The sequence below is a fragment of the Athene cunicularia genome, assembly GCF_003259725.1.
Source record: "Athene cunicularia isolate RWA chromosome 5 unlocalized genomic scaffold, athCun1 chr5_part1, whole genome shotgun sequence".
NCBI classification, from domain to species: Eukaryota; Metazoa; Chordata; class Aves; order Strigiformes; family Strigidae; genus Athene; species Athene cunicularia.
In genome coordinates this window covers 43934491-43996338 of record NW_020799101.1, presented here as the reverse complement: position 1 = coordinate 43996338, position 61848 = coordinate 43934491, and the positions used below count along the sequence as shown (strand labels likewise).

Here is a 61848-nt window from a genome sequence, read left to right as displayed (position 1 = left end):
CAACTGCCCTTACTCCTAATGGCAGAGCAAAACGTGCAGTGAGTGGTGGTTCTTCTCCAGGCAGCCATCTGGCATTGGGAAAGTGCTTGTTTCTTTTGCAAACTACTTTGCGTGCACCTGTGAGCTATGTCAGGAGGAAGCACGATTCCCTGCCACGGGATGTTGCAGATACCCGTGATGGGAAAGGTCAGAGACCCTTTCATTGGTGATGGGGGAAAAGAGTGCTTGGCGGAGCAGGTGGCCCAGCCCAGCCCAGCTCCCCTGACACAAACAATTCCCCCATCATCCCCACATCAGAAAATAAACCCAGCCTTTGTCCTAGGCTGATGCAGGTGCTTTGCAAGCTTTCCCTCTAGGTTTACCCGCCTATCTCAGATCTGTAGGTGTTACTCTCCCATGGATAGTCTGTGGATGGGAACGTGACTGCCGGCATGAGCAAGAGAGGGAGGAGGGAGGAATACCAATGCAAAGTGCCCCTGGCTTCCCAGTGCTCCGCCTGGCCAGCCTTTCTTTGGAGCAGATGCATTTCTGTGCCCTGTTTGCAAACCCTGGGGCTGGACAGGCAGCAACAAGGCTGGGGAGCAGTGACAGGCATGGGGAGGGCTCCCCCTTGGCTCTGAGATGGCCATGCGTTGGGTTTAATCCATGCCTTTCCTGCTGTGCTGAGCGAGCCAGTGAGAGTAACCTCCTCTCATGCTGTGAGATGTTGCTCAGCTCACAGCATCTTGAACTGCTTTGGCTGCAAAGAGAGAAGGGTTTCATTTGTCTCAAATGAGCTCTTTATTCTCTCCTTTCCCCCGCGTCTTAGGTATGGCATCTGACTGTGAATAATGCACACTTCTCCAGACCCTCGGGTTTGTGTTTCTAGCCCATGGGCTTTTAGGTTGCCAATTTCCCCTCTTCACTTTCTGCTCAGGCTCCTTGCCTCTTTTACCCTGCTGTGAAGCAGAAATCCATGAAGCACATGCAGACATCTCCTTCTGCAGGGCTCGCAAGCGGCCACAGGGGTCCGGGCCCTCCAGCCACAAGACTGAACTCAGCAGGGATAATCCTCACAAGAGACCAAAGCTCTTCCCATACCAGCAAAAGCACATGGGAGCCACAGGGTGTTGCAAGGGGATGCGGTGGGCAGGGTCCCGGTGTGTCATCTGCCTTGGGTCTTGAGCTGGCCGTGGCCACGTCCCCCGTGCTGGTTGTGCTTTTGCTGATACGGCTCCTCAGACATGATTCGGGCTCAGTCCATCTCTCACAGCACAAACTCAACCAAGGTGGCCTGCAGGGTCGTCAGGGTCCACGTTCTTTCTTATCTCATGAGGATTGCTGTTTGTTTGACCAGTGGGTAAGACAACCTAGACAGCCGGCTTGCAAATAAGCAGCAACAGCCTCTGCTTTTGCAGATTCCCCTCTCAGCCCTGTCAAAAGAGGTCTTAAAAGCAGAGAAACGGTACGTTGCTCCCCCAGCCATTGTATTCAATGCAGTAATGCCTATGCAATTCCTGTCTCCCTTGGAGACACGTATGATGTGTGTGCATGTAAGCTAGTGTATGTATACAGTACATATGCATATGGTCTATATATTGTATATACGCACATCCCAGTACATATACACACAATACAAAAGATTAAAATCACGTGCTTATATATCTATAAATAAAATCCTATATATTTATATATTTCTATGTTTTCGATAGATATAAAGATATAATATAGAGATAGACTCAACCACCCTTGTGTAAGGCTGGCCCTGTGTTCTGGCACAAGGCACGTAACACTGAAGACTTCGGACTTTGGGATCGTTTTAGCCATACACTGAGGCCTACATTTACATGTATAGCACTCTATGGAGAGGGGCTTTGCTGTGGTTAGGGCAAGGGGTTTCCTTGCTGGCATGTTAACCAAGTGCTAAATAAGGTTTGTGTAATAGGGGGATGTTTTGGTGGGGAGAATGCTCAAGTGTCCTTGTCTTCTCCCTAGTAAGCCTCTGGCTGAGGTCCTGTGTGTTCACACTTGGACAGATACATATCCCGCCCTCAGATGCACTTTTCTCTCTCTGCACGGATGTGGTTGGCAGCTGCAGGTACCGGTGCTGTGAAAACGTGGCTTTGCTCTTCCACCCGGTGTTCCTCGGCAGTCTCCGGCAGGCTGCCAGGGACACCCTGCTCGCGGGCACGGCTCAGCGACACAGCCGTGGCACTGGGGTAAAGGCAGCAGGAGAGCAAAGGCATTGCTGAGCGGAGGGAGGGTCGCTGCTGCGCAGTCAGAGGTGACAGGGACGGCGTATGGAGCTGGAGCAGCACGAATGAGAAGGGACCGCGATTTGGAGCGATAGGAATGGGAGCGTGCAAGCCCCGTTGGGGAGGCACGTGCAGCTCTGTTAGGCTGGCTGCTGCTCTGCTGCAGGGGCTGCTCTGCTCCCTCAAGTCTCGCAGCCGAGCAGTTTGCCTGGCCAGGGGCCCGGGTGGTTCTTCTGAAGGAAAGGGAATGATGTGATTGTTTGGAAGACGTGGTCCGTGGTGCGTGTGTGCCTTTGTGCCCCAACACACAGCGTGCTGACCTTGCCAGACTGAAGCACCGAAGGGTGCAACACTCTTGCCCAGCCTGTGCAAAGAGAAACCTGTTTTCACATGACAGGCAGTTCCTCACCAGGACTGGGGGTGGATCCAGGCAATGGATCTGCCTTCCCTGAGTTTCTGCCGATGCCTGTGGGATGAACAGCTGCCTTGTCCCTCCATCCCTCCCTTTGCATGGCCGCTTCTAGGACACTGACCCCACTGCAGAGTGAAGCCCTTGGCTGGTGCCTGGGGGGGGCCCCGAGAGGTGCCTCTGGCCAGGCTGGCAGTGGGTGGTGGGTCACCGTGCTGCTTCCCCACGAGGGTCAAAGGGAAGGTATGGAGGCTTGGCTTTGCAGCTTCACACCAGGCCTAGCAACCCCTTGCACTCCTCACCGTTTGTTGGTCAGGAGGAGGGTGAGCTGTAATTCCGACGGCTGAATGACTCGTTACACTGGTATTGCATGAGCAGATGCTGTGCAAGCTCCCCCCAAGCCCTGTCACACACCTCAGTGCCCTCTCCCAGGCCTCTCTCCTCCACACAACTGGTAATCCACCTCAGCTGCAACCCGCCCGCCGGAGCTCCCCGGCACATGTTCCTCACGAACCTCAAGAGACGGTTTCCTCACTCCCAGCTCCCCTCTTTCGATGCCACTGACACTCACGTAGGCTCAGCCCGCGGCCTCGCCGCCCGCCCGCCCGTGCCGGCGGTGCTGCCGCCCGGCGAGGGGCTCCCATGCACTGCACCTCATGTCAAATAAGCTTGCTGGGCTACGTGGGGGAATCCTGTCTCATATGCTGTAATGTTCCGAATACTATAGGAGGGCTATGGAGTTTTCCGCCAGTCATGGCATCCTCATAGACTCTCCCGACTGTTGGTAAAAATGCATTTCTACTTCCAGAAAACAAGAGGTTTTCTCTCAAACCTCTCCATATCCACATTGAAGCACAGCCCTGCTGAACTGTCGATCTCTCACCCACTCACCACACACACACACACACACACGCAATGAGAGAAAAATATCTAGATGTCTATTACTACATATGTATTAATATGTTAATATCACTCTTTTGGAGAACATTAAAATGTTATTACTTTACAGACTATGCTTTATAGTACCTGTGTGAAAGGACCTAGGACACTGGATACGAATAGAGCTATGTTGATATATCATAGTATGTACACGAGACCTTCCTTTTGTCATATTATCCTTGTAATGTAAAATGATTGTTAATAAAAAAACATTTAAATTTATCAAGTTGGGTTGCTAATTCTTTACATTTTTCTTGGAGGTTAACGTCATTTTCCCAGAGCGAGGGCATCTAAGCTGATGCACTCCCGCTTCCCCGGCCCACAACCGTAAGAAACAGGTCCAGTGCTAATTTATCCAGAAGGGTCAGTTGCAGCCCCCCAAGGTGCTGGTAGCTTTCCCCCTTGGATGACCCTCCTGGGCCCACAGTGGATTAACTAAAGGTTAACTGTTCTGAAACAGTTCAGTGGAATAAGAATAATTTTGTACGTGGAGGTTCTCACACCTGCTAAAGCAGAGAGCCAACCTCTGAAGCAAGTACGAGTGTCCATGGATTAGCACTGAGCTATGGGTTGTGTTTTCTGTCAGAGCTGAAAACAGTTTCATCTCCTTGGGTTCAGCCTAACTGCTGCTGAAGATAGGCCCTGCAGCAAGGGCACGGCAGGGACCCTAGGCCATCCTTCCCTCACCGCAGTTCAGGTTTGCACAGCAGTCCAAACAGGGAGGATGTTGCAAAGGTTTAGGCCAACCGTGCCACAGGGTGCCAACTGCAGCTAGAAGAAACCTAGGCAGAAAAGAAACCCATTCCAGCTCAAACAGTTGCGCTCTCAGCTGTAAATGTGTCTGTGTGTTAGTGGGGGGAACCAGAAAACACAGGTGGAAGCTGTGCAGCTGACTATGGATCCTGTACGTGGTGATTCACAGAAACAGACTCGGGGAGAGTTACACAGCAGGGATGTTTACTCCGGTGCCGGGGTGCAAGGGGATTTCTCCACAAAGCTTGCACCCCAACAGCACATTGTACCAAAAACTTACAGAGTGTGGATATACATATTCATTGGGTTACAGATTACAAACATCCATATGCATGAGTAAGGCTGGGTTAGTTCAAAAGGCTGATGTCAGCAGTTTATGGTCTCTTTGCGCCTGCGCATTGCCTCCTGGTGGGCATCTTCGGGGGTCTGCTGGAGGAAGGCTCACAGTCCTCCTCGCCTTGTACTTTTCCTCAGAGCATGCACAGATTCTCTTGGCCAATTTCTTGAATAACAAGAGTGATTCCCGCTAGTTTACCACCTCTATCTTACCTAAAGGCACCAGTATATTAGTTTCTACCACCCATATATATAACTATCTAGCCATTCCAAAGACTAAACTTGCTGGAACACATCTACTTTCCAAGGACATGTTTCTTATTTTTGCCCAACATAGTAATTCTTGGTAAGTTTCCACAGAAAACTGCTTTGTTTTGATGAACACAGTAGCCCTTGGTAAGCTTCCCCAGAACACTCAGGGCAAGCAGGATTATTATGCAATGTACAGAAATTATTATAAGTTGCTATAAGTAAATAAGTCGCAAAGTAGATGATCGTTTCCTTGTATCAGTGGCAGCACATACTACAAGTGTTGATACTGATAGTATTGCTGAGCTTCGGTATGTAGAGGTGAAAGTTCTCATAAACAGGCCTTGCTCTTTAATTTAACCAGGTCTGGAGACATCTCAGTTTTCCAACTGATCCTGTGTATGGATACACGGGAATCGATACCAGCGGATGAGCCAGTGTTACACAAAGTGAGCAAGCAAATGTTTAATGCAAAGGATGCATATAGTATAAAAAGTTTTTGCTCCCCTCTTGGGACTCTGCTGTCTTATGGATGCTCATAGTCTTGCAGTTTAATCCGGTGCCCAGCTGTGTCCACTGATGGCAGTTCTGTTGCAAGGTGCCAGCACTATACAGCTTTCCAGCCCTCTGTGAGGGACTGTGTCAGACATTTTGTCTCGGCATTGCTGTTACACCATTACCACCACCCCCTGCCCTGAGCCACGGAGTGGTGTGAGATGGCAGCTGTGTGTTTCAGCCCCGCAGCATTTCATAGGCCAGGCCTTGACGTCCCATTGCCGGGAGGACAAAATCAGCCTGGAGCTAGGAAGGCTGGGCGTGCATGCAGGGCTGGGGGACGAGGGGGACATGCGGAGGCTGAAGGCATCAGTGGCTGACACCCCCCCTCAGTACCACCACTGAGGGTATCTGGGCATGTGCCCAGGGGGAACACGTGCGGCCCATGTGCGACTGGCAACGGGCGAATTCCTGATGGGGGCTGGATAAACGGGGCTGCATGTGCCTCTCTAGTGAAGCTTCTCGCTTGCGGTAGTTTTTCCTTTGCCTTTCCTCTATTGCTCTCTGAAGCTTTCACTTGCCGATGTTCTTTCGCTTGCTGTGCCTTCAAGTTCTCTCTCCTGCCGTGCCTTCTCACTTTCACCTCCATAGCTTTCATCTTCCGAGCTCTCTCGCCTGCCTTTGCCTGCTGGCTCTCTCTCCATCTCCTGCCCCAGGACCAGACCAGCGGCATTCATCCCCATCGACTAGCAGGGGATTCTCCCCATCGCCTGTAGAGGATTCTCCATCACCTGCGGGTTCCCCTCGCCTTGCACTGGGACCAGACCCATGGCACGTTGCTAGACACGTGGTGGCAGCTTTCCCCATCAGCTGCAGGAACCGCCCCATTGCCTGCACCGGGGTGGTCCAATGCGACACCGGTAGACTCGTGGCAGTGGTAACTAGTGTTGCTGCATCTCTTTGACAGCTTGCTTAGGTATTCTGACTTTTCCTTTCTTCTTCCTTCTGTCCTGTCACTATTACCGGTTTGTTTCATGAAATAAAGCTTACAACGTTGTACAGCAGCTGAACTCATTTGTGTCTTAATCTCGCTCTTGGGATCGTTTAAGAACCCTCCCCGATCTTAGATTGGGACATCCTCCCAAAGGAAAGGAAATTTAGATGGAAATTCTGGCAGTGAGGCAGGTTTGGACTTAGAGGGCTCTAGGCTTGGGGGAAGCATGTGTGCGGACACGTCATTCCCCTGGGTGATGGGCTGTGCAGAGCCCTTGGTGTCAGAGTGAATGCCCCCCAGTTTTAACCAGGGGCAGTAAACACAGGGGTTGGAAGCAAGAGCCAGTTTCTAGGCTCAGAAGTTAAAATAGCCCGAAATCAGTGTTCCAATAGAAAAGGTTGCTTTTCTCCTCGAAGTCATCAAGCAGTCCAAATACTACAAACAATTTGCCATTTTCTGGCAGCTTTCACCACAGTGATTTAAAATCACTTATTTCTGAGCAGTAAGCAAGCCCAGCAAAATCCTGGTGGTTGTCAGGGCTTGGCTCCAACTTAATGGGCTCCAGGTTTGCTGGGCACCCAGCAGCCCGTGGTGGAAACCTCATCTCTGGGGTTTTGCCTTTGCTAGTCAATTAGCAGCACACAAAGCAGGATGATGCTGCCCTTTCAGCAGCTCAGCCGTGTGTAAAGAGTAAGAGGGGCGTGTGAAATGCATTACTGATTTGTAATTAATTTCCTAGAAGTGGTTTTGTGCTGTGGACGCTTGTCCACTGCCGTTGGCAGAGATCAGCTTCCTTGCGGATAACTTCAAACCAAGGACTTAAAAGCAAGATCCCTTCAAGCAAAGTGCACAATCTGAGCCAGCGTCGGGAAGGGAAGCTTGCACAAACTCACATGATCCAGAGCTAAAGGTGCCTGCCCTTCATTTTTAGGACCTCTGATTCTTATGTCAATATGAGTGAAAAGGAAATTGAAAAATTCCTCCGTGATGGTTGTCATAGCATTAAAGCCTGGCACGCTTTTCCCCAGCTCTGCTGGTGTCCTGGACATGCTCCACGGAGACGGCTGTTGTTAGCAGCTGGCACTTAAAACTTGATTTAGCAAAAAAACCCAATATGTTGTTTCATCCTGGAAACAGGAGGAGTGTGGTGCCTGCAATGCTGAGGGTTTACAGGCATAACCAGAGGGGGTTTGCAGTGCTTCCTGGGGGCTGTCTTCCCTACCTGCCTCTCCTGAGGCGGGAGGGGAGATGCAGGCAGCCGAGCACACCAGTGGGTTTCAGTGGGTGTCCCCCCGAGGTGTTTAAATCATAGGGCTGGAGCAGGCATCGGGGCAGTGCCGTGAGTCCGGCCCCACAGTGGCACAGAGCGGTGAGCACAGGGGACCAGAGACTGCTGCTCACAGAGCTGTTGCCACATGAACAGAGCCACAGCTCATTTACAAGAGACTCTAAAAATATCTGAAGGATAATCAAAGGCTCCCGCAGAACAGCATATGCGCTAACCAGACTTTTCGGCTCTCTGAAGTCCCCCCTTTGAAGTTTCAATCCAAGGGGAAAAAATAAGCATGCTGTCTGCGCTGCTGTCAGCTGCCCCATTTCTGGGGAGACTGGTGGTCCCCCTGGAGGTGTGCAGGGGTCTCCGGGAGAGCAGCCCTGAGGACAGGACAGGAATGGGACAGGGACCTGTGTGTGGTAGGGGATGGGGTTTGCAGACCCGTGCTCCGGGCCACCGCAGCACCTCGTGAGCTGCTCTGGAAAACTGGGGAGCAGGCAGGTTTTAGGTCTGAGCCGTCTTCTCAGCGGCATGTTGGAGCCCCTTCCTCCATGGGTTTATTCCATGTTCAGGGAAGTGGAGGAACTGGCTGCAAACCTCCAGGGCTAGCACTGGTAATGGCTTCGACACAGCTGCTGGATTAGGTGCCACTCGCTCCTGGCAGAGAGAGGATTACGGGCCAGTCCCATTTTAATTTTCAAATACTGGGGGGAAGGAAAAAGCTTCTAGTAAATCCAAAGTGATAATGAACAGCAAGGTCAAGAGAGGAACTGTTCTGCAGAGGCTATTGCTGCTTTTCAATGTACAGCGCTGGGAATTACTGAGTAACCCCGCACTAATCCTCTAAGCGGCCAGGATTGTCCCTGGCAAACTCGCCACCCGTGTTCAACTTCCTGTGAGGCAAAAACACAGCCCCTTCTCCTCCACCTCTGTGGCAGATGCTTCAGTAGAATCAGCCTAGCTGTGCAGCTGACAGGCTGGTGCAAAGCGAGCAGCAGCCTGGGGCCCCACGGACTCACTTTGTTGTTTCTACTTGTGTTTTAACACTGACTGTGATGGGTGAAGGAGTGCCCCCAAACTGTCAGAGAGGTAAATACTTCCCACTCCTGCCCCCCAAAAACTGTTCTTCTCTTACTTTTATGTGCTGTTTTTGATCTCTATGTCTTGTCAGGAACCAGCTTATTTCAGTGACTGTATTAGGTCAGCTAAGTAGGTATTCCTCCTTACAGATGCATGGTTTACAGAGTATCATCGGCACCACCTTGAAAGTACAGAGACTTGCGAAAAGACTGAACTCAAATTCACTTCTTAGTTTTGTTTCAAGATGGAGCCAGTATCTGGGAGAAAACCAGTTTCCCAGATTCTATTCCCTAATCTCTTCGCAGCTGCAGGAAAGTCTTTACAGCTCCATTTAGCTGCCACCATGCTGAAAAAGCCAATAGATACCCTGTGCTTGTCCAGGGTAGGATTCCATTGCCAACTGCTCCCCTTCTCATTATACACCCCCCACCTTGATGAGGCCCTTCAGAGGACCTGCTCAGTTGACTCACCCCAGTACTTTGTACCCCTTGCATGAAGCTGCAAGCAGAATGGGCTTACACCAGAGTAAACAACGCAGACACACTGTTGATAGAGTTTGGAATTATTTACTTGCAGTGATTTACATATTGTGCTGTAACATTAGACACAATGGCCAAACCTCATGCTCTGTATTTGTGCTTTGGACTGTGAGAACAATATAGAGTCTTGACAAACAATATCTGGCTTTGTACAATAAACACATAGGGACAATAAAGGACTGAATAAGCAGAAAAACCTTCTCATGCTGGAAGGCCACAAAGCACTATTTCACTTTGCTACTCTTCTTGCACAATTTGATTATTACCAATGGAAGAAACAATATAAAGGGTCAAGTATTAGTATTTACTCATCATGCTTATCTTTCAGCAAATGAACGAAATACATTTTGAGACTTAGTTAAAATCTGAAATACATAAAAAATGCCACCAAACCTCTGCTGTTCAAACGGACCTTCTAAAGAGCACAAGCAAGTATGGTCCAAGCCACCTTAGCTCCCAGCTCTTACTAAATGTCATCGTGCTTAACCCATCTTAGACATCAGGAAAATTTGGACAAACTTTGGGCTGTATTTCTAGAGCCCAAATTACAAACTCTTCCTTTCTGGGAAAAAATGGGTGTCTTTGGACACTGCTGCCAGGCAATACTGATGACAGATACTAGCAAAATGCAAAGTACTTTTGTTCGAGGTGTTGAAAGCACAGTAATTCCTGGGAGAATAGTTGACCCTGAAGATTTTCCCAGGCCTGTTGAAGGGAATTTTCCATTAATTTCCGATGTGTTACCTCTTTGCAAAGCACACATGGTTCCTATCACCTTGCAAGGATATTTGGGACAAGAAGTGGGGGGAAAACTGTGCACTGAAAAAGCGTTACCCTTACAGGACACCAGATGCAACTGCTCCTCCTTACAACTGAGAAAGCAGGCTGAGAGTAGTAATGAGTCTGAAACATCCCAGAAATGATTTAGTGACTATTGATGATCTGTGCTTTTTAATCTCTTCTACTGTAACACAAATTGCCTAAAATCAAACCAGGTCTTTTGTTGGGGAAGACGTAGCTCTGATGGCAGGTTGAGGCAAAGCAACATATGGCTACAATCCATGTTTTAATCAAGTAATTCTTTAGTGTAGTCACAATTTATTTTCTCTGGCCTCTCAGTCCCCTCCTCTGAACAGCAGCCAGAGCAGATCACCTCTGCCAGGTGATGCTGGATGCAATACGGGAGCTGCATTTCTTTCTGTTTTACAGTAGTTGTGTTGTGTGGGTTTTGTCACTGGACAGGGGACTGTGAATCCCTGTCCTGAAACCTGCAGATCTCTGGCCCTTTGTGAAAAGGATTGTTCATTCCAACCAGGTAGACTGCCCCCCCACCCCCCATTTTTTTCCCTACAGTCCCTTGGCTTCCAGCTTCTTCATGTTAATGGGTTATAGTAGGCAGAATAATCAGTGCAACCACTGAATAGCCACTGGGGACTCTTAATGGCTAATTTTGGTCACACACATATAGCTAAAGAACATTAATTGCCATAACTGGTTTTTTTTTTTTGCTTCTTCTCTTATGCAGTTTATAAGCAGCACCCTTTAATTTAAGACATGTTAGTGTTGCTCACTGATGCTCCTGTATTTACACCTTCAGGAGCTGAAAACCATGGGGCTGTCTGCATCGGTTCTCTGGCTTTATTGCACCTAAGTGACACTTTAACAGCTTGTGTTGCTGAAGCTGCTTGATATGATGGCACCGAGTTTCCAAATACTTTGTGTTTATATTCATGACATTGTCATCTACCACCAGAACTGCCCCCAGTTTGTCTGCCTGGGCCAGTTTAGCACCTCCGGCCCTTGGGGTGCTGGGGCTCAGGGGCATACAAGGGTTGCTGAACAGGCGATACAGGAGGTTCAGAGGGATGAGGACAGGGCCCTGGGCAGGTGCTGGAATGCGATGACAAACAGCTCCTATTACCAGAGTTCAAAAGGGCCCAGACTGAGCATCCCTGGCCCTCCCATACCACACGTAGCAGCATTCCTCCTGGTCAGGCCAGCCAGCACCCTTAACTGTGCTTGCTTTCATACCCAGCACAGCAAATGGCTGCCTCATTAAATAAACACCTGGTAGTCTTTGTTCAGCCTGGGCTGAATGGGAGAAACATTCTTTCAAGGCTAAAATGCAAGAGAACAAAAATGATCCAGCCGGGAAAGATGCATGCATTTTCACTCTTCCTCTTTTCCCCATTTAAATACCATTCCAGCAAGGGAGGGAACAACAGTTCGTTAACACTGATGGCACCGCTTTGCTCCTAAGACAGATTTGTGGTTAAGCAGTGTGCGTATACATATTTTTCTGCTGTAAAATGGGACATTGTTTTGTCACAGCAAAATAAGATTGCAAGAGGCAATTCCTTCAGATGCTATAGGATTGCTATCTAATTACGGGGTGTGCCAAAATCACCAGGGGCAGAGGCAGATAATACTGTTTACAGTCACCAAGATGTTATAAAAAGCTCATCTGCAGGAGGCAGAACTGGAGAAATCTCTTGGAAGCAAGGCAAATATTTGGCCCTTCAGGCTTTCCGGTGCCAGGCAAATATCCTTCTTATCATTATCCTAAAAAGAAGGAAGAATCACAGTGCTGCCAGGAACACTATGTAGAGTAGGCCAGAATTACAACAATTTTTGCGCTTAAATAGAAATGATGATTCTAAAGGTATATCTACAGGCAAATCATGAATATAGCAACTATTAAGAATTCACTGTCAACTAAAACCCTGTGTCTAGTTTATTCACAGCTTTTTGTTAATGATCAAAAATCCATAGAGCAAAACAAGAAGTCCATTTTCTTTTTGTTTAAATCCCCCTGGAGCAATATCAGAGATTAAAACATTGGGTGTAAGATTCATTGGTATACTTCGATTTCTGTTTGTTTGTTTTCTTGTTCGGTCAAAGATATTTTTATCACTCTCTTCAAAATGATCCTGTAACTCCTGGCCATAACCACCTATAAAGGGAATAGTAGTGTAAAGATAACAGTTGTCAGTCTCTTCACAGAATCACAGCATCACTGAGGATACAAAGGACCTCTGGAGATAATCTTGTATAAACCTACCTCTGCTCAAAGTCAGGTAAACTAGAGCAGGTTGTTCAGCGCTGTATCCCATCAGATTTTGAGTGTCTCCAAGGTTGGGGACTGCCAAAAACCTCTCTGAGCATCTTGTTCCAGTGTTTGATCATTCTCACAGTAAAAAAGTTTTTTTTTTCTTTTTTTTTTTTTTTTTCCATGTGTTCAAATGGAATTTCCTGTATTGCGATTTGTGCCCTTGCCTCTTGTCCTGTCACTGGACATCAGTGAAAAGCGTTTGTCTCCATCTTTGTTTCTCCTCTCCCAGATCAGGTTTTTATACATGTTAGTAAGTTGCTCCCCTGACCCTTCTCTTGACCAGGCTGAACATTGCCAGCTCTCTCAGCCTCTCCTCCTACAGAAGATGCTCCAGTCCCTTAATCATCTTCGTGGCCATTTGCTGTACTCTCTCCAGTAAGTCCGTATCTTTCTTGCACTGGGGAGCCTGGAACTAGACAGAGCACTTCAGATGTGCCCTCACCAGTGCTGAGTAGAGAGGAAGGATCACCCCTCCATGACCTGCTGGTAATGCTTTTCCTAATGCAACACAAGACACTGTTGGCCTTCTTTGCTGCAAGAGCATATTGCTGGCTCACGTTCAACTTGGTGTCCACCAGGACACCCTAGGTCCTTTTCTGGAAAGCCACTTCCCAGATGGTCAGCACCCAGCCCTGCACTGGTGCATGGGGTTGTTCTTCCCCAGGTTCATGACTTTGCACTTTTCCTCGATGAATTTCAGGAGGTTTCTGCCAGCCCATTTCTCCAGCCTCTCCACATCCCTCTGAATGGTAGCACAATCGCCTATTGTGTCAAGCACTACTCCCAGTTTTATATCATCTCCAAACTTGCTGAGGCCATGCTCTGCCCCATTGTCCAGGTCATTTATGAAGGTGTTCAACAGTGTCAGTCCCACTAGTGACCCCAGTCATGTCTAGTGACTGGCTTCCATCTGAACTTCATTCCTCTGTTCATAATCCACTGTGCCTGGTGCTTCAGCCAGTTTTCAGACTCCCCATGCTAACGTGATGGCAACCTTCACCTGGCAATCTGCCAGACATGTTTGACTAAGACATCAGAATGGGATGGATACTCGATAAAGTATAGCTTAATATTTTGAATTAAACAGAGTATCAATCTGACCCTGCCACTATGAATTTCTCTGAGTTTTTCAGTGCTACAAACTATACTGTTCTGTTTTCAGATTTTCGGATGCCTTGTCCCCAGGGAAGACTCTTAAAGCTGTGTCTACGGCTTGAAATAGAGCAGTAGGACAAGCAGTGTACTTATGGGGTCATAACATCATCACTGCCAATGCTAGACTTTTAGGCCATCTAGACACAAAAAAAGGACAGTAAACAGTAACATTTAAACCACGTCAAATCTTGAAAATGCACACAAAAAAACCCAAGCCCTGGAGAGACTGTCTGGTCAGTCAATTCCTTCTGTCTGGAGGTGATGAAATACATGGCAGTTCTTAAGGGTTGTCTTCAGGTAGTGCTGGTATGAGGATTTGAGTGCAGTAGTTAACTGTCAAATCAAAAACATCCATCAACTACTAAGGTATGAAATTATTCCACTTCTTTTGCCAAGTCTTAGATGTAGTTTGGAATATAATTAGAGTATCTGAAACTTTCTAACTCAGAAAAAAATCAAAAAGAGAAGATGTGAGTAAGGGTAAAGATTTGGTCCAAGTTTTTGGAGGTAACATCAACTTTGTGTCCATGTTTAGTGTCTTCCTGGGTGACACTGTAGAAAGATAGAAGATATAGGTATTCTGCTAAAGGATCCTGAAATGTTCAGATTTTTGGTAGTTTTAATGAATCCTAAATACAAGGTATCAAACACTCCAGGAAACAAAAGTAAAGGAAGGTACTTGACTTCTTGTTTGGCAGTGTTTGCTTCAAAGGCTGCACAGGATGATAGTGTTAACTGTCCCACTCTCCCTTCTTCCTCTGCTCTCTCCCTTAGTTCTGTATCTTTTTCTAGGTACCCATCTACTGCACATTGGCTTCACTCTCATGATGATACTTTGGGTCTAAAAAAGTTAATTTTGTGATCTTCATTTCTCAAAGTCTTTTAAAGTATTATGAAAAAGTGACTAGTTAAACATCTGCTGCGTGTCTGTGATTATGAAGCCAGCACTCATCAAGGGACTTGGGTGACAGTGGCAGATGCCAAGGAGTGGCTTACATTTCCATGATACCTTTGCTCCCCTCTGCTTCTCTACAGAAACAGGGACCTCATAGAAATGACAGTGGGCAAGCTAATAATATTAATTCAAACCATCCAGGCAGCCAAACCTCTTTTTTGAGAGAACCACTTGATTAGGCAAGAGATTGTCCTTTAAATAAATTTTCCAGACAGTTCCTTGGGCTAGGATGAGGCAGGAAAACCAGAGAAAGTGGTGTATGAAAAATGCTGTTCTGAGCGACTTTGAGGAGGGGAAGGTGGAAGGTGAAATGCAGCTTATTCCCCCAGGCTCAGAGGCCTGATGGAAATCTGACTGAGCCTACATGTGGAGCTGGTGCCACATGGCTATCTGTCTCCGGGGGTTCCTCAGCATTTCTTCCCAGTGGTTCCTCTCCGTTCCCATGACGTGTAAGCCCAGGTTGCACTTGCCGAGCACGTGGCTCTGCCCATCACCATCCTGGCTCAGCATTTCCAGCTCCACGCTGGAGGCACGCAGCAGCTCATGAGGCACCTCAAACATGATCATCTCATTCCACACAGGGTTGATCTTGTGTTTTGCACGTTTGGTCTGCTTCTTCTTCAGCTTCAAGGACTGGTGCCTCAGTGTCACCTTGACAGAAACATCTGTATAGGAAGTGGAGAGAGACACCATATTGATGAGCATGCAACAAAATTGATGCAAAATAACTTTAACTAGTGACATCAGACTGAGAGAGAGAACATAAGAAACTGATCTTGAAGGGTCTGGTTTTCACTTTTTAGAAATTAGTCAAATCTGTTTGGCTTTCTAAGCCAAACTTTTTTTTTTTTTTTTTTTTTTTTTTTTTTTTTTTTTTTTTCCTGTCAGATACCACCCTTGCCACTTTCTTCCTAGATTTACATAACAGCAGAAACAGCAGTCTCTGTTTTCTAGCTATTCTACTCACCGTTGCCAAGTAGATCTTTCAGCTGCTTGGAATGGAGATTTTTAGCCTTAATAATCACCACCAGCAGGCGGTTAGCTGCTGGCAGGTAGCTGATAGAGAGCAGAACCTCCCCACGGCCTGTAGACGGCTCCTAGAAATGGAGACACAGGAAGCTTTAATTTCTTCTACAATCCTGGCCATACCATTAAGAAAACTAAATAGTACAGGGTGATGGATAGAAGGTCCTGGACTGACCAAGTTGTCTCCCTGTCTTTGTACAGATCTTTCTAGTTACATTGGATGAAAATAAACCTGGCAAATATATCTGAGAGGGCTCTTCTGGTCATAAAGCCCAGATCATGTGAGTTACTGGTTTCTTTTGTTTTTGAAGAGTACTTGCTTCCTAACATCTACTTTTAGTGGACTATTTAGTCAGAAGAAGAGAATTTGGGGCTGAACTACATGCAGGTATACAGGTATTATTTTTTTAAGAGATTACCTAGCTGCCCGTTTTTAATGTCCCCTACTTCCATTACTGCTTTTCATATTTCATTCTTCACTTCAGCAGCTCTTTTTGTCAGGAGGGTCTGACCAGACGTGGACCTCAGCCCACCCTGCCTAGCAGGAGTGTAGGGCGCTCTGGGGAAGAGCAAGGCAATACCCAGGTCTGTGCTGCACGGTGAGACCTGGAGCTGGAGATGAACCTCCTCTGACACCCTTACTTGGTGTGGGAAAAAAAAAAAACAGCCAGTCTGAAATCCTCCATGAGCTCGGAACAATCCTCCTTCCCTGCCTGTCTTCCCCCAGGCGTGTGAGCAGCTCTCCCTTGAGGGATTTCCTCCAGGGCAAAAGCACTGAACCATCTGGCCGCTCTCTTCAGGGGGCCACACTTTTTTTTTTTTTTCCCCTTTTCTTTTATGCCTTTCTTCCCATTAGTGATCGGCCTCTTAGCCTCCTGACCTTTCTCCTCTTCCTTCCCCCTTGCAATGGGTCAGCGTGCCCGGAGGGGGAAGCGGCGGGAGGTGACCACAGCACCCATTGCTCTCGGCTGGGAGAGCGGTGCCGCTCCCTCCTTGGGAGCCAGCAGGGAAGGAGGGAAAGGCCATGCCAGCGTGTGCAGAGCTGCCAGCCTGTGGCAAGGGGCAAAAGCGAAGCAGTTATTCTCCCAGTGAGTAGGAGCTTGTGACAGAAATCTGGTGTAGTGTGAGGTTAATGACCCAGAAGAGTCCCAGAAAGCCAATGTCAATTCAATAGACTCCCTTTGGACTCCTTAGCATGATTTACACGCATTAGGACAGACGGCCCTTCTCCAGGCCATTTCTGTGCTCTGCACTCTCGCTTCTAAGTGAGCCATAAATATCTGAAATTAAATTTTCACCTGGTTACTCGTAACAGGCAAGGACAGGCCCCTGTATGCTCCGCATGAGCTGATTGACTCTCCAGAAAACATGGCTGTCATCGCTGTCTGGTTTGAATGACTTATTTGTCGTGCACAAATCAGGTGGGAGGCCATTAGTAAGGAAGCCTGAAATTCAATCCCAAATCAGCCAAAGTAAATCTTTTTTTCAAGCACTCGGGTAGCAATGAAGGGCTCATACGCCTTTCACTTACATAAATCCTGTCCTAAATCTAGGTGGATCTTAAAAAACCCCACATATAAACCCAGACAGAGGCAGATTCTAATAGCCGTGTATCCGTGACAAAAGAATAGGTGTTTGTACATGGAGAGACAAATACTACTTCAATACAAAACCACTTTTTAGGCAAGTCATAAGCTGCTTTTGTTTATTTATCCCCTCTACATCTCACCAGGTCCCACTCTATAGCTCTTGGCTAGAATTTGGTTCCTGTAGCTCCAGGCACAGATAGACACAGCGGAGATTGGGGGATAGGGGGTGGCAGGGTGCTGTAAACGTGCACACAGGCACGCACTCGTGGACACTCAAACACACACATTGCACATACGTGTCACATCTTGTGCTTAGGGCTTTCTAGCTCTTAATATTCTCATCAAGTTTTTGACCAGCCTCTATCCACACAAATCCAAAATCTACAGTGGCTGGTCTCTGCTGGAGTTTTACATGAAGAGACCAAGACAAAGGTACTTTTCCTTCCCCTTCCTTCTGGGTTTTTGGTTTTTTTTGTTTTTCCTGTTAAATCCATAACCTGTAGTTTGTGCTGAAACCCTGCAAATCCACACAAGCACTAGAGCTCCAGTTTCCTTTCCGTGCAATAAGGATAAAAAGCATCAGGGGGTCATCAATGAATGACGTGGTGTGCCGGGCACCACGAAATCACAAAAGGGAAGGTGCTATGCAAAGGAGCCACTCTCATCGCTGTCGTTAACAAAGCGCTGGGAGGAAAGGAAGACAAGATAAGGATATCAGTCTGCACTATCTAGGCTTTGCATTGCTCACAGCAGTCCATGAATTCCTGAATACTAATTACATTACCTGGTGAGCTGTAAGCTCCCCTCTGAGCTTGTGTGTGTGTGTGAGAGAATTACTGGGAAGGTAGGAATGAAATTTCTGCAGCTCATGGCTTTTCAAGGTAATGTCAGACTTTAAACAAAGCCCAGTAACTTTGTTCCTGGATGGATGCTGTCAAAAATAGCGCTTTTTTTTTTTTTTTTGATCAGCTCTTCCTCACTCCCTCCCGCTCTGGTTCTCGATGAATGATTCAAGATCTGTATATACGCTATCTGTGCAATGGTTGGCTCTCTCAGGTCCCAGATGACGCAAATTCAGCTTTCACTGCACATCCTCAGCTCAAACTGGGGCACTGTGCAGCCGTACTGTTAGTGTTAACCTTGTGCTGTCAGCCTGGAGAAGAAGTGAATGCTGCCCTCTTTCTATGCAGGAGAAGCTGGACCAAGGCAGAGTACCCAGCATGTCAGGACTCCGTCAGGTGTACTTGAGTGACAACTGACCACTTCTGTGAACAGGCTCTTCCTCGGGCATTGCTTACAAAAGCAGATACTACAGTAGATTAGTGGGACAGGGAGGGGTTCCATCTATCTCAGTTTAGGAATTTAAATCATTATATTGGAATAATTTCTTTTGGACATATCTTTTTACAGCAGCAGTCTGGGAATTCATTTCAATTTTCGGCTATGCTAGGCAAATGTTTAACCTTGTGCTTGAAGTTTATTAAACTGATTCAGACCACCCATTTGATTCTGCTGCGTTTTTCTCTGCCAGAGGTTTTCTAGAGTGGCCAGCCCTATTAGCATTCAAGTGGCAATCAGATAAACTAGCATTATTGGAAATAAGAAATGCTAACTATGTCTGTGGCCAACTCAGTGGAGATTCCTCACCCCTGACGGTGACAGGCAATAATTTGTATTTCAGCATGCTTCACGACAATGCTGGTGTTGTTTTGCATTGCTCACTCTGTGCTGTACCAGAGTACAATAGGTACCTGTTTGTAGCAATGTACTAGTAGCAACAATAGCAGCGCCCTGCTGCCATGCTCTTAAGTGTGTTGTTGCTGCTAGAAGACTCTCTAGTTCAGGGAAAAGGCTCCTGAGGAAATGTGCAAGAAGTTAGTGAAAATGAAGCAACCCCTGTACCTACTTCAAGTACTGTTGGAATCCTTCTCTCCATTTTCCCCGTCTGTGCAGCAGAGAAGGTGTGGATAAGGAAGGAAAGGGAGGTTTTGACATTTAAGAAAACCAACACATTGCAATGAGTGATATTTGACATCTCCCAGAACAAATAGCACTTCTGGACTGATCCCAGTAGGGATAAGTGGCCTTCAGTCAAATATTTCATTCCCATCAGTGTATTTCACTCCTAACTTAAGGCTCTCTGAGGTGCCACCATGTGCCCTACCTGAACCCGGCTCTGAGAGTCCCTCTGTTCCTGCTCTGTAGGCACTCTCTGTTCTTGCCACTGTGGTCCTGCACCGCTGATTCACAGAAACTCACAAAACATTTTTCTGGACATAGGCTTTGAATTACAGATATCAGTGTCAGATTTTCATGTCATTGAGAGAGGAGAAGAGGGAGTTTTGACACATCTTAATTCCTAGACTACCAACCCAGATTTAGTCCATACCTTCTCTGGGGTCTTTAGCCTTTCCCACTGGGCCATCCCAAAGGACTCCTCCATGTTAGAAAGACTCAGTTTGAGTTCCCCCACAATGCTGTGTCTGGAGAACTTGTCGCAGTTTCTCAGGGTGAGAGTCAGCGTCCCCTCTGGCATCTCCTCCTCTGTTAATGAGAATCGCAAAACCTCCTCCCAGACCGTGTGAAGTACCTTCTTCTTCAGCTCTGTCTGGGCCTCAGCAATACCTGATTTGCTCACCAGTGTACCCAGTATGTAGCAATGGCAGCCAGCATCTTGGTCCCCTCTCATTCTGCCATGCACAGCTGGAAAAGAAAGACTGATTTTAAGGACCTCTTACGAAAGAGAACCCTGAAATATCTGTGGCTAAATTGCTTATTTCACGAAAGTCATAAATCAGCTGCATACATATTGACCCCTGTTCCTGTTTGCATGGGGCAGACTAAGCTGTGAGCCCATGTTGTGGTTTTCCTCATGCTGCACAATGTCCTGTCCTTCTGCCGCTGCAGAAGGATCCTGTCAGTGTTTGGGGGAGAAACAGCTGAGTTGAAGTAAACATGAAAGATGCAGAGCAGCAATGAGATGCGACACAGCATGGCACAGGGACGGGCAGCTCTCATTTACTTTTTCCCTGGCATGCAAAGAAAGCTTCTTACAAAGTGTTTAAAAGCAAGATGGTCAGTCACAGGCATCAGAGTTGGGGGAGACCTCCCTCATGTCACACATCCACCTCTGCAGGCCAGTCTGGGATACATCTAAGGGTTATTACATTCTGCTTGTCCAGACTCTGGTAAATGACTCCTTCAGAGGCCATTCCACAGCTCAACTTTCATCCCTAATTTTATATCCCCTTTACATAAAAAGCCTAGAGTGAGACTGGCATTTCACACTCCTTCAGTTGCATTGCCAGCGTTGTGCTGCCTTCCCCACAGCAAGAGGAGCACACCTCCCTCCAAGGGCTCGTGGAACAGCATGGCTTTGTGGGCAAAGCTGATGCCCTTGCAGTCCGAGGACAGCTGCATCTGAGCTCCCAGGTCCCATGGTTTGTAAGGCTCTTCTGGCTTCCCAGGGGAGTGGAGCTGGGGAGAAGAGCTGGATCCTGCCCGGGTGAGTGGGGGCACCCAGGGTGGAACACGCATGCGGGAGAGCCCGGGTGGCACGGGCAGACCCGGGTGTCCACCCTGGAGGGGAGCTGTGGGCTTGCTGCTGGCAGGCAGCCCAGAGCAGCAGGTGCCGTTTAGCACCCTTTCAGTTCCTTCAGAGGGTGTGATTTGATTAGGCTTCCACAGAGATCTGCACTGTGTATGAATTATTCAGTCAGCTTATTTTACTTTCACAGAGGAACTGATAATGCTCCAGCCCTGAGCAGAGAAGCTGTTACAGTTGTCAGTTCCCACTTCAGAGAGTGACACAGAGCCTGGCTGGGTGCAGCCAGAGGGACCTTCCTCAGCGCCCCACAAGATAAGTCTGATATCTCCACCTCAGCCTTTCACTGCACTTGAGAAAGAGATTGTAGGGAGTGGGTTAAGTTGAAGAATGAAAGTTATAGAGAGGAAGGAGATAGCAACCCCCTTCCCTGAAAGGAAAAAATAAAAATAAGATGTTGCGTTGTACCATGTCTGGGGCTGGAGGAGCCCAGCCTGGTTCCTTCCATCTGCTTTTGAGCTGTGCAAACAATTTTTCCCAAGCCATGCCCTGCAGGCTCACTTCAAGCAGTGACATTGACAGGTATTTCTATTCTGCAAGCCCAGAACCAGTGAGACATCCAGTGGTCCTGGGGACACAAGTTGATTTTAAGGTAGGAGGCGATCTCTCTATAAAATCACAGATGTCTTGTAGCCTCCAGATGTAGAATCACCAGTGGAAGATCTCTCCCCCTTACCTTCTAGAAGGGCCACACGCAGCTCGGCTTTTTGTTGATCATATGCAAGGGAGTAGCGCAGCTCAGGGGCCTGGTTACAGCTGGCTGCCCTCTCAGGGTTCAAGTGTTCTGTGACACACACGTCCTTTACGACACCTGGAACCGAAATAACCCCTTTAGCAAGCAGGTCTTCACCTTCCAAGGAGAACAAATCCACATCTACCCTGTCGTGACTCAACTTTTCTAAACGTCTTACTATTCCTGCACCATGTATGCAGGAGTATAATTTATGTTCCTTCTTCCTCCATCACCATATCTCCTTTTTGCTCTGTTTTCTCACACTTTCAGCTCTTTCTACAGCAGTTGGACAAGCCTTCTGCTCTCTACTACCTTATGCTCTAAGATGGTTTACACACTTCCTCTTCCACCTTGTGCCTAAGCCAAGGTGTCTAAACTACACTCATTACTCGGCTTATTGTTTTAAATTGGTTTTAACTCACACTGGTAAATTAAAACTTGAGTTCTTTGGAATGAGAAATTGAATCTGCTTTTGAGCTGCCATGCAACTCTGCATTAGTTCAGACCTCTCTAAGCATTTTTTAATTTTAACAATCAAGTCTTTATTGATGCAGAAGACATCTATTTCCATAGCTCTTGACCAGGTTGAAGATAATGAACTTGGGGAGCTGTGAGACAGCTTCTCCACGTGTGATTTTGAAGTGGAGTACATATTTCATACTGAAATAAAGCAAGTTGCAAGACTAAAAGGGAAGCCACAGCTTTCTGTCATCAAAAGCTGTTATCTGCAAGGTCGGTTTTGATTCATACAGAAAACAATAGTGGGACCCGCCCTCCTAAAAACCTCAGCCACAGTCCAGACCTGTTCAGTGTGGCACTGAAAGGAAAACTCAATGATTCTTGGTTTATTTCAGCAACACTTGAGCTATGAAATCAGGCACAGCAGGAAGCAACTTGTGCCATTAGCAGTGTGGAGAGGCTCTTACACCAACACACTTATATAAAGCTTTAGCCTACATGCAGCCATCATCCTTTAGCCTCTCCACCCTATAATCTTCTCCCTGACATGTAAGGATGTGGCTCAGTCTCTTCCTCCAATGCAGCTGCTTCCCATGGTACTTTCTTTTCCATACTCACTAGTCTCAGAAAGGAGGGGTGAATGTAGCAAACATCCTCCCAGAAGGATAAAAATATAATCTCAAGCAATTTTAAAAAAAACGAAAAAGAGTTTTGTTAAAAAAAATCATGACAGATGGCATAGTGTCTCTGACAAATCTTCAGGAAGGTTTTATTAATGTAGTAACCATAATAGCCAATTATCCTGTTAAAGACATCTATGAAGGTAAAAATCAGTATGGAAGGAACCCAGACATGCTGCCAGATGTGTATAATTAACATTGTATTTTCTCTCAGGCTCCAGGAATCTTATGTTCCAGGCATTGGCACGTTACCCTTTGGGCTGGCTGAAAAACAAGAATTCTGTTTGGCAAAAATATCTGAGGTGTCAACCTTTGATTTCACTGCATATTGCAACAAGCCAAGACCATCTCACTTAACCGGTAGAAAAAAAGCAGCAGAGAAAATAGAGTAGAAGCTTGAACCCCTGCTGCCAATGTCCCGGGCAAGGACAGTGCTGAACAGCTAGCATTTGTCCTGGAGGAGATATTCCGCCTAGTTTTGGACAGGTATTTCACCATGCTCTGGCAACTGCTCTCAGTAAAATTACACTAAAAAAGCATTTTTCTACAATATGTCTGCTTCTAGCGAGCCAGATTCTTCAACACTAAAGATGTTTAGGTAAAAAAATTTTACAGCCAGACGGAACTACAGCTTTGTTATCTGAATGTCCTGCTGAGGTCTATGACTACTTTCTATTAAACATGTGCATTGAAGACTGAACTCACTTACAATGCTCATGATAAGAGAGTGAAAAGCACCCCATGTCTTCATTTTCACATATATTTCTCTAACTCCAATCACATTATGCTCCGAAGTATTACAGATCTACACCCAGAAAAGCAACTGTTAATCTGAAGACCAAATGCTCCTACCGTTTTGAGGGAGAACAAACAGCTCTTCGTTGACTTGTATCTTCATCCTGTTCTCATCCAAACCAGTATGTTTTCCAGGAGCTGATTCTTCTGTTGTCTTCAGGGAGTACTGCGTGTAGTTAACAATTTCAGGTGAAGTTACTACTGGTTTGGGGCCATAAATGTTGGGAAACTTCAGGAGTGCTCGAGGCTGGACTGGCTCTGCAGTTTTCTTAACGTTGAACTGAAAATTAAAACCTTGTTCATTACTTTGCACTAATTAGACTAATTCTGCTAATTGTCTCAATGTTAAATGAGCTGAGACAAAGGAAGAAAAGGTGGTGCCTCTGGTCATTCTTACCATCATTGTTTCTTGGGTTGAAGAAACAACTGCCTATATATCCAGAGATTTTCCTGCCAAAGCCAATACCCTTCTACCTGGTATATGTATTTTAGATTTACCTCTCTATGTATGTTTGATTGCAACAAAAAAAAAAAAAAAAAAAAAAAAAAAAACTTTATTTTTTGATTACTCCTCTGTTCCCCTATCAGTGTATCCTTCTTTCATGTCTGTGTTTTCTCTTAACACAGAAATCAACCATGAAGTTATTTTTGCTATGACTGACATATAATTTTTAACCTGGTGTCTGAAGTCAACTCCAAGATCAAGGGGTTTATAACCACCCACATATTTTAGAAGATTTTACATGAGTATGTAGTAAACATAAGAAAGGCAAAGGCATGGATCAGTCACTTGGGGCAAGTACAACCATGGTGTCACAAGATAGAAGAGAACTGGTTGAACAAACAAGCCTTGCAGTGGCATTCCAAGACTAGTAGATTCACTGGTCATCTCAGCATGTTGGACTATCTCTTGGCTCTGTGGGTCAGAGCCTCACATGACCCTCAGACACACATTTCATACCAGGATTGAAAGCTGGATTTATGTCAGAGTTTGTTCTTAACATTTCAGTTCTCTGCCAAATCGTGAACATGGAATGAGCTGAAGAATCTGAAAGAGTGTAGTGCTCTTTTTGTTATGTCATTTTTTTATGTCAGTCCTCTTTTCCATATGTCCCAAGAAAGAATCCTGTCTGCTCATAGCTGAAATAATTCCAGATTCATGTATAATTGCATTCATCAATGGGAAAGAACAAAAGCTGACTAGCAAATGACCCTGACCCTTGCAACGGATTTCAATAATGTTTCCAAAATGCAAAAGACAAAAAGCAGAAGTAAAACTGACATTTTGGTTGATTATTGTGCAGTGGGATTCTCTCCAACCCTGCTGCCTGCCAACCTGTTCTGTGTTTAGATCAAGGGTGAGCCAGAAAATGTTCATAATTGTAATTAAAGTTTTTCATTAGTCTCATTGTTGCCTATTAATAATGAATGTAGATAATGCCCTGAAGCACTTGTCTGTGTCGGGACTTTGTGGTCCCAGTTCACAAGTCCTGAGGGAGCCATACCTATTCCTCAAGAAATAGAGCTGAGGAAAGAGAGAAGTCTTGGGCTTCAGCTCTTTAGTGATACTCTGCTTAGGGAGACCATAGCAGTATGGTTACATGCACTTAGCAGTGGTAAATAACTAATTAGGTCAGCCATCTTCCCAAGGCAGGCAGTGCCTCAGTGTTTAGGAAGTCCACTATGTCACCTAGCATTTTGTCTTGTCTAAGGGCTGTGAAAGAAAAGTGGGCTGAGAGAGAGATGTCACTGTGTGCAGTCCCCACCTAGCATTCAGCTGAGTTTAGATATTATGTAAGTCATACAGTGCGGGTCTGTAAGTGAGATCCCTCTTTTAGAGATGTGAGCCTCATCAGTCCTAAAATAGACAGGAAATTCGAAGCTACTCATCCAAACCTTAAATGCAGTTTTCCATTCTTCTAAAATTAAAGCAGACCAGCCAAGCAAAATATGTTAGGAATCACTAGACAACAGCTTGGAAAAAATGGGTTGCTTTTGTTCTGCAAAAATGTTACTCCTAAGGTGCGGATGGTGCCTGCCATGGTGGTCAGTCTGTACTGTGCTTTGTCTCCCAAAGCCGCTGCATTAAGGTCGCGGTCCCACCAGTCCCTGACCGTCACACCAGAGCAGTATGCCTGTATTGCTCTGTGCTGCCAGCACACAAAGCACTTTGAGATCCTTTGGGATGAAAAACACCATACAAATGTGAGGTAGTGTTAGTGCGATCTTTTCCACTTGCTAAAAGTCAGACATTTAGTCAGGAAATCCATCAGCACACAGCAACAAAGAGCTCCGCTGCATCTAAATATTCCTCTTGTTTGTCTGCTCTGCAGAATTAGAGATGAGAGACATATGCAAGCACAGTGGGACTAGCCCACCCTCTCTTCCAACTGCATCTGCCTCTGTTTATTATTTTTGCTGCCAGCTCTGTTCCCAAGTGCTGTCTGCTCATCTAGTTACATAGCAGTGCCCTATGGAAGTTCCCTTTGCAAATTAGCAACAGTATCTTAAATAAAGAGGTGACCAAAAGAGTTCAGATAGTTCTTCATAAAATGTGTGAAAGTAAAGAAACTAAAAGTAACAAGGAGGCTGCAAACGACCCTTCTGGGTCCCTGCCCAGTGTCGCTCAAACAATGCACCAGATTGTTGCCATTGCTGCATGTGTTTAGGAACCTTCATTCTTCATGCTTTGCTGAGACTTTGCAAATCTACAGCAGTTTTTAATTCTTCTGTAGATGTGTCTTTGTGTTCAAACTCTTCCTCCTCACTTATGAAGGGCATGTCCATAGGGAGCCTCTGTCTATAGCAAATATAAGCATCACTGTCATGGGAGACAGGCCAAGTGAATAAAATGCAGTCTTGCTTCATCTTTCTTTTGTCATCTCTGTTTATCAGAATCAGTGGCCCTGACAGGCTTCAATAATTAAGTGTGTCAGGCACTGACTGGGACATGCAGTGTACTAATGTAGTTGGAAAAAAGTCCTGACAGGGCAATTTATAAACATAGACACAGATGATAAAACTTTACAAGCTCAGAACTCAATTTGAGATTCATTCCTTCAAGGTATATAGACTGATTCCGAATCAGTGACAGCACAGGAGAATGCATATGCCTGGCAAGAAAACTATTTTAATTGGAAAGAATTGTTAAACATACGGAATATGCAAACTAAGAACATTTTGCACTTTCTGTGACAGAATGTTCATTCGGCTGCTATAATTTGGCCAGATTTTTTTTTAAAAAAAAAAACAAACCCAAACTAGTAACACTAGAAATAATACTTCTAGTGAGAAAGTCTACAATGCTAGAATATGATCACTCAATAATAGTGATACACTGAGGGCAAGTTGAATAATCTGATCCCCTGTTGGTCAAATACTGGATGAAGGTATTGCAGAACTTGATGAATATAGAAATGTTGTGAGGACCAGAACCTAATAGCTGCTGGATGCTGGAGGCTTAATTGGACTTTACAGTGCCTTAGTGCTCATTTCAGTCATGCAAGCAGGATGACACCCTGGAGGACAAGCTCCAGGATGGATTAACACGGTTTCCCAAGATGTTTCCCAATAGGCTGTATAAAAGGAAAATGTCCAGTCCAAAGATGGAGTTAAAGATTTGAGAGGTTTCTAAGCTAGAAGACTACCACAACAAAAAGTCTCTTGTAGAAAGAGACTGATAGTAAAGTTATCTGTGGGTAGTGTTGTTCCAGACAACAGCTAAAAAAAATGCCATGCAAAGTGATATGACTGTCAAAGTTACACATTTCCCATTCATTTTAACAGTAAACCCAGAAAATCTCAGCATTATAGTACATCCTTATATGAAGGAGTTGGCAAATCCCCTGTACAGGTTAGAAGAAAACAGAAAAGAGCCTGGAAAGGAAATGACAAAATTATCAGACACGACAGCAGGTGAAATTCATCCTAGGAGACTGCAAACAGATACTAGGAAGTGCTCACCGTGCTCATGGATGAACTCTCAGAATTAGCAGCAATGTCTTAAGAAGCTCAGTGCAGATGTTCACCCACAGTCAGTGGAGCTGTCCTCCCACCCCCCAGCAACCAGAAGCTCTGTTAATGCAATTCTGTGTATCTGCACCAGATCTTAAAATGCAATTAGTAGATTTGGTCATCTTTCCTCACAACAAACTGCAACAGGAGCATGAGGATGCCAGGGCTCTTTTCTACTAAGAGCCTAAGAGTGGTAGCCAGAGAGACAGCGAGTATTTAATTATAAACATTATAGAGAAGTTCAATTAGGACTTCTGCTACACTCTTTAAGAATACAAAAATAATAGGCAGCTCAGATAATTAAAAGGCAAACGAAGTCTGTTATACAGTGGGTCACTGGCTTTTGGAGTTGGCCGCTGTGACATAACATTTGGTTGAATGACTAGATGAAAGTGCAAAGAACGTAGGCACATACAAACACCAAGAGCAACAGTCAACAAGTAACACTTTCAGAGACTGACTGATGTCACAGCTCATGCTAAAGACCCTAGCCAACCGAGAAAATCAGTCAAACATTTCCCTCTGAAGGAAAGCTTCCTGTTAATAAATATATTGGAAGCATCCTATAATTCCCTTTACTCTCTCTTGAACTGAGCTTGCAGGACTAAATCAGGGTTTTTGGATTCTGACAAGAAAGACCACACAGGGATGCCCGATATTATCCATACTCCACAATTGCTCTTACGGTTAGTGAAAAAGCAATCCACAGTGTGAGAGACTGTCCAGTCATCACACTCTAGATTCCAACTTGCATTTAATTCTGATTTCAATGCCTTGTTTTAACTTCACACATAATTAATCCCCTCAGTTAGTGGGGCAGAGTGAGGAGGAGGGAAGGTTTTTACAAGAAATCAGCTATTGACAGGGAACTATCCTACAGTAACCACAAGATATTGTGAATAGAGTTAGAGAAATAGCTACTATAGGAGATCCCAGGAGGAGTCATCTCCTCTTTACAATGCTGCGTGCTGCCTAGTAAAGTCCAGTCACCTCTCCTCACGAAATTATTTCCCTTGTGATCTGGCTTGACAGCTAAGCAGCATTTCCAGTCCTTGTCCCTTATTTTTGCCATTAGCAGCTTTCCCTTTGGCAATGTGGCAGCTGTCTCCTGCTCCAGTAATTCTGTGGGTCATGCAGCCCATCTCTGTTTTTCCCTCACTCCTCCTCCCATTAACATGTTGTTACATCCCGAACACAGTAAGCAGATAAACAGGCAGCATAAATCACATGCTGAGTAGCCTAACAGAGGAGTTGCATTCCCACCCTCTGCATTCAAAGCAAAATCACAGAGTAAATTAGAGACTGTGTCTTACTTGCTGGGCTGGCTGAAGCACACTGGGCTTAGTATTTTCCGTGTCCTCCTCTTGGTCCTTTTCTGAGAGTCCCTTCTCAGGTTGCTTACATTTGCAGAAGCAGGTGAGACCGCAGAGGGCAAGGATGCTAGTTGCAGTCCCTAAGGTAGCCCCCAGGGCTATAACTGGGGCAGATAAAACCATTGTCCTGTGCTGCACAGCCACAAAAATCACAGAAACCCCGTGTCTCCTTCTCCTCCCTGGGAGAGCAGCTCTCACGCATCCACTCCGATTTCTAGCCTGGCTTCATTCTCCTTGGAAGTCTGAAAACAATTCTCCTGTGCAGCAAAGAAAAGGGACCAATCTAGAGACAGAGATAAATCATCCTACCTTTGCTAGGCAACAAGGCTACCTTTCTATCCTAATGATGAAGTTTCTGCTCCAGGTCAGGTAGAGGAAATAGTGATTGTGGTGCCTGCAGTCTCCATGTAGCTGAAAACAGGCAGTTTTCATTGAAGCCTGTTCTCCAGCTCCACTGGGAAAAGTCTGATGTGTGATAGAGAGGAAAGACGTCAGCAGAAGGGGCTGAGCTTTGCTAGCTAACTCGCAGAAAGTGCATCCAAATGTTTGATCAGCTCTCTACCAGTATTTCTGAAGGCTAGCTTGCTAAATTGATCAAGAGGTTGATTTTTTCTGTCTTAAGGCAAAAACAGTGATTGCCAAAAGGTGCTGGCCTGTGAAGCCCTAGTATGATAGAATTGCATGATAGCACTATAGCCAGAGTAAAGCCTGCGTGTAAGGCAAAACTTTCTCAGTCTTCAGAGTCTGGGGAGCAAACCCATGCAGGAATTAACCACTGTCCCACACCTCACCAGCTTCCCATCAAAGCACAGGGTCTGAACCTTCTGCAGCTGCTTTCTGTAGTATCAGCGCAGAGCAGCATTTCTATTTAAACAGACAACAGAATTCCTATCAAACAAGACACACTGGTGCATAAGCTGCTTCCTCTGGAGAGGAGGAGAGCGCAAACAACATATGCTAAGTATTAGTCATACTGCTTACTACACCGGTGTCAGGCAGTGGGCTGGTGAGCACAGTACGAGAACCTACATGAATAGACCTGAAGGGCTACATGTCCATCTCAGTTTTCTCTTGAGATGATGAAGTGATTAAGTTTTGCTGACCCATTTATTTTTGACTTATTTCTCAGACTGCCCAACTTGGGGAAGAGGAGAATAAATTTTGATGTCTTTCTTGTGACACATACAACCATTTTCCAGGTAGGAAAAAAACAAGGAGTTACCTAGTGGCCAGAAGATAATTATAATTCTGGGTCACTATATATCTGAGCCAGAGTGGAACTAGTAAGCAAGAAGTTAAATATTCCTTATAACGCTCTGGAAAAAATATCCAGTTCTACTGGGAGTTTCTTTGCCTTTCTATTTTAGAATACAGTTGGTGCATGTGGATCAGGAAAAAAAAAAAAAGAACTACATGCACAGAAATGTTTAGAAATTCAGGGTTTTTTGATCTTTCTGCAGCACAGGTTCTGCCATGGATTTTTACTGATTATTTTTTTTTTTGGTATTTCATATCTTACTCATGATGTCTCACACAGCTTTTGTTCTATTATAGATGACATGTCCACCTCCCTGGCACAAAGCTTCCCTCACACATCTGACTCTCACTTTAATTGTTGAAGATTCCTCTGTAACACCGCAGCATCCTCATGGATGCAGTGCATATTGTGTCATTTTACCTTCTCCTCACACTACCACGCTTGTCAGACACGTCTCACGCACCCCCCCACCCCTCCCAAACCTCCTGAGCCCCCATCAAGAAGAGAATCATGATAATCACCTTAAGCAGAGACAATCCCTCAATACAGAATCGCAGAATCATCGAGGTTGGAAAAGAGCTTGAAGATCATTCAGTCCAACCATTAACTTTACACTGACTGTTCCCAAGTGCTGAGCCCATGGAAATTGGCTTTTTAGCTCATCTCACAGAAAGAAAACCTTGAGCTTTACCTTTCGTCTATACAAGAAAATAAAAGTGGCCACACCAGGCTGGACCACTGGCACATGTCTCACTGCACTCAGTAGTAGAAAGATCATCACATAGAGGTGATTGAGAAATCTGACTAAATGCTCCCTTTGCTTCTTGCTCTTCATGGCTCAGGAGCTTCCAAAGCCTTGAGCAGCATCCTTGTTCTTGCCTCTGAATCTGAACTTTCTCTGCCACAGGAGACCTGTTGCAACCATTAGTTGACTTACCTAACAACTACTTCATTCAGCCCGTAGTTGGGCAGGTAACATTGTAATCATAGGGCCACAAGGTCTTATCTTGAATTTGAAGAATGTACCATATTGTTACGGACTTCCACCACCACTCAGGAGATGCAGAAGATAGGACAGTCTGAAAGAAGAGGAAAAGGATGGACGGGCTTTTTAGATGTTTTCGGTTTCCTCCACAGGGTGGGTTCTTCCTCAGGGTGATAATGAAATCTAACACGGCTAGATCAGAGGCCCCTGAGATTGGGAAACCATATGAAAAGGAAGAAGTTGGTGTTAAGGGTAGAGTATATTGGCAGAGATTTGGACTGGAGAAGGCATTCAGTCTACCCATGAGATGCAATCTTCATGTGCTTTCTACAAGCTGTTCCAAGAATTACATAAAGACTCCTTGCAGCAGGCTGTGGAAGGAACACCACATCAAAATCTCTCTTCAGGACAATAATTCAATAGTATATCTCTCCAAGATGTTTTCTAGCTGTTCATAAATGAAGATTAAGATTTTCTTGCCAGAAATTTTGTATGCTGTGAAATGTAAGATGTACAGATTCATCAGCAGATACCATATTTTAATAATAATAGCCAGGCAGCAGCCTTTTCCTGCTGTCTCTAGGAAAACAAGGCAGCTCTTGCTAAACATTGAATATTAGCAGCATGTGAGCTTCTACAAGCAACAGGCCAAAAGATTGCGGAATTTTGTGTGTGCACTGATGCATGTAACTGGTACAGATACATAATTTAACTGCAGCTTTGGCACATACTGTCACTGCATCTATCTCTCATGGTTGCTTATTTTTAACACATCCTGTTCTAAAAAAAAATCGGACCAGAGATGTATTTCAAAGTCAGCTTTACACTTGCTTGTTTTAACACCCAATAATAAAATTGCTGCTTTTCCTTTAAAGCGGTAGTAGGCTAAAATGGGGCCAGGCTTTCTCACTGGTCATTCACACTGATACTGTCCAGAATCACATAGCTTTTTTATCTGTCACATCTGCCACTGGAAAGAGGCTTGCCAAGGCAGAAAGATGAAAGCCTGTTTTTGCAAGCTAAACTTTATGGGCAGGTTCAGGCCTGACAACATATTTTACAGTCACTGTATCCACATATTTTCTCCAGATGCAGTGACAAGACATGTACAAAATCATAAACAGGATTTTCAGCTCCTGTTACTTCAAACATGAATATTCCGTGATGACAAAATATAAGGCACTGGCCAACCTTTAGTGCTTACAGATCCTTTGTTCCTTCTGTGAGCTTTTCCATTGATATTTTGTGCCTTTCCATCCATTGGCTGTACAAAAGAGGCTTTCTCTGAATGAAAAATTGGTAGTACAGATCACATGAAGAATTACAAGAGCTTTCGTATTGCCTGTCTGTAGCTCATGCCTTACCAGAAAAAAACCCTTTAATGCAATTCCCAGCCACTCGAATAAGCTGGGCAGGGATTTGCAACTTTTATTCTGGCATTAGAAGTCACAAAATAAAGTTCCAGAATCCCTCATTATCACAAGGAAAAGCCGACATACATTTGAATGAATGATGGTTGCAGACTGTGTTCCCTGACTCAGCCCATTCTGTCAGGGTATTTGTCAGAGAGACTGATTCTCACTGAGGCATTTCACCAGGCAGAAGTGTGAGTTAACAGACGGAAATGGGAAAGAGAGGTTTCTTTGCAGGGAAATCCTTGTAACAGTCAGATTTAGCCTGAAGGTGCAAGCTCATGTTTTCGCTTGTATTGACTTGTTTTGAGATTCTGAGATTCTGTGCTACAGAAATGGGATGGTTCGAACAGAATGATGGTCTAAAATAGCTTGCTAGATCATAGCAAGGTGTTTACACCACCCAGCTTTGGGCACTGCAATAGCCAGTTAATGACAGAAGACCACATATGGCTGTCATGCATTTCTTTAACAAGGAAATGAAGCCTGATGAAAACAAAAATGAAGGTAAAAGGCTTGTGCTTATAATGACTACATCTACCTCCTTATGCTTTTGTATTCCTCAGGTTGCAAATGCTTTAAGAAAGGGATTTTGTCTTCCTCCAAGTGGTGAAGTATTTCTCCACCAGATGGATAGACCACTAAAATAATCTGTTACAGTGCTATTAAGACAAAGCAGTTGTCTCTACATATTCTTGTAAAAAAAAAAAAAAAAAAAAAAAAAAAATGTCACTGAAACAGACTTGTAGATATAAATCAAGTAAATGAAGTAATTAAGAGAACAAAGAATCATTTTGTAAAAGGGAGGTATACAATGATCAACCTCAAAAAAATGAGCTTCGAGCTGTGGTGCTTCTGCTGGTGTTAATGGATATAGAGCTCCTGAAACCTCCAGATTTACAGGAGTACCCGCCAGCTGCCTGTGTAGCCTTTTTCCCACTCCGCTACCCTCAGGATGATGATAAGGATTTAGCACAGAAAAGGGTACAGCTAATCGCATGCATGCAGTGTAGGGCTCATGGTAAATGGTTCTACTAGGACACTACACTGTCCTGAGACCAAGATCTGTGGGATTCAGGAGAAAAAATCTGTCTGTGTACCTATTTCAGGAGGCTGCCAGGGACCCCCTACCACCAGCAGCAACTGTAAACCTGGCCATGGTGCAGCTCTTGCATCCCCTGTGGCAGCATTGGATGGCTGGGAGGCTCGACACTAGGAAGCAGTGAGAAGGAGCCAAAAAGCCAAAGTGGTCGGGAAGGGTAGCGTGATCCACAGGAGGGTAGGAGGAAAAACACTGGGCAGGACGAGGGAGGGTCTGTACCATGTGAATTGGGCATTGGTGTGACTGCTGCGGGACAAGGTTGGACCCCATTTTACTGGGCAGAGCACACCAACTTGCTGGGCAAATTAGAGGGAGTTCAGGAAAGAGCCACGTAAATGTATAAAAGGCTGGAAGGCAGTGGACTGCAGTGTGACTCAAGGAGGTCGGTCTGTTTATCGATGAAAAGGCTAAGGGGTGACTTGCCCGAAATCCTTAAGTGCCCAGCTGGGGAATAAATCTTTGGTTGTAGAGGGCCTCTTCTTTCAAGGAAACAACACATTACCAGGAGGTAATAACCAGAGGCTGATGCCAAACAAACTCAGAGTAGAAACATGTTGCGGATTTCCAACAGTGGGCATAATTTTGGTGGGAGCAATTTCCAAGGGATTGTGGAGGGTTCTGCATCATGGGTAGTTTTGAAATGAAGACTAGTGTTGTGCAGCTTGTTTTTATGGGACCTATTTTCATTCAGTTACAAGTTAAGCAGATGTTTAACCACCAATGACACCACCAATGTAGTGTTCTCTGTTGTTTCATGTTTACATAGGGCCTGCTTGGGATATTATAAGAGTATGAATGGGGGGGGGGGGGAAATCACAGTTCCTCTGAGAGCACCAAAGGGCCATCTGCAAAGAGCAAGGCAGCCGTGCTTTAGAAAGTCACATCACACGTCAAAGCCCAGCAGAGAAACAACGTCTGCGCTTCATCAGGTGAACTGCTTTAGCACGAGGCCTGAGCGCCTCAGTAATAGATATTCAGAAAGAAAAGGTCAGATGCAGCTCAGGACAGAGCTGAGCAAAAGAAAGAAAAATAAATCACTGCAGATGCAACTGAAAGGAAAGTGTTGCTCAGTAATGTGGCAAGCGCCAGGTTAAGCACGTTCCCAATTAGCAAGTGAAGTTAAGCAAATGAGCAACTGTTTTCCTAAATGGGGGAGGGTATCTTGCCGAGAGCAGATGAACAACCCCGATAGTCTGTTTTTCCATCGAACTTTGCTAACTTGCTGATGAAAACCCAGGAAAACAAGGTCATTTTGTGCCTGACTATCTCTATTACATCTGAGAACTGGCTCTTGCTGGCTGGAGAAGCAGAGCTTATTTTTGCAGAGGTAGTTCCACTGCAAGTGTATGCTTATTTCTTTTCGACTAGAATTTTTTTTTTTTTTTTCTAATTTTTAATAATCACAGGGGATTTGAGAAGCCTCAAAACCTTCTAAGTGTCAGACACCGAATTATATACACTGTGTATTTGCAATAAAATGCTGCCTCCTAGAGGTGTTTATGTTTTTCTTATCGTTTCTTTGGTTAACACGCTAGAGTTTCAATGCTGCAAAGAATATTTTGCAGAGAAAAGCGCTGGGATCTCATAATTTTAGCTAAAATTGTATCTCTAGCTATGTTAAGGCTGCAAATCCAGGAAATTCAAGAATATGATTGCCTATAAAGCCTTAATTCTATCCACTTTTGTATCGGCCTTGTCTTTAAATCTTTAAGTACAGGATGACATACCACTTTATTTCCAAATGAACTCTGAATAGTTTGCGGATAAGATGCACTCTTTTTGGGAATGAATCAGGGTTACATACTGAAAGCAGCTGTTTTTTATGTGTATCTCCCTCCAATGAAGGACTAGAAAAAGAAAAATAAAATTCCAGGTTGCTGGTTGATCCTACAGTTTAAGCAGCTGGAAGCATATACAATAATTACACTTGCTTTTCTAACAAGAATTACATTCTTTCCTGCCTTCTGTACACCCAACCTGGTACCTTGTGATCTGATTTACACAAGACCTGAGTGCTTGCATCTGCGGCAAAATTTCATACAAGCCATGCTGGAGCATGTACAGCGCTGTGTGCTATTAAGCATTGTGAAAACAATAACCTACAGCAGGTCCTTAGGAGGTAGCATTGTAGGAGAAAGCCCAAGGAGGAAAGCAGTCCTGGATTTGCAGCAGGGCCTGGAGGCTGTGTCTTCCACCTTGCTGTGTTCCACTGCCTCTCGGACCACAGATACCACTGTCAGTGCAGAAGAAACCTTCAGAGAAAGAAAAGGAACGCCCATTAAAAAGGCTGACGTGTTTTTCACTGCAGTGCAAGAATCAAACTAGCAACATAACAGCCAAAGCAGCATCTGCTTTTGTGTGAGTTAATTCTGGTTTGGGAGCAGATTGCCTTTCCCTTAAATGTTATGTGCAGTTCTCGCCTCTCCAGTCTAAAAAAGGATGTCACCAAAATGAAAAAAGTTCACAGAAAGAATGATTGAAGGTGTGGAACAGCTACTGCGTAAGGAGCGAACAAGCAAGCTACAACTGCTCAGCCTGGCAAATGAGAAAAAAGAGCAAGAAACTGCAAGGGGAGAAGAAAGAGGTCTCTGAAGTCCTGAGTGTAGTGGGGAAACTGGCTCGGGGTCAACTTCCCAATTCCAGTATGAAAATGACAGGAAAGATTCAAGCAGGATCCAGGTTCAAAACAAAGAAAAAGGAAGTATCATATATGTTTGCCCTGTTCCTATGTGCTTTTCTAGGCAGCCACTTTTGGCCCCTGTCAGAGAGAGGACACAGGGTCAGAGAGGCCTGTGCTCTAATCCTGGGTTGCTATTCTAGCAGACATCGCATGCTGTACATTTTTTTTTTTTTCCTGCAGCTTTTAGGTAAAATCCTGAGTATCAGCATCATTTTCTGAGATGTTATTTTGAGTCACTGACTCATGTAAAGTAGCAGTTTGGCAGCAGCTGTTGGCCTCTTAGCTCCCTGTGAGTCTTGGTCAGAGTTTTCATGTATTCCCTCCCTCTGTCAAAGAGGCACAGGTAGGAAACCACAGTGAACAGCCTGTGAGCTGATCTGCTCCGTCTAGTCGCTCACTGTGTTTATTGCGGTCTTTTGCTAGGTATCCCCGTCAGCAGAAGCTGCAAGTACCTCAGCAGTGGTAATTCTTGGTGCCAAATGATGAATCACTTTTTGCAGTGATTTTTGTACTGTTAATAATATCAAGGACACCACAGGAACAGTTTTCCCTATGACAACATTGCTTGATCCTGTTCCTTGACATAGAGACAGAGAAAAGAGCAGAGGAAATCATTCCAGATAAGAGAGACTCACACTTTCTAATTCTGGAGTTGAGGAATTACGTTCCAGTTCATGTTCACCTCTAGTGATTGTTTGTGGCCCACAAGTTTTTGTCTGGTTTTGGAACATTTTCTGTAACACTGGTTTGCAAATTTCAGCCAGCACTCTGACAGAGAGTTGCTGCACACAATGGTGTACCCAGACATTCCGGTCAAGAGACAGAGAGACCTTACAAACACCCTCTACAAAACCAGCCTTTTCAGAAAACAGCCTCCAGCTATCAGGGTAGATGCCTTCCATCAAGTTTATTGACAATGAGTTAAGTGCAAAGAGTGCCATGGATCCATGCTTATGATACCCTTACTGGTCCACTGCTGTGACCTACCTGACCTCCTCGTCTTCCTTCAAAATAGTTGAGACTGGGAGTTGGGTTTGCAGTCTGCAGGAGTATAAGCTATTTTTAGCTTTTCAGGTTGAGATCATAGTGAGATCTGACCTCACCCTGGTCAAGTCTGACAGGTAATTGCTACTTGGAATCAATGTTGTCCAGTGTGAAATAGAGCAATAGGCCTTTCACACCTCACACTCCAGACATCACCGTTATTGACAGCTTCGCAGTCAGGCCTAATCTAAATGATCTTCAGGTAGCCACCACCTTCAGGATTAGGCACTTCTGTGGTGGAAAGCACAGGGGCATGGCCTGTGATTGCCCCAGAGGGATGTACTTGCTTTGTACTCAACTTTCAATCTCCAAAGTACTCATGGCGGAACCTTTCTCTAACATGAGACTGAAAATGTTACATCCAGATTTGAAAGGAGGCCTCCCATGCGTTCTCCTTTCAGGAGCTCTAGGGAATCATTTCCTTCATTTTCACAACTGCCCAAGTTATATTTCAGAGTGGACTGTCCTCTCCCCAGCGGGGTCCCTGACTTGAAGCCCTGTGTCCTCAGCTGTTCCCCAGCCCCTCTCAAACCTCCTGAGAAAATTATCTTTCAGCTGCAAAACTGCAAAGTGGGCCAGAGGCTTTTCCCTGGTAAAGTAGGAGGAAATCTGACACAGTTATGGTAAAGAGTAAAACCCTTATTGCAAATTGCCTCACTTGACTCAGTTGTTTCCACTCTGGTTTCCACAGCCCCTACTCCACTGCTGTGCTTACACTGGCCAGCTCACTTTGTCCTTTTTTCCTGGACGCATTAATGACGTTTGAAACTCTGTTATATTCTCCCTCTACTTTGATAAACCTTTCCCTCCTCTTTCTTGCCTTACTTCCTCTATCTGTCCATTTTGTAGGTCTTCTCTTGTCCTCACCATATGAGAATCAATTATCTATTGAGAGAATAGATAATACTTTTTCCTCTATAACTTATCTTTACCTGATCTTTTCCTGATCCATTTCCATTGTCATATTTCATAAATAGCTTACAGAGACCGTACCAACATCTGACTGATCTGTCTTCTTACAATGTGAAATCTCAAGTGGACTCTGATGTTTTCTCCCAAGAGACTTCATATGAGCTTAGGTGTAACATAGTCATATTAAAACTCATGATTTTTCTATCCAAGTTGCCTTCACCATCCAACATCTTCTGTCACACCACCAGAAGTCTACATCACTCAAGCCCTTACATCTTGGATGTCTCCAGCATGACTTATACTTACACCAGCAGCAGTTCACATCTTCTTGATCAGTGTCAGGCTCTTCTTGCTGTCTATGCAGCCCAACTCCTCTGAAATACCAATTCTACTGGAGATGTTTCGTGACATTATCAGACAAAAACATGTGATTAAGATTAAGTCACCCCAAAGCTATGAGTTTGAAGAGAAAGACCTTCTGTTCCAACAAAGTTGCAATTTTGCATTTCACCAAAATTATGGCAAAGTACATGAATCTTGTGTCAAAATTTCTGTTCAAAGTTGAGACACACTTGGTACCAGACAGTAGGAGGAAAAGGTCGCCTCCTGTCTCTAGAACAGGAATAGTTGTGTAATCTTCAACAATTGCATGGCAAGGTGTGTAGGAGAGAAGATGGCTACCTACAATTTCTTTTCCCAGTTTGGCTAACTCTGCACAGATCAGGACACAGAAAGGATGGTGCACAGAAGCCACACTATGATCAGATTCAGAGTCTACTTCTTTATTTAAAACAACAGTGTAGATGGTTTAAACATCCTGAGAATCTTGGTAGAGTTGTTCCAGCCACAGTGGAATACACAGTGCCTTCTGAGTCATATTAATTCCATAATGTCCAGTTCCTTGAGGAAGCTCCCAAACCCCCTTCTTCTCTTGTCACAGGCAGTGAAAAAACAAGGGAAAAAGACATCAATCTCTGCAAAGTGTGGTGCCACATACACACCTTACAAGGCTGTGCTTGACAGCAATGCCCAAGTAGTCTATTAGGCGAGAAGGAGCTCAGATGGACTCTCTTCCCTCAAAACTGCAAAATTTGTAGCTTGATCTTCAATCAGATCTCTGGCCTATCATTAGGAAGGAGAAACCGTTTTTCCCCTGTTGCCACAGAACAGGATTGCTTCCAAACACTGCAATGATCTTTGTCTCTGGCAAAATCAGAAATTCAGCTACTAGTGATCCTAAGGCTAAATGACGCTACAGCTACCAGGCAGCAAATATTGCCAGCCCTTTCTCATGCTGCATTACCAGCACATGGCAGCCTGTCACCGCTGCCTCTGCGCAGTGGCACTGTTGATGGGTAGGGCAGGGTGCAGAGCCCAGACCTCGGATAGGAGGAGGAGGCCTCATTCCTTCCCCATGACCAGCAACATAAGGAAAGGTGAGGGGCAAAAGGAAGATGAGAAGGAGCAGCTCCCAAGTTGAAGGTAAAGAGATGGCAGTGCCCCATTTTCCCCCAAGCTCCCCTCCAGACTGGGCCAGGTGAGCACATTTAGACAAGAGTGGAGGGTTGCAAACCCAGACAGTCATTCCGTACAAGGATCAGCCTGGTGTTTCCCCTTGCCTCCCCAGCTGTAGTTAACAGAGGGACACACAACAAGCATATGGGCTCCAAACGTACTCAGAACTTCATTCCCAGATGTGCTTTCTGCCACCGGGAAGAAGAGCTGCAAGTCCTTGGCAGCTTCAATGGCACAGGGCAGGAGAAGCCCTGGAAAGAGGTAAGGGAGCCCCTTGGCCACCAGCAGAAACATGGGCTAGGACAGGAGAGTTGCCGGGGGAGAATGACCCATTCTGATGTGATCCAAGGGGAAATGCACTCAGAGTGTGACAGTCTATCACTCTGGAGAAACACCACTGCTTCCCTTTCCCTAGGTTTCGTTTGTTACCCCTAGCAAGTGGCTTATAGCAAAGATGTATGTGTAAGCATCAGACTGTGAGGAATTTAAGTGAAAACACTCCTTAATGAAAGGCTACTTTAAACCACCCTAGGATAGCAGTCAAACCATCTGCTACAGTAACTATACACTGGAGTGTGGAAATGATATCATTGTCTCATAACAGCTCATAATTTTGGCCAACTGCCTTCCTTGACAGCAGAGTATCCCCATTAGATTCAGTCTGCAAGTGCTTTAATCACATACACCCATCAGCAGAGATGAATGTGGTGGTCCTGCTCCTGCGAGGACCTGTAGGTCATCAAGACTGCTGCCCAGTTAGTTGCAAGATTAGGCAAAAAATGACAAAGTTTTCCAGGTTAATTTGGTAAAAAGGATGACTTGATTATTTCATACATATGATTTTTTTTTCTATTTGCATTTTACTTTTTCTTTTTTTTTAGTCATCCCATAGACCAGCACCTTAGTGCTTGTTTCTTCATCAGACCTCAAGATACCAGAATTGCCATGTTCTGAGGGTAGAGGCATAATTCATCTAATGGCAGGCCACAGAGACTGCCTCTATGGTCCTCATAAATTCTTGGAGAGACACTACATTTTCTTCTCCTTTTTATGATGGTCCAAAATGGGTAACACATGGTCCTCTTTCTTTTCTACATGAGAAAAGATTATCAGAATAAAGAAAGTGATAAATGCTGCACCCTTCTTTTCTTTGCAGAAACCAACCACTTTGAACATTCCACATCACCCACTTCTTCAATTTCCCACAAAAAATATTTACTTATTTAATGGAGGAATACAACTATCCTCACAGATTCTGTTTATGACATTCCTTATCAGAGATAGAAGGCAGATACCTATGTAAAGGATGGGAACAGTACTCTAAGTAGAAGCTTTTGCAGAGTGCCTTGACCTTGATTTATTGCTGAACTCACACCATATCATCTGCAGATCCACAACTGAACCATCCCTGTAAGAAACAAAGGCTGCTGTTCAAATCTCCCAGTACAAATAAATTAAAGTTTGTCTGTGCACACTTCTATCAGCTAATTACATAAATCTAAAATAAATGAAATATGAAAACATAGCTAGGCTTTTCTCTCCAGCAGAAGATCTCAGGGCAGCTTCTCTAATTTATTGTAACTGCAGGTTCTCTAAGGAGAGGAATGTGTTCATCAAATGACAGAGGGAACACTGCTAAGTGCTTGAAAAATGGTAATCGTAGGTAATGTGGCAATGCCCCTTTAATGTGTTCAATAAGTAATGGCAGAGTTGCTGCAGATGAGTGGACAAGAGAAGCCCCCTTGGAAGCTTTATCTTTAATGTGATCACAGCTGTAAGCCAAGGTTAATGTAGACACAGCTCCCCTGGGAAGCATCATGGATGGATCAGTCATGGTAGCAGCCCTCCTCTGTTCTCCTGCAGGCACCGGACTGGCATCCACCTCCTGCAGGATCCTTCCAGGCCCTGTGGTGGAAAATCCTGCCATTCTTGGGTGACCTGGAGCAAACTGATAGTGGGAGGGGGAGAGAGGTGCACGTGTGTGCATACACATTCAGGTCCTCCTGCTGTGAAATGGCAAAAAAATCTTATTTCCTTTCCAGATGGGAGTGCTGGAAGGGTAAATCCATAACAATTTATGGTGTGTTTGTGCATGCTGATTACATAAGCCCTAGTAGGAAACAAAGACAGAGGCAATCTTCCACTCCTTGAGGAACAAGCAGCCCTCACAAACTGAAAGAGGATTGAAGGGGCGCTTCCTGTGAGAGATAACAGTTCAATCTTGAATTGTAGTTGTAGATTTCAAAATGTGAAATATTTCCTTGTAAAAGCTAATCTGCAGCAATTAGAGGCGGCAGGGGTGGTTAGCCCAGGCCCAGGCTGCTCTGCACAAACCACCCCAGGGACTCTGCCAGCACAGAGAACGGAAGCCTTTGGCCTCCCGCCCCTCTTCCCCTCCCCAGTGCAGCTCTGCCAGTGCTCCTCCAGCCCGCCTTGCAGCAAACCTGCTAGTCCGGTCACTCGCCCTGTGGTCCCCAGCTCCGCTGCAGCCCCCTGTCCAAGCCGGCGGGGTGGCAGGTCCCCCAGTCTGGCTGGCTGAGACCCACCTGGTTTTGCCAACGTGCTCACAACAGACGATGAGCAAAACAAACTTGCTGGCATCAGTTATGGGTGGTCAAAGCTGTGAAAGATCAATGGCGAATGTTCTATTTGGCATCAGACTGTGTGAACAACAAGCAGATTCTTTGTTATTTAGTAGTTTAAAGATTATTATCCGGCAAACTTTCCAATGTCAATATTTAGCCATTACTGTCTGACTGCATAGTAGCTCTCTTAAAGCAAGACAGGGGCTATAAGGGGATATGCTTATACTTTTCCTAAAGTACTTTTGTGTGGATCCCGATAAAGTCAGAAGTAGCAGGGGAAGGTGTCCAAACCCACCTGCCCAGGAGGCATGAGAGGATCTACATTATCCTCACAAAAGAGGGAGCAAAGCAAATGGGTGTAATGCACGGTGAAGCTCACATTGCGTAGGGAATTGGCATTCAGAAAAAAACACAGTAAGAGTGAAACCATCTTCTCAAACAGTCCCATTGAAACATTCAAAATTCCTGCAGAGAGGACAGTTGGGAAGCCAGTAAGTGAATCACAAGCAAAGGTGTTGAGATAGGTGGTACAGACAGACTTTCTGATGAGGTATAAAGGAAAAAAAAAAAGTCAGTGAAGTGGGGCTAGCTGAGGGTGATGATAGTATATGGGACCATATTTGTTCCGAGGTGAGGGCCAATGACTAGGATTACCAATGGGCCCTTTATCAGGCAGATCTGTGTACAGTAAAGGCAGGGATGTGGTGCTTTTCACTTCCAGCACATGCAGTCAGCTCCCATGCACTCATCCGAGAAGCAGGCATGAGATGATGTTTCGATTCCCTTAAGTGAACCCCCAAACGGGCGTTCACAAAGGTAACTTCCATGGCACAGTTAACGTGACCAAAAGTTGGTAAAAGAAGACCCTTTCTCACAGCAGATGAAGGCAAGCAGGGGAGCTGGCTGGCATTGCACAACCTGTCACAAGGAGATGCAGAGAGGCGACCTCCCCAGAGCGGTACGTGTGCGGCCGGGGCAGCACCGTGCGATGGCATGTCTCCCTTCGGAGGGCAGCGAGACCAGCGATAACCCCAGGCACCACTCCACAGCCCAGCTCGCACCTTACCCCATCACATGGATTCCTTTGCAATCAGCACAACATTGCTCCGCAGGCTGGAAACATCGTGTAAAACCTTTGATCCGTCCATTCTTCACCTAAGGGCAGCAGACAAATCAGATGGCTTCTCCTGATAAAAGAAAGGAATTTGTTGGGTTTTTTTTCAAGGCAATCAGAAGTTCATTACTAGAGTTGTCCAAATTAAAGTTCCAGTTTCATCACCTCCATTCCCCTCCCACGGCCCGAATAATCATTGGATCATACATCTTTACAAGTGCTAGTTTAATTGCTAAATTATGTTTTGCTAAATTTGGTGGTGAAATCTGATTTTGAAATGATAAACAACTTTGTTTCAACATTTATTTCAGAAGTTACAATGTTCTGACTTTTCCAATTTGTTTCTTTACTAGTTTTCTTTTTTTGGGGGAGGTGTGGTGTGGGGTTTTTTGTTTTGTTTTTGGTTGGATTTTTCGTTTGCTAGCTACATATTTTTCTTTTGCAAAGAACAATCCATCACTGAAAAGTATCTTTCTCTTCATTGTCCCTCTTCTTCTGATGTCAGTCTGAAAATCAAAGTTTTTAGATTTGGCTCTTTCAGTAGAAAAGTGACTAATCGATAACAAGCCCATGTTCATCATTCAGGTTTGAGTTCTCTCACAGAAACACTGCCAGGGCTAGGACCGCAGCTGGAGCTAGTCATTAGTATGGAGGATATGTAAAGTGCTCTGCTAAGGAATCTGCAGACCATGCAGATTATTGCTACAGATGATGTTAGCAAGGACATGGGAATCCCTCAGGAGCTCCTCAGAAACTGGAAGTACAACAGAAAGCAGAATAGAAATCATGTTGAGCAACTCCAGGTCTTCTCTGTGAGGTAGGATCCAAAGAAGTGTGGAGAGAGACATGAAGGACAAGTAAATCTATTGATTCAAGAAGAATGCTCTCAGGTGTGGGAAAACAGTTTCTAACTGCACTTTGCCTTATCTAGAATTGTCTTTTATGACGCGTCAGTCTTCTATACAGAGACTTGAAGTCTATGCTGGCTACCTATGAAACCCTCAGCAGCTCCCAGCGCTTCGATATTAGCCTCAGCTAGCAAAGTGAAGTACTGGCTGACATGACTTCAACTGAAATTATCCACCCCTAATCACTGTATTACCAAAAAGGTATGGGCAATTTGGAAATAATTGAAATTTGATTGTAGAACCAAGAAGAGTTGAATTATAAAGGGCTGAAAAGTCCTTTAAGCCAGCGTAGAAAAAGCTTGTGTGAGCACTGATTTGTATCTGAAAAGCAGCTGATAATAAAGACACCACAGAAAAGGAAGCAAATTCTATGCAACAGAGTGTTACGACACCTGGAATTAGTGAGAGGGAGACTAAAAAGCACCGAGTTGGAAGCAGTGCATGGGAGCAGGCTTCCTGGCCAGAGGTCTGGGCTTCAGAATGAATGAGCCCAGAGCTGAGCTGAAACCAGAATTCCTCTTCCAGATAAAAGTGAGCCAAAATACTGAAATGCTCCACAAAGCAGACATTCCTGAGAAATGATACCGAGCAGTTCTGTCTAAACTAATCTATTCCTGGTTGAGACTTGTCATTAACCCCAGACTGTAAATATAATTATGTGGTGTTTATTTATGTGATGCCAATCCACAGCAATTTCAGTTATGTCTCGTGGACTATACCATTGATTGAGCGGTTGGTTTTGGTAAAGCCGGATTATTTTAAACCTTTAAGATCCGTTAATATCTTACCTTGAATTGGGTATGGTAGCTACATCATAACTTCCATAAACTGTTCAACATAAATGTGTCTGTTTTCTTATTTCCTGCAATTATTTTTTCTCGCATTTTACTAAGCAGTAATTAGTAGCTAGTAGTTATAGAGGTTAGTAGTTAGCCATAATAGACACTTTATTTCTTTTTTGTAAGTAGGTCTTGATGGTTTACATTGCGTTTTGGGAGCTGCTTACAATGAAACCCTCCAAAGAGAATAATAATTGTATAACACATATGACTAAATGACACACATGACTGAGCAAAAACTGAAAGATGTCTACAGAATTGTTGTAACTGTTATACATCTGCTGTTTTGATTTTGGCGACATGAACTCCCATATGCAATAGAGGAGAAAATCCTTTTTTTCATTGGTATGTCTGTAAAGGCTTTCCCTGGTTATGCATTTAGGTCTCTGCAAATCACCGTGTGTCCTCAGGCGTCACTCCAGGTTTTGTAGTGGTCTTTCAGGAGAAGTGCTCTTTTTGCTGACAGACTTCTTGCAGACTATGACACTGTAAGTAATTCTTGACATTTTGGACACCTGCCAATCGTTGGTTGACATCTGCAAAATTTCTGTGGTCCCTACTGTCCACCAGAAACTGGGATGTACAGACAGGAGAACTCGAGACTGACAAAATTTCCCGCATGCTTTTCTTCTAGACATGCAAAGACAGCTTCTCTTTGCTAAGCCCTTGACTGGTTTCTAAAGGTTCAAGACAGTTCAGGTGACACTTTTTCTGCTAGAGGTACCAGCTTTACTGCATCTGGTAAAACTATGTCCTATTTTTGCAACATCTCAAAACATTAGGTAATTTTTTTGGTTAGTGAAAACAGGACTGATGACAGTTCCTCCTCCATGAATATCCCACTTAGGAAAACAACCAAATATTGAATCCAGATATCAGGCAGAAACCAAAGCTGATAGGACCTTCAGGACAGGCACCAGGCATGATTGTCAGCACTTGCCCTCGCTCTGTTCTGCGTACTTTGCCAGCTGTAGCATTTACAGCCACATTCTTCACCGTAACAGCAGACTCCCCGGTCATCACTAGTGTTAGCACACGGAAAAGGTGGCATGCAGCAATCCGTCTGATGAACTGCTTAATATGTCACTATATTAGTGCATCCAGAATAAAATGTGCAGCATCCTTTTTGACAACCCAGTTCCCTTACTCTTTTCTGAGCTAAAGCAGTTAATCAGTCACTCAGGGGGGTGTAGTATTTTCCCAATAACATGCTATAAAGATGCTAAGGTTAACAAAATTTCCAACTTGCTTTTTAACTTTGTTTTATTCCCTCAATATCTCTGATCCCTACTTTTGCTCCTGGAATGTTTTTCCCTGAGAGCCATCTGACCTTTCCTTTTTATCCCCTAAACTCTAATGAAAGTAGATTATATGCAAGCCCCATTCTGCAGTGTCTTTTTGGAATGCTTTTGGCATACCAAGTCATCTGGCGTCAGGGATATTTGTTTTGCCCTTATATTGAGTGAGAAACCTGGAGAACCACTCTAGGACTGCACAGCTTTTCTTCAGCACAGGGGTTTTCATCCTTATGGAACATGAATGTGAAGAAAGGCACTTAGCATTGCTTAGTGCAGACACGTCTGCGCAGAGAGGACACACGAACTGCCTGTATCAGCAGGAGTAGCATGCTGACAATGTCTGCTTGATCTTTTGTTCTTTCATGGTCACAAGGACGATGTGCTACCCTGCTTTTTACTACCTGGTGCCTAGGTATGCCCTTCAGCCAGAGTGCAGGGACAGAAAGGGAGAAGTAGTATTCCCCTTTGCTGCCTCCCTGTGGGGGTAATGAAAGTTCATCCCTGGACTTTGCCAGTTCAGACTTTCCTAAACAGTCAGCAGTGTGTGACTGTGAACTTTCCTCCACTAAAATGAAGAGTAATCCCTACCAATGCAATTCAGATTAACATTTCCATGCAACTCCTACCTTGACTAGGTATGATTTGGAGACAAATAGGTAGAAACCCCTCTGCTGCTTCTTGATTCATTCATCAACATGGATAACTTCTAGAGCATCTTATTCAATACAGAAAGAAGGAATAACAGTGTGAGCTGGTTTCAAACTGATTCTGAGGGTGCCTGAGCACTGTCACGGTACAGAGACAGAATCTGTATATCCCGTAATTTAGTTTCCTTCTCCATGCATGGAAAATGTACTCTGACACAAAAGAAGTGATTATCAAAGACCAGACAATTCCTTCAGTACCTTCAGCCAATGGTTCACCAAGCAGAGCTTTGCTGAGAGAAGAGCTTGTGACAAAAGGTTGCTGTGCCAAGAGGCTCAGTGGTTGTTAGTTCGCCTCCTACAAGCATTTCTTGCTAGGTCTGCTCACTGCTTCCTGCATCCACTTCTGGACAAGTGCACTGCAGCAAGCAGTTCATCATTCTCAGAATGAATAAAAGCTACTTATGCTGCTGCTGTCTTTTTATCTTTTTACCCGTCTCTGACTTCTGGTCACAAAGCTCATTAGGACACCTACAACTGCCAGACTGCCAGAAATTATGGAACACAGGAAATGTTCCTAATGTTATGAAACATCAGGAAACACGGAGGAAGAAACAAAAAAGTCTACGTATAGAATGATAAGCTGAGAAGATGGATACCTTCTCGAGGAAGACACAGACGTGACCTCACTGAGTTGTGATGTGTTGTAGATTCCAAAACAACACGATACTGTCATGGCCTTCTGTGTTTTTTGTGGCATGAAGAAAAAGTCACATAGCATCTGAAATCCCAACAATACAGTGCTCTGGAAAGTTAGCCAGGAAAAAGGACTTCCTAGGTGGTGTCAGTCAAACTGAACACCAGGGAAGATCCTCCAAGGAACAGAGGAAGCTCATGGCAGTCCAAGCATGAGGCTGCTCCAGCTCTAGAGAGCGGCATGAATGACAGCGTGAAGACAAGGGATGCTATAGATCACAGTGACAGCAATAGCACAGCAACAGCACCGGAAGATGCCCAGAGGCGAAACTGGCTGTTGAGGCTCCAAAAGAGGTTTGCTCCCTGCTGGGATCCCCATTGGCTGCTGCGGGTTTTTCAGCCCTGGCAGAGCAGGCTCTGCTGGTATATCTAGCGGCTGTCCAGGCAGAGATAAGGACACGAACTGGTGGTCTGTCAGGACTGGAGAATGGATCTGAAGAGGTTCCTAGTCTTCACTGCGTTTTTGCTGCATGCTACCCTGGCCTTCCCTATTCAGGTGAGAGCAGTTCCATGAAACCGTGTTTTGTCTTCTAATCGACCTGTTCTTCCTGGAGTGAAGCTGTGGAGACCCATTTTGATAAATTTATTGCAAGAAAAAAACATGAGTAATATAATAATATATAAAGCCAATCTAATAATTTAGTTCCTCCCTTTAGCCTGATTTTGATGCTGTTGTTGCTGCATTTATCAGCTGTGGAAGAATAATGCCTTTTACCTCTTTGTTTTGCAGGACAACTATGAAAACAGCACAACATGTAAGTAGGATTTATACTGTACTTTAAAGTCATCTGTTAATTCTTGACTGTGTATCACACACTTTGCTGGTGCGTGAGTGACGTGACTCTCAAGCCTTTAGAATAAGGCCATGTCACCTAAGTTGTTATTGGGCCAAGTGCAGATGTGTTTTTCACGGAGATGTTCTCTACGTATACTTTTGGGGTAGGGTGCGTAAGGTTAATTTAGATGTGCTTTCTCAGGCTTGAAAATAAAATTTTAATAAGACATTCTGATACTTTTCCATTATGTTAACTGTTACAAAAAGACTGCTACTCATTTGCCTCCTTGCCTACCTTGGTGCGGCAGTAAGAGAAAGGGGAGTCAGGCATCAGAGAAAGCTTTGTTTTGTGCTGGGATAGAAAACAGGTAGCACGGGCTTAGCTGAACAGCTTTTGTCAACTCACAAATAGAAGGAGGTATTTGCAGATATACAGAGACAGTCAATGCAAATAAATCCGTAGTTAGACTTCAACTACAGAAGAAACTTCCAGGGGTGTTGTGAGAGGAAGAGGCCTTGGAAAAATTAGCTTGACATAGTTAGAGCAAGTAAGTGGCTAATGAAAACTGACCATTTCTTCTTTTGAGCTGTCATTTATGGCACGGAAGCAAATTATTGTTAAAATTACTGCAAAGTATGGCCAAGGGACATGCTTGCTTGTGTTCAAAGTAGTCAGATGCTGGGACTCAAAGCTGCAGGGTTACTGGGTCAAACGCATACAATTAATTTACCATTGTTACTGCTTTTTGTGCCATTTGAGACAACTTTCAGTATTTACAGTGCAGGGAAAACATGAACTGTATCGTTTTGAGAGCTGTATCATACCAGATGTTCATTTGATCAAGGACGTGGCAGGTACCTTCTGTGATGTCTCATTTGGGTTTTAAAAAGGGGTTGCAGGCTTTATGTGCCTAGTAATCTGGAGCTTAATTTCCACTGGCTTTGACTAGTCAATGAATCTAGCACCTCTTGGGTGCATGAATTCTGAATCCTCATCTCAAAAACTTGCATCCCTGAAGAATTTTTTTTAGATGCCATGGATCTCTCTGATGCAGCCTGTGGGAACTGGCTGAATTTTTCTATAATAAAGCATCATCATTACAGTGAATTTTCATTGCCATGTAACCAAAGTAACAGTCTGGAAAGACAGACTGAAGCCTTTTTGGCTCAATAAAAGCAATTCTGTTTCGGGTTCTAGATAGAGTACAAATAGGAGGACATTTGGGCAATAAACACTGTGAAAAGGGAAACGTGCTGCAAGGTGCGATGGAGCTAGACACATCTTCTATTGAAAAAGAATGGTCAAAAAGATAAGAAACATGGACAGGCTTAGAAATAAGAACTATTTGCAGAAGTGTTCTTTGTGTCAGTGTTGGATGAGAAAAAAAAAAAAAAAAAGTTTTTATATTTTGACAAGGAAGTGTGCAACTGTTGGCAAACTGGAAAAGATCGCCAGAAAGGCTTGTGGCATATCCATCATACTTAAGAACAGGTCAAACAAAACAGTGGTCAGGAATAACACAGATAAAACTGTTTCTGCCTTAGGGAAAGTAGACAAACTGGATGACCTCTGGAGGCAATTTCTAAACTTTTATGATATTATAAAAGCGAAGTTTCTGCTTAGAAATTTGTATATCAGATCAGATTTTCACTTCCATGTTTCTATCTGGAAACTGATTTTTGGTAGAAATCAAAAGACTTCACACTAGAAAGACACCTTAGGACTCAGAATGCTTCCAACTGCTGTCAGGTACATACCAAAGCTAAGATTATTTGCCCCATGCTAAATTATAGCCTTCATCCCTTTTTATAACCTTACTCTTTGACACTGTGAAACCAGAGAGGATTGTTGAGCTGGTTAGCCTGCACCTGTTGCAGTGAAATCTAGGGACAAAGCATATTTCTGTCTCTAGTTTCCTTTGTCATTTTCCACACTGAAGCTGATAAAATGCTTTGCTGATTCTTAGATGGTAAATGACCAGGATTCTGTCCCTCAGCACAATCTACTAGGAATTTTCATAGCTGTTTGTCTAAACATTAATTTAATTTCTGTGCCTATGCATTGGTTAGTGCGCCCTGTTCTCCTCCATGCAAAGGGACCTGCCAAAGGCATTCCCATGGCTGAGGAGGTCTGTGCTACTGAACACTGTGCAGCTGCATTCAGAATCTAATTTGCCCCTTTTTCTTGTCTTTTTCTTCCTTGCTTTTTGCAGCAACAGAGCCTACTGAGGTAAGAACAGCTAAACCAGCTCTTTTGATCACTTTGAGGTTCAGCATTGTGAAAAGTGAGGTCAAGACTCATGTTCTTCAACTGTATCTCCATCTGTGCAGAAGGAAAACCTTCTCAGATCAACACTGTAACAGAGTGAACAGTTTCCATCTCTATTCCATTTATTGCTTCACAATACCCAGATATGTCCCATATCTGAGGAAACTTTTGCATTCTCTGGGGACATAGAGAAAACTCAAACTTGCTTTTTTATTTATACAAGGCGAGGGAACTATCGCAATCTGTTTTGCTACAAACATGCCCCCCACAGCTGGGTACCAGCCCCACAGTTCCCTAGAACCTGTATGTACCACGGCCTTTTCACCGCTGTGTTGGGAGGTGATACTGGTATGACTTCATTGGCAATTTCATCAACCTTGCAATCCTACTAGTGGGGACATAAATAAAGCTGGAAGATCTGAAACTTACTGCACCCTTCAGATTGCATTTATCAATTCTCCTATGCCAGTTCCCTTTATGATATCCGTCTTTGCCAAGGTATCAAAGAAGAATAGCTACTACACCACGGTACTACTTTACACATGGCACAGTATATAAAAGCTCAAGGCTGCACTGGTGAAAGATATTTTCAGTGGTAGCCTGGACACTTTTGATCCTTTGCATGTTGTATTATTCAATATTTATGTTATAATATAAAACATGAGATAATATTAATACATCGTTCTTGCAGGTTACTACACAGGAGGATATATACGGTATGTATCATTCCATCTAAATATAAGTATTTGATAGGATATACTGATTGTTAGCTACCCAGTTACTCCAGGAAATAACACATGCTGAACACAAATTAATCTTGAGGAAGACATTTTAAATTAATGCACTCATCATAATATTTAATGTATAGCAGAATCTCTTGGTTTTGGCCATTTGCTTGGCCTTGATAAAAACCTCAGCTGCTACTTTTGTTAAAAATAGCTCTACTTAGATAATGTTCTGACTTAAGTCACTTCCAAAGTTACAGAAAGCGCAGAGGCCACGTGCTTGCACTTTTGATTGATGCCAAGGCTTACTGCATAATCAACTTGTAAAGCCTAGGAGTACTAGTAGTTGGAGACATCTGTCTGACCCATGGAAAAGGAATGCAGTTCCCTTTTCATTGGTTTCAAAGGTTTTTCAAGAGGTCAGCATGTCTGGCAGCAAGCAGCAGGACAGCTCTCCATCCTTTTTTGCTCCAGGTGTCTTATGTTGGGGGGTTGAGTGTGAACTGTGCATGCATAAAGGAAAACTGTGCTGTCAGAGTGCACAAAGGGAGCCGTGAAGCCAGCTGGCCACTCGAGCAGGACAATACAGACTTATAAGAACCAAAGGTGCAAGCCTTAAAATGCAATGTCTAGGGATTAAAAAAAAAAAAAAAAAAAAAAAAAATGAGAGGGAAAGACTGAAAGACAATGGCTCTTGGGACTGGATCATTAATGCCAAAATAACCACAGCTGGGAGGTTTACAAGATTGTCACTAAGCAAGTATCTACATGACTGAACACCATGCCAGCCCCTAAATAGGCTCTGCAAGTTTTATAGGCATCGCTGTAATTGGGACCTGATCTAAATGGGTTCCTGGAAACTCATCAGATTAAAAATCAGTATTCATATTTTCCCTGGGAATGAGAAAGTGATACTTTTGTATTTCTGCACAGAATCTCCATCACCTACAGAGACTTACTCTGAGGACGACATTATTTTCAACAGAATTCTGAAAGTTAACAAAGGTAATGCCACCAAAGCCCTGCTTATAATCAATCTCTGTTGCTTTCTGGGTGTGATGTGGGAGGCACAATATCCTACCACAATCTGTGCAAGTATTTTTCCCATCTTACACACCATCATGTAGGAGATGCCCAGAGGCAGGCTGCTGGGACTACTGTGTGGTCTGCTGAAGCCCCATGGCATCTGAAATCTATAGTGTCAATACTGAAGATGATACCAGGTGTGGAGGCAACTGAACTATCCAGGCAGCTTGAAGAATCTTTAGCTTCTGACATCTTTGTCATTCTTTGGTCATAAAAAGATAACTTGGATATTTGGATGCTTTATTATTTAACTGCATTTTTGTGACCGCGAGCATTGCTTGTAGTTAGTCATCATATATCTTTGTAGTACAGACTCCTAGATAAGCTACGGTCAGTTCCATGCTCCCTGCTCCAGACTTCCTATCCCTTGATTCTTCAAAAATTTCCCTGTTCTGTCAACTTGTCCTTCTCACATTTTCCCCCTCAGCAGTCATTCAAGAAGCTTTACTGCTGTCTGTAGAAATGGACAACAAACATTCCTACAGTTTTCTCTAGACAACACTGACTTCTTTTTTTTGGTTTGCTTTCCTTTTTGTGTACCTTATTGGCACCTCCTGCCTTTTCCCAGAACCCTTCCCAGGCAGATATTTGATGCCATTCATTGAGGGTCAGATGATGGATGACAAAATAGTACCAAACTACAGCATCCCATGCACTATTGCAATCCCTTTTGGTCATTTTTTGTCTTGCCTTAACCCCATCCTACAGAGTTGGAGCTTCCCATCTCTCCTCTTAGCTAAGACACAGCAGCAAAGTTAGGGAAGAAGATAAAATGTCCCTCCAGCCCAATAGTCCATTTATCATGCTAGTCAGGAGCAGATGCTTAGGACAAAAATAGAAAAGATGAGTATAGAGTGACACTTCTCCAAGTGTGCTTAGCAAGCATCCATCAATTTATGGCTCAGATACTTCCACACTTTCTCTCTCACCACAGACAGCTCTAAGTACTTGCAAGAAGGTGACATAGCTCCACAAAGGAGTCGCAGTGCCATCAACTGTCGTCAGTGCATTTGGCCCCAGTCAAGCGATGGGATTGTTCGTATTCCCTATGTCTTGGATCCTGCTTACGGTGGGTGCAGATTTTAATATTTTTTTTTAAAAAAATTTATTTCGTCCAATAAGCTTCAGGTAAAACCCTACTTCTACTGGCCACAGGAAGAGTTGTTTAAATAAATCCTAATGATTTACTTGTGCTGTGCAAGCACAGATGAATTGTAAATTACAAAGACGTGAACAGGAAAAAGAAAAGAGATTAAATTTCCTTGAGAAGTTTGCATCCATAATGTTTTGGGTCTGGTCTCTTGGAGACAACAATGATCATTCCCTCCAATATCTGCCAGAAGACCTGCCTTTATAACATTCATGCCTACTGCAGTGTGGTTTCAATGGCCAACTTTTCATTAGCAAAATACCTTTCCATAGCTGTCTCCAGTCACCACTATCATTTAAAACAAGTAGCTGAGAAAAAAAGGCTCCCGCCTGAATCCATTTGTACAAATATCTGGATAAAGAGGATCTTGTGCCAGGCTATTAATACCTTAAATGAAATTCATCACTGAGTAAAAAGCAAGAGCGAGCCTAGGATAATGTTTCTGTCCCTCATTTGCTCTGTTTTTGAGCACATGTGAGATTTTTAACAGCACCTGCCATTGTCCTTGTATGACCCCCAACATTAACCCTTTCTTCTCCAGAGGAGAGCCACATAAAGGGGATTCATGAAGCCATGGCAGAATTCGAAACACTGACTTGTATTAATTTTGTAAAGCGCAAGACAGAACGTGACTACCTCAGCATTAAATCTGCCGATGGGTGAGTTGAATGACGTTAACAAGTTATTTGTACATTATTTTTCAATTCTTCACTAATTTTGTGCTACCTTAGAGTAGAAGGAAGAATGGATTTAGAGAAGAAACTATGTTTTCTCACATTGCCATGGTATCCTCCCTGGGTACCTTGCTAGCTCAAGGACTCAGTTTGCATCAGGGACTCACCGAAGACACTGAAGTGATGCAGATTATGGGACAGCACCCTTAAGCTGGAAAGAATATCTCAGCTCATGTTTTCTGTGTGGTATAATGCACGCCTGAGCACAACATGTAACAGATTACTGTAGGTCTTAGGTACACAGGCAAAACCAATTTCAATTTATGAAATAAACAGTTCTCTGGATCACACAGTTGTCTGTCAAGGTCAGAATTAGAACGTATGAGAGAATTGTTCAACACCCATTAGCTTGAAAGTGCTATTCATCTTAGCTCCAGCTCTGATACAGTGTTCAGTGTTCTGGGAAAAAAAAAAAAAAAAGTAATTTCTGGGGGATTAAATTCTCTGTGTACAGAAAGTCAGAGCAGGAGCCTCTGTGCTAATGAAGGTTTTCTGGGAAGCTTTAGCTATGATCCTACTGTTTGTTGTTTTCTATGCCATGGTCAGTTTTGCCCTTCTGTAGACTCTGACTATCACAGTGGACAGGAAGGAATTCTTCCACCCCCACAAGATGTTTGTGAAGCTAGGTTCTCTGTACTGTCCCTTTGCCTGCCTGGCAATAAAAATCCTGTAAGTCTTCTGTTGGTGTTCAATGCCTCTCTCAGCTGCTGGTCCCACTATGGGAAAGTAGGAGGTGGACAGACTGTCTCTGTGATGAAAGGAGGCTGCATGTGGAAAGGAATAATTCAACATGAACTGGACCATGCTCTGGGATTTTTGCATGAACATTCTCGAAGTGACAGGGATAAACATGTAAAGATCATGTGGGAGTACATCAGTCCATGTAAGTATCTTTGAACTCCTCAGTGCAGAAGGTGTAGATACCCCCTGATGTTCCCAGTTCTTCCTTCTTCCCTGAAGGGAGTAGACAGTAAGCATACTCTAAGTACAATATCATGTATTACAGCTGACAGACCAGACTTCAGGAAATTTGAAAACTCCAATAACCTGGGTCTTCCATATGATTATGCCTCAGTAATGCACTATGGCCCGTAAGTAGCAGCATGCTATTGCTTTTGTTGGAACTCAAGTCTTACATTAAAACTAGTTTCGATAACAATTCTTTCCTAAATACCAGTTTTCCCCATTTCCCCTTTTGAGAAAAATGCTGTGAGTCAGTTCAGACAAGACACTCCTAAGATTAGTTAATTATCCCTTAGCTTTCCATTAAGGAACCATTCACATCTTGAGATTGACTTTGCTTACTTCTCAACATCTTAATCAAGCCTATTTGAACAGCATTGTTAGTCATAACAACAACATGTGTACAATTCTTGTTCTCCCTCCAAAGCATGTCATTAAATCTTGAAAGAAGTAATTGTACTTGAGGAACATAATTTTTCATGTTTTTTTTGCAGCTACACATTCACTAATACCACTGGGAAAGCAACTATTGTACCAATTCCTGATGAATCGGTACAAATTGGACAGAGGCAGGGACTGAGCAACTTGGATGTGGCCAAAATCAACAAACTTTACAATTGCAGTAAGTGTCTCAAAGCCATCCTTTCATCTTCTACTCGGATCCTTCACAGAGATGTTTGGGCACACTGCAGAGGGAGCAGTTTCTCATCAAAGACTGTGAGACTATTCTCCTAAATTCATGGTACCCATTAAGGTTACTCTGGGAGAGAATGCAAAGGTGAAGCTGAACTGGAACAGTTTCATGATGTCTTGTCCAGTTTTCAAATGTCTAAGCTGTCGTATGTATTTTTAACACTTTAATTTTAACCTCTGATAGAAGAAATTCTCCCATATGACCGGAGAAATGTATTCAAAGGGCAAAAGAACCTAATGAATGAAGTATTACCCCTTGCACAGAGGAAAGCCCAAGTCCTCCCCCTAAGCTTAGAATTTAAGTATTGCAGAGACATATTTGTGCTTGACTCTTCTAACTTCACTTGGCTTCCCAATCTCAATGGAAAACAATGTCACCAACTGCAGTGAATTGAAAACCTCTCACACTCTTTATAGAAGTGCAAAAGAGATCCCTTGCTAAACGATGGAGCTAATCAATAAAGGCTAATGCTTTTTCCAAGCACTAGTTTACTTTCTATTTTGATGCAGATGATACTTATGTATTATGTGAAAATTAGGACAACATGAGTCTTCATTTTAATCGAGATGTACTAGTGCTCTGAAATGAATGCTGGCAGATCAGAAAATCACGATCAGTCCATTCTGAAGAGATTGTAATTGTAAATGAGTGTAAGCTTTTGCAAGCCTGGTGCTGAAGCAAATGTTATTTCTTTCTCAGGTTTCTGCAGCACTATTCTTGATGCACCATCTGGGTCACTGAGATCTGCCAACCACCCAAGAAATTATTCAGATAACACCAACTGTGTCTGGCTCATCCGAACCCGATCCAGAAAGGTAATCACAGGTTAACAGTGGTCTTGGAATGTGGCATTTTGCGCTCTGTCTGCATAACAGTTGCCAGATACAATCTCTTCCATGAGAGAGATTTCAGACCAGTCTCTACTTCTTCACGTCCTTAAGCCAGGTATGGGCAAAGACAACTGCAGAGTGAGTTGCAAATTTGAAAAACCTCCATACTGCAGAGTTACAATTTTGAAAAACGTCCATAAGTTGGGCTTCAGGTTTGCAAACTCAAGACAAAGCAATCTGAGCATGGGAGCACTCAGTCACAGGCCCTTTAGATCTGAAGCCTGCACTGTCAGGGGATGAGAGGCAAGGGTAAGCAGTTCCAGTTCAGATTTGGCTACAGCTTAGACTCTGTCTGTCTTAAATGACGCTTCATGAAAGAAGTCCCAAGCATGTATGCTAAAGGCTGGTTTTCTCTTCCCTTCCAGATTTCCCTGCACTTTCAAGCCTTTGAGCTGCAGAGAACCAGAGGCTGTCAGGGTGATTATGTTAAAATTTATGATGGATCAATCAAGTCTTCTGCAATTCTAATGGACAAGACCTGTGGATCAAAGATACCTAATGATGTAGTTTCTTCTAGTAATTCTATGCTCGTGGAGTTTGTCACAGATGGTGCTGATACAGCTTCTGGTTTCCAAGCCACCTTTACTTCTGGTAGGTTTGAGAACAAGGAGATTGGCAAAGAAAAACAATCTGTGTCTAATTAACCTTCCTCTTCTCAGATGAAAAACATTGTTTGAGGAACTGCACTCTACAAATGCCAGCACTTCCTACCTTGCTTTTGATATAATGGATCAGTCCTACACTGACACCATTTATTCATTCAGGCAGATGTGGCTGTGCTCAGGACAAGTGGTGTTAGCCAGGTGATCCACTGTTTGCCCTGTCTCTCAGATATTCCATTCCAAAGCACATGCTAGTAAGGGTAACATCAATTTAATGTTGCTGCTGGTGTTACTAGCTTAGTAGAAAGAGAATAAATCATAATGCGGTACTTAAATATATTGCTCCTCTGGAAAAGATGCAATTTTTAATCACACAGTTCAGAGGGAGAGACAGATCTATGGTGAACCAGGTCACCCAGCCCCATGGCAAGAAGAGAGGCAACAATTCCATGGTCAGGATTCCTGGAGTGGATCAACCTAAACACATTTTCTTCAGTCCCATTTAATTAAGAACTAAGGCCACAACTACTCAATTAAATTACCATAGGCTTCCAAGTTAGCATGTACCAGCTGGAATAAAGAAATGCCTGTGTGCATATCTGTAGCCTACAGCAACTGTACGGCAGCACAGCTTGCCTTAGGATGAAAGAAACCTCATCTATGTCATATGACCATGTATTTGCCATGGGATAAGAACAAGCACATAGTTTGTGTAAATCCACTGAAATGCAGTAACTCATATGTATACTCAAACCAAAACCGCAATTTTGCGTTGTCTCTATGTAGTATCTGTTTCTGTCCATTATAGCTATGGAAGAAAAGAAGAATAAGAAAACTCCCCATGCCACTTTGATGTGTAAAGAACTATTAAAGAATCCTAGTTGTCAGATAAAATGTGATTTAACTCTTACATAGAGATACTACAGTTTGTGCAGAGAGCTCTGAAAGCTAAATATCTCTCATTTCACTTACAGTGAGGACTCAAAGAAAACGTAGCATCCTCAACTGACTTAATGAAGAAGAACCTATTCTTTGAATATTGAAATTATGCGTTTTCTACTTTGCTCCTATCCTGGCCTGGATCAGTATGAAATTTAATTCTATTAAGAATCGAAGTTTATTCCCCAAGCCATATCAATGTATGACTTCTATACATCTGGTGTGCTCCTCCTTTTGTCTGCACAGTTAAGTTATTGCCTCTTTCTATTTAACAACTGAATAAAAATCTTCATAAAAAAAAAAATAAAATCCATTTCTGTTTTCCAGTAGTCCCTTCCAGCCATACACGTGGTCTTACTTCTTAGCTCCCGTTATTTGGTCACAAGAGTGTCTCTTAAGTATACCACTGACATCATCATAGGTTTAGTTAGTTGGCTGAAGAGAGCAGCTCCAAATTTTAGAAATTAATTTTATGATCTTCACAGTTGAGCATGAAAAGGTCTTAGATACAAACTCTTTTCCCTAAGCCTAACATTTAAGTTTCCAAAAACATCTCCCTTATTGATCCTGTTAGAGCCTTAAATTGCAAAAAACATGGACAAGACAAAACTGTTGCCAGTAAAGACGTACTATATCACAGGACAAGAGGAGGACGAGGTAATGCTGCTAGGGTTCATGTACGTCTTCAGTACTTTAGGGAAGACATTTTTTGTCAGGCAAGAGGCTAAACTCTCCTCTTCTGATCTCATAACGAGGACAGGGAGCTCTAAGGGTAGCTCCTGGAGAGTTCATTTCATAGCCTTTGCCTGCAATCACACTTCTAAAATTACATCCTCTTGACCAAGACAAGACTGTAACAGATCTGAGAAAAAGTAGGTTGTTATTTTACTCTTGTGGCATAGACAGGTAGTTAAACGTATGACTAACCTGGATATTTAATACCTGTATGTTTAGGTCTTGAAAAAGTAAATACTTTTCCTGGGTTTACTCTGTAACACTAGGAACCTTGGAATTTTTCTCACAGAAATACATTTCTGGAAAAGAACAGTGGGAAACGAATTTGAATCTCAGAGTAAAATTTATACAGCAAATGACAAATTATTAATTTATTCTCTTTTGTTAAAGGAGGCACCAAAAAGACTTAATTTACAAGAACTGACTCAAAGCCCTGTCTGTATTTATACTATTTGATGAAGAATCAGTCACTTATTGATGGTAGGGAAACTTTAATTCCATTAAAGATTTCTTCTTTATGCACAGTGGCTGTGCAAATGCCTCTGAAGAGCAATTTTGAGTCTGGCTTTAGAAGAGACATTTCCTCAGTTCTTCAGACACTGCAAGACAGATACAACTTCTGATATATTGCTCTAGTTACTCTCAGCAGTCAAGTGTTGCTATCAACACAACATAAAAGGAGTAGTCCTGAAATATTGTAAAAAATGCAGTTCTAGAGAAAAATGTTTGACAGTTGTCATTTCTGAGCCCCTACAAAACAAAATGGAGGAAATCATCCTGCCAAGCCAGAACTGACTGGCGGATGGGTAAGCGTTTTTAACATCCTGGCCCTTTCTCTTGGAGGAGAATTTCAGGTGAGATTAAACTGTTCCACATGGTGATGAAAAGGCAGTTTCCAGTGATTTAGGTTCTTATGCTTGAAGGAGGGATAGTGATTTCAGTAGATGAGCTTTGTGGAGAAGAGCTCTGAATTACTGTTGGCAACGACCAAGAATTTAATAAAGCTGTGATCATCTGTGTATTGCTAAAATAAGTAAGAGATTTTCTTTTTAAGGGAAATTGAAGTAATCTGTGTTAGGAAAAAACAAACCCAGTGGACGTTAAGACTGTGGTTACCCCTTCTAATTGCACTGGAAGAGGAGCCACTTCCCTGCCAGGAGGCAGCCAGCAGAGTCCAGGCCCACAGTGGGGTTGGGCTGATCCCTGTTGCACAGGGCAGGGGCAAAGCTGGTCACAAAGACAGCCAAGGTTCAGCTGAGTATGTGACCACTCGCTTGCCCCAGGGCAACTGTCCACAGATACCAGCAGCTCAGGATGTTGCGAGCAGCCCAGGACAGTCACGGATTCCACCTAGCCTGGGTTCCCAGCTGGAGTGTCCAGGGACAGTGGTACTAGGCAGCCCGTCTGTCTGTGTCTGGAAAAGCTTTCAAGCCTAAGGAGTTTGACATCCCCCTGCTGTGGCCAGAAATGACCCCCACCCCAATTTCAACCTGAGAGTAGAAGCCACCCTTGTCAGAGGGATCATATCTCCACCTATTGTCCTACAGCACAAGTGCAACCTCTCTCTCATGTAGGAGAGGGTTTCCAGCTGTAGGGACATGCATGAGGCTACAGACAGGGCAGCAGGACTAGTGGTGAGTGTCTCAGCCTAGGAATGGCTTCATGAGGCTACTACAGAATGGGTCCAGCTGCGGTTCCAAACACTCACTGTCAGTCACACGCACGCACACACACACACACGGTCATGTCTACATCCTCTTCCTCATCCTTCATTATCTCCAGAAGAAATACCAGATAGTGCAGCAATACAGTCTTCAGAGACACCATCTTGCTGGAGAAAATACCTCCTGGGATCTCCCTTGCTGGGAGAGCAGCATCATAAATCACGCCTGGAGTTGTGTCAGACCCATAACCAGGCATGTGTACAGCATCCCCTGCACAGTAGTGGGCATCTCCCTCAAGCACTCCTAGTTTGGAAGCTATTTCAGCAGGACAGAGCACCAGGCACATTACGAGGCTCCCCTGTAGCTTTCAATTTCTGGGGTGCTGCCCCAGAGAGGTCAAACTGGGACTTCTGCTTCTGGTGCCGGATCAGATCCACTTTGGGCATATGGAAACCTTCACATATACAAAGCCTCCAGGGATGCAGCACAGACCATCTCTTTCAGGATGCCAGCTCTTCCTCCAAACAACATCCATAGCAATCCAGTCAGGCCAGTCCTTGTGGAGAGATTCTTAACAGAAATACGAAGATTGGCAGGAATGCTGTAGGGATGCAAATGGCATGTGTGAGAAAGCACTGGAAGAAGCAGCTGAACAAGGGTTACAAGAACAGCCTGTATTGATAACAAGGGACATCATTCCCATGACACTGCTCCCATGGCACTGCACTCAGGAGGATGTCATGACCATGGCTTCTGTACACCATTCAGGCAACA

The 61848-nt window shown here is 44.1% G+C and overlaps 2 protein-coding genes across 4 annotated transcripts; one reads left to right on the top strand and one right to left on the bottom strand.

The window, feature by feature from the left end:
• Window positions 1–10035: 10035 nt before the first annotated feature.
• On the bottom strand, window positions 10036–29265 carry SYT13 (synaptotagmin 13). 3 transcript variants are annotated; one of them, XR_003398522.1, is made up of 7 exons: window positions 28737–29265; window positions 23467–23689; window positions 21419–21559; window positions 19528–19841; window positions 15491–15620; window positions 12363–15188; window positions 10036–12254 (listed from the first exon to the last, which is right to left on the bottom strand). XR_003398522.1 is itself a non-coding variant. In XM_026849897.1 (6 exons), the coding sequence occupies exons 1-6, from the start codon at window positions 28917–28919 to the stop codon at window positions 14884–14886; spliced, it is 1296 nt and encodes a 431-aa protein (XP_026705698.1). In that variant the 5' UTR covers window positions 28920–29265; the 3' UTR covers window positions 10036–14883. The 3 variants fall into 3 exon arrangements, 2 of the variants coding, with proteins under 2 accessions (XP_026705698.1, XP_026705699.1); XM_026849897.1 differs by having other exon boundaries at window positions 10036–15188; XM_026849898.1 differs by having other exon boundaries at window positions 10036–15188; window positions 21419–21553.
• Window positions 29266–48249: 18984 nt separating this feature from the next.
• On the top strand, window positions 48250–58969 carry LOC113480681 (astacin-like metalloendopeptidase). The gene is made up of 13 exons (XM_026849697.1): window positions 48250–48344; window positions 48579–48603; window positions 50837–50853; window positions 51584–51608; window positions 52551–52622; window positions 53638–53772; window positions 54395–54512; window positions 55292–55470; window positions 55594–55678; window positions 56045–56172; window positions 56944–57059; window positions 57500–57725; window positions 58711–58969. The coding sequence occupies exons 1-13, from the start codon at window positions 48276–48278 to the stop codon at window positions 58743–58745; spliced, it is 1230 nt and encodes a 409-aa protein (XP_026705498.1). The 5' UTR covers window positions 48250–48275; the 3' UTR covers window positions 58746–58969.
• The last annotated feature ends 2879 nt before the right edge of the window (window positions 58970–61848 follow it).

Bases quoted from the DNA above. Each gene is read 5' to 3' on its own strand.
- SYT13 (XM_026849897.1), bottom strand. From the start codon at position 28,919: ATGGTTTTATCTGCCCCAGTTATAGCCCTGGGGGCTACCTTAGGGACT. The intron at 21,560-23,466 runs GTAGGAGCATTT...GGGTTATTTCGG, and splicing joins GTTTGTTCTCCCTCAAAACG to TTCCAGGTGTCGTAAAGGAC. The intron at 19,842-21,418 runs GTAAGGGGGAGA...TTTCTTTTCCAG, and splicing joins GCGTGTGGCCCTTCTAGAAG to CTGTGCATGGCAGAATGAGA.
- LOC113480681 (XM_026849697.1), top strand. From the start codon at position 48,276: ATGGATCTGAAGAGGTTCCTAGTCTTCACTGCGTTTTTGCTGCATGCT. The intron at 55,679-56,044 runs GTAAGTAGCAGC...TTTTTTTTGCAG, and splicing joins TCAGTAATGCACTATGGCCC to CTACACATTCACTAATACCA. The intron at 56,173-56,943 runs GTAAGTGTCTCA...TTTCTTTCTCAG, and splicing joins CAACAAACTTTACAATTGCA to GTTTCTGCAGCACTATTCTT.